General features: G+C 39.9%; 3 protein-coding genes across 10 annotated transcripts; 2 read left to right on the forward strand and 1 right to left on the reverse strand.

Moving 5' to 3' along the window:
* The first annotated feature begins 780 nt into the window (after window positions 1-780).
* On the forward strand, window positions 781-8,557 carry CFAP90 (cilia and flagella associated protein 90). Its single transcript, XM_074825685.1, has 3 exons — window positions 781-1,012; window positions 4,518-4,634; window positions 8,243-8,557. The coding sequence occupies exons 1-3, from the start codon at window positions 791-793 to the stop codon at window positions 8,420-8,422; spliced, it is 519 nt and encodes a 172-aa protein (XP_074681786.1). The 5' UTR covers window positions 781-790; the 3' UTR covers window positions 8,423-8,557.
* Window positions 8,558-11,607: 3,050 nt separating this feature from the next.
* On the reverse strand, window positions 11,608-21,522 carry FASTKD3 (FAST kinase domains 3). 4 transcript variants are annotated; one of them, XM_074825674.1, is made up of 7 exons: window positions 21,498-21,522; window positions 19,380-20,843; window positions 16,103-16,188; window positions 15,352-15,514; window positions 14,113-14,182; window positions 12,683-12,797; window positions 11,608-11,893 (listed from the first exon to the last, which is right to left on the reverse strand). In XM_074825674.1, exons 2-7 carry the CDS (start codon window positions 20,812-20,814, stop codon window positions 11,795-11,797), a joined length of 1,968 nt encoding a protein of 655 aa, XP_074681775.1. In that variant the 5' UTR covers window positions 20,815-20,843; window positions 21,498-21,522; the 3' UTR covers window positions 11,608-11,794. The 4 variants fall into 4 exon arrangements, with proteins under 4 accessions (XP_074681775.1, XP_074681774.1, XP_074681765.1 ...); XM_074825673.1 differs by having other exon boundaries at window positions 21,384-21,519; XM_074825664.1 differs by having other exon boundaries at window positions 21,038-21,519.
* Window positions 21,523-21,607: 85 nt separating this feature from the next.
* On the forward strand, window positions 21,608-57,331 carry MTRR (5-methyltetrahydrofolate-homocysteine methyltransferase reductase). Of its 5 annotated transcripts, none has more exons than XM_074825716.1 (17): window positions 21,619-21,692; window positions 22,055-22,159; window positions 22,637-22,772; window positions 26,043-26,226; window positions 31,008-31,161; window positions 33,022-33,139; window positions 34,208-34,580; window positions 38,110-38,232; window positions 39,842-39,995; window positions 43,471-43,559; window positions 45,186-45,366; window positions 49,957-49,999; window positions 51,436-51,622; window positions 53,851-53,969; window positions 55,531-55,623; window positions 55,710-55,889; window positions 56,827-57,331. In XM_074825716.1, the coding sequence occupies exons 4-17, from the start codon at window positions 26,083-26,085 to the stop codon at window positions 56,969-56,971; spliced, it is 2,103 nt and encodes a 700-aa protein (XP_074681817.1). In that variant the 5' UTR covers window positions 21,619-21,692; window positions 22,055-22,159; window positions 22,637-22,772; window positions 26,043-26,082; the 3' UTR covers window positions 56,972-57,331. The 5 variants fall into 5 exon arrangements, 4 of the variants coding, with proteins under 4 accessions (XP_074681800.1, XP_074681827.1, XP_074681817.1 ...); XM_074825708.1 differs by having other exon boundaries at window positions 21,622-21,746; XM_074825699.1 differs by lacking the exon at window positions 22,055-22,159 and having other exon boundaries at window positions 21,608-21,746.
* Window positions 57,332-70,995: the final 13,664 nt, after the last annotated feature.

The following is a 70,995-nucleotide window of genomic DNA, read 5'->3' on the forward strand; positions in this document are numbered from 1 at the left end:
ATAGTTACATGTATGTATTAAAGCAGGATAACTGTGTGACTAGGAGCCAGGTGCTACGAGGGCACAGCAGTTTTAGAGTCAACCTAGTTAAGAGATTTGCACCCCAGAGACACTTACTTTCAGTGCCCCCACCGTGAGTGCTTGTGTGAGAGAGATTTCCAACTGCATTGCTTGAATGGCTAAACATCCCATTAAAGCCTGTGGGCCAGGAGGCTCTCGCTGAAGAGACCCCAAGTTCCTCAAGACTCAGCATCCTCACTCGGGTGGAAACTCCACACTGTGTTGTGTTTTTATTCAACTTCTCCACTTAAAAGGGGATTTCTGGATTACTGCAAACTGCCAGGGCCAAAAGTCAGTCCTTTTGGCCAGGCTTTGCCCTAACCTTCTTCCCCAGCTTCCAAGGTCCTAAGAGATGAGGGAGCCTGAGGGAGGGCGGTGCTGGCCAAGGCGCCACTGAGGCCGCTGCTCACAACTGGGCCCCAAACCTCAGTTCTGGGTGTCCGGGCATCCACACTGCCGGGGCTAACACCACTCTCTGGAAACCCCCTGAGCTCCCCCGGGGCCGCGACCACTCGGGCCCAGCCGCGGCCGGGGGGCCAGTTCCTGTCAGGCTGCCCCACGCTGCGGGTCGCCCCCGGGCCGGACTTGAGCCGGTGCTCCCTGCGCCGGCAGCTACGGGCCCCGCTCCCCGCCTCGGCCCCGCCGCCCGGGCCCTCCCTTCGCCGCGGGCCGGCGGGCGAGCTGCGGGCGGCGGCAGAGCGTTGCCGGGTGACGGCGGCCGCGAGGCAGCATGGCCTCCCCCGCCCCGGCGACACCCCCGGGCACCCCGGTGGCACCCCCGGGCACCCCGGCGGCCCCGGGCACCGAAGGGTCGGGAGGGGCAGAGGAGGCACCCGGTGGCGCGACGGGAAGAAGGCGGCAGCCTCCCATCTCCGCCCTCTCCGCCTTCAGCCTCATCCCGACCAGACGGGAAGGGCCTCCGGAGCTCAGCTATTTCCACCGGGAGGCCAAGGTGAGGAAGGGGATGGAGCCGGGGAGCCTCGCAGGACCTGGCGGGGCCGGAGGGACAAGCCTTCCTCGGGGGTTTCTGCACAGTGTAACAACATCGTGCTCGGTCCCTGTTCAAGGGCTTGGCCCTCATCATGAGGGATCTGGTCAGACGGGTGCCTAAAACAACCCTGATAATGTTTCCAAGGCCGGCAGAAATGCCCCGCATCAGCTGTGAGCTAGGCTAGCTAATGCCTAAACAGGAGGTTTCATCTTCAGAGGCCATTGTGAAGTCTAACGGGTGTTTGCTACTTGTGGATGGAAAATGAGGGTAATGCCTTTCACTGCATGGCAAGAGAAGGCAGAGACATGGTTTGCCAAAGATTAAGGACCAACAGGCCACGTGGTATCACCAAAATGCAACACGTCTTTAGGGGGGACACTAGGAAGGGCGTCATCTGACACTGGGATTCGGCACCTGTGTTTTTTTCTGGTAATGCACGCTCTCAGCGACCCTTTAAAAAGAAACTGCTCCATTTTCAGTCGAGGGAAAAGGGTTTCAATGTGCATTGCACAAATTTTCCATATGCTCAGCTTTAAATAAGAAAATCAATAGAGCTACTGAAAACAATAAGATCAATACATGTCTTGATAACTGAATGCTTCTGAAGGTGTTACACTAACATGTAGTAACTCAAGTAGACTAGCAGGAAGCCTCACTCCTCACACTTTGCTGCATTGTATCACCCTTTTTCCTCATTCTCTCTGTTCTTATATTTAAAATCAGAAATGAAAACAATCTTACACCTTCAGCCTCAGCTGGGCTATACTTCCTGAGTGGTAAACCTTTCTCTCTCTGAAAAAAGTTGTATGAGACATTGCACTTCACAGCTTTTTCTTCCAAAAAATCAACATTAAAAAGTTCTGAAATGTCTATTATAGCAATGTAATATAGCAGTTATGGCAACATGTATTTAGTTATAACAATAAATACAGCATGTGAATCCCCTCCCACCCAAGTGACTGAATGTGCAGGTCGAGTGGCCCTGGGTTGTGGGCAGGGTGCAGACCACAGCACAGCGCTGGGCATTAAAGGAACAGCAAATTTCCCACACTGACTGGGTGGCCCTGCTAAAAGACAGGTAGGTTTGTAATTTCAGACTCCTCTGTGTTGATTTCAGCGTTACCTTGGGAAAGTGGTCAGAGCCAAAGGTGAGCAGATACAGTTGGTGCCATGCTTAACAAAACACAGTAGGGAGAGCACAACAAGAGTAAGGCTAGGGCAGGTCAGAGGGCTGGCGTGGTGCGCTTGGGGCTGGTGGAGCTCACAGTCTATCCAATCTGCATGGAATTAGCAACCATATGGTGGAGCTTTTGCTTACAATACAAAGTCTGCTTTCATGCTCCTGATGACCTGGTTTGTGGAAAATGCTGCTCCAGTGGCATGGAAACAACAAAGTGGTGACAGCTGTTTAATAGGTTTCTTCACAGCACAGGCCTCAGCCACAGTGGAGGAAGCAGATTCAACCCATTCTTCAGCACAATTAAGGAATTAGATAATTTGAAATTTTTTATTTATACAGGAAAAGGAATTTCATTCCTTTTTGCAGCTTAAATAAATACCTAAGACCAACTGTATGTCAGAGACTGAAGCGGAGAGAAATAGAGGAAGATGTGCTCAGCACATGGCCAGAAGCCAGAAATTCCTGCCTTTTAATCCCTTGGTTGACAGTTGCTCACATGATTGCTTTACATAAGTTACTGTAGCCAGTTGTGTGGTGTTTTCTCTTCTGTGTCATGGAGAAAGCTATTACCTATTCTATGTGTGTCTGGAATATTAATGAATGTTTGCAAAGTTCTTAGCTTTAGTAGCAGTATACAGAGGATGCCCACCCTGAGTGCAAATTTATTGTCTGCTCTGCGTGATTCACTTGCTCTAATGGGTTTAAGAAACAGCTCACCACCACCACCACCTAGGCCAACTAAGTCAGCATTTAACAACAAAGAGAAACAACAGCAAAAAGTTATCAGAATATTGAGCACAGAATTATTGGCTGTATGCGTCTGGCAGAAGATCTTAAAACAGATCATCTGGGGCAGGGCTAGTTTTTAACATAACAGGCTGTCTACCTATCTATGAGTTCCAGAAAGAATGAATTATCTGCTCTGACACAGGTAACTAATAATGGACAAATAATGCCATCTGAATAAAAACAAAGGAGTAAATAATATTCCCGGTGGTGAGCACAAATTAGATGCTCACCACAATTCTGAATTAAACTGGTAGCGTGACGAGGAGAGGAGAAGCAAGGAAGCACAGAAATAATAATAATAATGGAGGTGACAAATCAGATGCAGGATGCTCTTGAACATGCCTGAAATTCTCTCAGGCTTGATGATTTCTGAGAAATGAAGGGATGGATAGGTTAAATATCAAAACACCTTTCCTCTTGGCAGAACCAAGTAGTAGAGATAGCCTTCCAAATGAAGCCTGTGATTACAGTGGTACCTCACTAGCACTCTTTAACTATGGTTTCCCTTTAATGGAACCATTGTAACCTTCTTGGCCGGCCCTGACTTGACTATTTTTGGAGGGTAGCATTGTAAATTGTAAGAGTCAAAATACAAGAGTTTTTAAAAGGCTAAATTTGGCACACTGTAAAATTAGAGGTAAAAAAAAGCCCAACAAAATGCACAATTTTTCAATTTTGTAGTCATCCATGCACAAAACCAGTGATTGATTGTCATGTGTACTAGAATATGGACCTTTTAATGACATTCATTCAACAGGGGATTTTGCTTTTCTTTCCTTGAAAACTTTTTTGGTTTTGAAATTCCTTTGATTCCACTGATGAGAAATTCTTGATTAGATTTCACAAATGCATTGGTTAGCAGATCAGATTTTTAATGTTGCTTATTTGGATGCAACTATGTCAACAGGTATCATGAATACAATAATACTCTGGGTTGGGGTGTGCTGTATTTTCATATGTGGCAGATACATGCATACTACTGGATCACAGGATTACCACTGTGGCATGTTTCTGAACTCAATTCTGTTTTGATCAGAAATTAAATGGTGATTCCACTGCAGGATACCTTTGTCTTTTTCATTCCAAATGAATTTTGAAACTGCCTACTTTCCTTTTATATTACAGTGCCAGATCATTTAACAAATACATGAATTTAAGAAAGAGAATATAAAGTTCAGAAAATTAAAACAAATAAAGCATCTAAATTTCAAAAAGTTACAACAGATTACAGGGAAAAAAAAAAAAAAAGGTAAATTGCCACAAGGAAATTTCAGAACTGAACAGATTTAAAAAAAGATATCACGTGTCATTAGGTACTTTTATTGCAGACTATTCCAAAGGAGTGACCCAAACTTGCTAATGGTAGCTCAGTAATATTACAGTTGTCATCTAATGCTATATATGCACTGTTTAAGTATTGATTTGATTGCATATATTCTGTAACCTGTAAAGTTCAGCAATACTGTGAATGAGACATTTTTTTCCCCTTTTCTCAAGACAGGAGATGTTTCCATTTATGAAGCCATTTTTAAAAGACCAGAGGGTTACAACAAAAATCTTCACCGATGTGACAGAGAACACGCAAAGAGTCGTGGTCTTAACATTAATGAGGAGGTAACCCTTTGATAAATTCATAATTATCTTTGTTAAAGGTATTTTGTACTTTCTGACATGGCTGGAGACTATAGGCATTATTTTACCCTTTATAATGCAGCCTATATGGTAGCAAAGGACTCAGAAGGAGAACATCATTGTCCTCAGCCTGGAGATTTAGGAGAAAGCATTAGCCAGTGAAGACACCTGAGTTAGCTCTGGTTTTTCGGCATCCTGTAGATTTCCAGGTGACAAGCCATATGCAAGTTAAAGCATGGGGAAAGCGATACAGCAAGGCAAACCCTCTCTTACAGAGCCTCAGGGTCACTGAGAGTGACTTCTGAGCCACCTGTGCAACCCCTCTAGAGCTCCAGTTCAGGTAGTCCAGCACTATTTCTGTGATGCTTGAAAACTCTTCTCCCTGAGAGGACTGAGAGGGACTCTGACTCAGCCACTGTCCTCTGGCATCTACCCTCCCTTTGCCAGCTTACACCAGATTGCCCTGCAGGAAGGAAATTCATAGGGAGCTAGTGCAAAGGAGGTCAGAAGACCACAGACATGCCTGGAAAAGGCTGGGCAAGGCATTCAGGGCCAGCAGAATCTGGGTTTGCTGTGCAGCCTGATAGATAAGGAAGTATGCAGCCATGCTTTTAAACAGCTGCCTTGAAAACAGAAATACGGTAATATATATATATACACATATGTATTTTTCCCTGCAACATCTGAATAATATACATACACAAGTGTGTGTGTGTATATCTATATCTATCTATATATCTATGTTTATACACACACACACAGAGGCAGAGGCTGTCAAAAAGCAAATGAAGTGCAATCTTTGTGTGTTAATGGGCTCAGAATCCTAATGGGTTCATGGGATTTAAAGAAATGGGTAGGCGAAGAATGGCTGCCTGTATTGGTGATTATATATGATAGAGATGGAAGAAGGAAGAGAGAGATAAAAGTTAAAATTACTGTAATCGCTGTGTAATAAAACTGTTGATATTTTGTGACAAAGGCCACCACTTGTGATTTGTCTCACTAGCAGCTCTATTGGCCAGACATTTCAGTGCAAGGGTGTAGCCATAATGCCCTTCAACTCTATCAGACAGTGCAGGGAGCATTAGATGCTCCCAAAGGAATCCCAGGAGTGCCCATTACCATCACCTGCTCATGCCTAGTAATTCAGCTGCAAATCTGCATGAGACCAAAAGCCACGTAAATGACTACTCCAATTAAAAATGAGCCTTTTTATTTAAACAACATAAAGCTCCATCTGCGAAATTTGGGTAGAAACAGTTATCAGTGCAGCATTAAGGTTTCTTACTGAGCTCTTGTATCCACAAAACTCACTTTCCTACCAGTTTGCTTCCTAGAAGAAACATGTATGGGCCAGAATTCATACCAGCTCTGCTGCGCTGTGCACGTAAGGGACTCTTCCTGAACAGGTGTCCCTTAATCCAGCCCTTTAATTAGCATGGAGACACATCAAACCCACAGCTGTTAAATGTTACAACATGATCCTCCTGCATGTGATGACACCCAACACTGGACTTACCGATAACTAAGTGCAGGTCACATACTCAGCTCCTGCTCTTTAATTACCTCAGTGGCCCTCACAGACTTTATATAACTATATTATAAAACATAAATAAAAAGGCCACAATTGACATCTTTCTAGTACAACACTGAAAGCAGACAGGCTGAATCCACCACAGTACACCGCTTTCCTTTACGTGGAAAAAGCCAAACCACTGCAAGTAAGCCCTTCATTTCCTGCAGAGAGCCTGGGTGCGCCCAGGGAATCCAAGAGTACAGTCACAGATACTCAGTTTAGCTACACGTAGCACAGTGACTGCAGCGGAGTGTTTGCACAAGGCTGCCATTGCTGCTTTCAAGTGTTAACAGTGCTAGAATTACACACTGCGAAGGCGTGTAGCGGGACGCTTCCCAGCCAACTGTTGGAAAATCTGAAATCTGCTGAATGCCGAACCCGCAAAGATGAAATGCCACTGTGCACAGTCAGTGCTGTGCTACCAAGGATGCTGAAAACTGAATCTGATTTATTTAAAGGGAACACAAACTATTGGAATTACATACTGTTGCCCATCATTAGCTCTGTAAACCCTGTATCGCTAGTAAAGTCTTTCTTGAGGGTACAAAGATTATGTCATTTCCCCTTTTTCAACACTTACCACAGCTGGGACAGGGAAGGAAATGGTCTTATTTGTTGTCTGCCACTCTTCTTGATTTTTTTTTCTGGTGAGTTAAAAGTTGGTGTACTGAATGGATTCTAATGGGGTGGAGCAAGGTAAGAAGGAAGGGTCAGGAGGAGAGTTGGAGGATGAATGGTTGTTTTGGAATGGTTTTGGTTTTTTAAACATTGTTTTGGTATGGTTTTTTATAGGGAAAAGGGTTTACAGCTTCTTCCCAAGAATCTGAGGTCTAGTTCTATCCATGAGTCTGGAAATGTCTCTCAGCTGACTGCCCTCCTAGGAGACCCCACTGGATCTGTGCTCCCACCTGCATCTTGCAGGAGATGAAGGGGCTCATGTGCTTCACGGGTTCTATCATAAGTGCTGATATGGGTCAGACTTGTGTCTGTTGTAGCAAAGAAGTTTTTTGGTTGCACTTGAACTGTGGTATGGTGACTGTATTTTGATTCTCCCTTTAGATACTATTTGTATTGTAAGCCTAGGTAAACACATTGGGGACCAAGGCATACTGTGTTAGCCAGTGCGCAAACATACAAGCAGCCTGATAAATCTGAGACCTTTGGCTAGCAAAAGAAAAACAAACAAATTCTGTCATTCCCTTCTGACTCCAGAGCTCCCTGTTGCTGTAGCACAGGAAGAAACTGCAGATTACGGATAGTGATTGCACAGTCACTTAAAGTGCAGTTTACTAAGAACAAGCTTAAAATCATCTTTTCTTGGTCAGGTTATTTTTCACCAAGTCCACTTCCCATCATTGCAGAGCAGTTATTTCTGTAATCTTACAGCTACAAGCGTTTTTAGTAAAACTTTTTCATTGTGAAAAAATACAGTAGTATATGCTTTATGTCCTTCAGGGAAAGCTTGAATGGACTAGTGGTTGCTCAAGGTTTTTCTTTAGGCTTTGATTTTTTTCATGCGGTGCTTTCACTGAATTGTGCAAACAGGGTAGGTGTTCCTGTAACAGGGGACACAAATCTCTCCTATTTTTCATATGAATCACGCAAGTCAGTGCACAAGAAAGACAAGAATGAAAATAAAATCTGTGCCACTTTCCAGTAACATAGCATTTAGTTTGCCAGTAATCCCATGGTAATCGCCTCTCTGTATGTGTGTGTGTATGTGCGTGTGAGTGTGTAAAAAATTATCAGTCCACAGTAACTCATGGCACAGCTCCATATCTTATCATCTTGTCATATAGTGATACATTCATGGTTTATTACTATACATAAAAAACTAGGAAAGGGATGGAACAGTAAGAGTGCAGATCAGTGCTAAATAAATATACATCCATATAGCAGATGTTCTACAGTTCTGTCTGTTACTTTGGCCCTGGCCACAGCACATTTAGCAATAGATAACTGCCAAGTATTCACTCCGTGATTTTCTCATAAGGAAACTTTTATATTTTCACAGGAAATGGCAAGACCTGTCACTGTTTTGTCATCTTCAGAGTATGGGAGACGCATAAATAAGCCCATAGAGCAGCCAATCAGAGATCATGCGAGGATTAATCATGTGCAGGCAGAATTCTACAGGAAAAATGGCATTACCTGCTTATTGGAAAAACCTTCTCCAAGCCTGGATCCATGCTAAATCTCTTGTATCTGTCATCACCAGCAATATTTATGTGGGAAAAAACCCACCTCACATCGAAAAGCAATATGGTGCTTTTGCCTTTTCCTCTACATTTTAGTTAATGATTTGGATTAAAAATAAGATGAAATAGCAGCTGTGCTTTTCCTCATGGTAATTCAAATGCATGTCTTCTCCTTGCAGTGTCATAAAAATCTCATGAAGAGCATCATCAGCAAGATATGAACATTTTAGGGAGCAACACTGGAAGTGAGACCTGTTGGGTCAACAGCTGTCTCTCTGCAATTTTAGGCAGTGCTTCTACATAACTTTTCACAGACTTAACATTTAAGCAATCTTGCTCCTCAAGGTATCATTGGTCACTGATTTCTTAATCCTTACAGTGTTGCTACGGAATTACGAGGCATCATTTTATCTGCACAACAGCTGAAACCAGGATTCAACACAGATTTTCCAAAATGGATGGGCTTACCCATAAATAGGCAAGTGAAGAAATGATCTGACTTCCAGAAGTGCTTAGCAGTTTCAGCAGACTTCACGTGGAAGTCAAGTTAAAAGGGAACTTCTGATTACTTAGCATTTAAATAGACAAAATCTGGGCTTAGCTGATTTCAAACATCCATTTCATAGACTTTCACTATACAAATGGTGTCTGAGGGATTGATCTGTTCAAGAGAGTCACAAGAAAAATCATCTTTGTTTCTGTATCCAATGCCGAAAAAAGAAGAAAAAAAAAAAAGTAATACTAGCAGAACAAGCACTAAATAGTTTGGTAGGAAGCATGGAAAAAACACAGGATTTGAGCAGTATTCGTTCAAAAAGCATGTTTAGAGTAAATGTCTAAACCTGCTCAAATGTTTAGTGCCTTGTATTCTCACTGAATCCAATACTAAAGCTTTAAGGTAATTTCAGGAGAAGGAATATCTCCTGCAGGGTATGCATCAGTTTGGTTCTCCAGAGCCATTGAACCTGCTGTTGTTTAAAGCTGAGGCAGTTTTGTTCAGAACGGAACAACTGCCAGACTGATCGTACCAGAACAAGGACTGGAAGTCCACAGCTTTGACTGACACTGGCATACTGTCATGTACTTACACACAGGAAACCTGTATTATTTGTGAACACAGTGAGTCTTCCTAGTAAAAAATAATAAAAACAAAGAACTTCTTAATCTGTAAATTAGGCAATCAATAGCACTTGTTTGGCATGATGTGAGAAGCAGAGCACACAGAGGAGCCCAATATGAAAGGTGTTTGTTACTTTCATTATTCACGATCTGCAAGTTCCTCTATATTCAGTGAGCTAGGGCAGCAACTGCTACATTCCTTTTCAACAATAAATGTTCGTTAAACAAATGCAGCAGCATTAAATGAAAGGAATCACAGTAAGAACAAAGTGAGAAGGAAATGTTTCCTAACAATACCAGAATGCTTTTTCAAAACTCAGTATCAAATGTATGCCAGTGAAGAACGAGATGGAATATGGCCATATTCTAAGCAGGTTATTTTTAGTTTGGGACAGTCAGTACGAATTACTTCTTTTAAGTAGTCTTACTATATTTACAAACCATCTGTGTTTGAAAAACTACTGGAAATCAAATTTGTTTGAGAACACCACCACCTTCTGGCCTGTGTGAGAAACGGGCATCTCCCCCGTGGAGAAAGTCATGTCATCAAAACACCAGTATGCGTTTTCCTGTCTCATTTCTTTGCTTATGTCATCCCTGCTCTTTCAGTCCCTTGTCATCCCTCCTCACCTTTGAAGGCTTTTCACAGGTTGTTCCTCCTACTACATGTTTCTCATTCAGTTCTGAGTGGTTGACTTCTCCCTTCAATGCTCAATTAGTGTCAAAAGAATACCTTGACAATTTCTTCTGTATCAGGGATAAGTTCCATGTAAATGTCTGCAAAGACATTTCAGTCATTCTCCTTCAATCTCTCTTTGCTAGGATGACAACCGTTAGGTTACGGATGTGCTATAAGCTTCCTATTACACTGTTGGAAAGAATCTCATTACCTCTTGATGCTCCCTCACCTGTCAGTGCTGACGTACTGCAGTGAGTAAGGGTTTTATACACACAACAAATTAACATGAACAGAATGCACAGCATGACACAATGTAAATCATATTTTGGATCTGGATTTTGCATCCAAAAATCTCCAGGGATTGTTGGGACAATTGACAGACACGAGCAACTCACAAATTCTTGACAGTAGCCTTGGAAGGAAAAAATGGGCACGTTCTGCATCTACTGGTGAAATGTACAGAGCTTCAATGATGTAAAAGTTTCACCTTTTTTGTATCAAATCATAACAGTTAAAGCGGGTTGACGCTGGGAATTCTACTATGCTACTCATAAATAATAATTCACAGGATGCACAAGCTAACTTGAAAATGTGTTTTTCATGGCAGTTCATCAAGTATACATTATGCGATCGGAACTAAGGCCGTGTTATCTTCCCTTCATCCGTCTGTAAAGCAACACACTGACCCAAGTTAGGGCACACTCGTTCCAGCTGAAGTGGTTACTAGTTTCAGTTCTCAGTTCCACCCTTCAGCCAGAATTTATACTTGTACACAAAAAAGGACTGCATAGGACATAGTTCTTCTGAGCGTCAGAGCGAAATGAATGGCAGGCTGTAAACTGAAGGAACTCTGGAGCGCATACATGACCCCGTTTAGACAGTTTAGCTAAAACTGCCACCAAAGACAAAACTACAAATAGTACATACCCGGAACATTGGGTGGCCCCCACAGAGACAGCTGTGCAAGTCCACGACCCTGTGGCAGCTGTTCTTTTAAAAAGTAAAGCGAATCTTTTTAATAAAAACACTCTCATTTTCTGTAAGGCATTGCTATTTAGTGAACAGCACTCTCTGTCTCTAAAGTATGAGCAATAAGCCAATACTGGTTGTGCAACTACTGCAAATTTTAGTTTTACGAAACATTTGGGAAACCACACAAACAGCTATGAGTGAACTGCACAATTTCTTTTTATACTGTCAAGAAAAGCCCTGATTGGTAGGTAGCACAGCACATTCTGTACATTCAGACCAGCCAGTATCCTTGAATACTCACATCTGTCCATTTGCAGTTGTTTGTTAGAACCAGTGAAAATATAAAAGAAATGCAGCACTGACTGTCTGACACTTAAATCTGTTAACTTAAAATAAATATTGACACAAGACTTAAGAAAATATGTTGTTCTTTATCACTCTTTACATATCAATTGTTCCAAATATTGGAAGGTCTCACATTCAGAAGCTCGGATTATCTTCGGTGGAGTTATTTAGAAAACAGAATTGTTCTTCCATGCACAATATTTACACATTACAGTACAGAAGGTCAACTATGATTTAGTATTTTTCTCCAGTGTCAGCAGCTGAGTCCATATGTATGAGGAAAGATTTTTTTGTGTAGATATTCTGCCATTTTTCTGCAATTTTGTAGACTCTCTATCTCAAAAAATGGAATCTGGAAACAAAACAAAAATGATTGCTGGAAATACCTTCTAATAAACAACTGGGTAAGACTGATATTCATTAAGCAGATGTAAAATTACATATCAAATATTTGTCTGGTTTAAAATTAAACATTTAATCCTAAATGTATTACTGATTTGTAAATCACCTGAATAGAGATTATTGTAAAACAAAGAGTGACATCCATTACAGTTTAAACTAGGTTAAGTATAACGGAGTTAGGCTTATGTGATAAGTGATTATAAATGGAAAAGAAAATCTCAAAAAATCTACAAGTAACTGTTTTGGTCCAAAGTATGTTTAAAGATAAAAATATCCCTTTTAATTCAACAGGTTGTACTCTTTCAAAGGATGTATTCTTGTGAAAATACTTACAATACAAACCAGCTCATTTTTTAACTCCTTTTTTGTAAACTCCAAATTCAGACCTTTTCCAAAAAGTATTTAATTAAAAATCCCAATTCTACTGAACTCTTACAGAACACTTTCCTTTAAGTCAAGATTTGAACCTTAATCACTGCAGAGAAGTACTCTTTCAAGCAGCCACTATTTGGCAGAAAACACAGGCAGAATACACTAATTGATCCAAGGAAGAAAAAAGGAATTTCTGTAACACCCTCAAACATGCAAAAGCTAGGCAGAGAGAACACAATATAGAAAGGGCAAGATTACATCTGCCTTGGGAAGTAATTGCAGCTACAGTTTTAAGCATTATAAAATAATCATTTTTCACTTGTTTTGTTAGCCAGAGCAAAAGCAAACCACTGTCTCTGAACTTTACCTGCACAACTTCATAACCAAGTAACTGAAGATGTCTCTGTTTAATAGCTTCTTCTCCCAACAGATTGTGGCTATTAATGCAAAATCTATTTTGACCATCAACACAGAGGGCAATTCTAAAATCAAGCACAAGTGTAGTATCAAAAAAAAAAAAAAAAATCAGTTATTTTAATCACCACAACTATTGCAATTCCTAAGAAGCATGGGACAATACCTCCACTCTTACTCCCTAATACCTCCAAGAATTAGATGTTGTGGGATGGGAATTACCTGGTTCAGGACAATTTAAATCAATCAATGTAGGGGTGGGAAAGGGAAAGCCTGAAGCTTAGTAAAACTGATTGGAAAAGCTTATTTATATGCTCTGAACAAAAACTACCATACAAGTTAATAAGAGTTTGATATTTTTAATGCTACTATTGGTAAGCTATTTTGAATTCTTCTAGAAGGAAAACCATACAAAATACTTGTCTCACCTTGAAAACATTTCAGCAGCTAATTTATTCATTAGCATACCTGTTAAACCTGTCAGAGTTAAAGTTAAGTTTAAGCTAAATCTGTTTTAAGTTAAACCTGTACATAGGGTTGGCGGCATCATGGATTATAACTATATTTTTTCTCCTTGGTGATAAAAATCACATCAACTTAAACCAAAATTATATCCACTGTATATCCACTGTAAAAAAGTTGCTTAAATTTTCAGTATGTTAAATATAGTGTGACCTTATTTACACATGAAAGCTGTAATTTAAAAAAAAAAAAAGATCAAAGCCCATTCTTAAACATTTAAGCATGGGATTTTTGAAAGAACCTATATTAGTGTGTGAGTCTTGTGAAGGTTAAGCTTGAAAAAATATAACCTTTTCAAAGACTTTTGCTTTATCCACAGAAGTGCAGTTGCAAATACCACACAGGCAGGTTACGTAACTTTGTATCCAAGGTTTCTCAAAATAATCCTTGTTTAGCATACTTTTTAAACATCTATGCATTTTTCAATAAAAACAGCATCTGTAGCAAATATCATCATTACACAGGATTCCTTAGAGAAGTAAATTTGTGAACTCAAACTGTCTTAAACTGTGTTAAATCTACACAGACATGCTCAATTAGAATTAACTTGGTTTTTATTTGAAAATGAATTACAGAAGATCAAAATACACTACTATAAGCCAAATCAGGATCACTTTGATCCTGACTGTCACTCAGTAAAGAGAATCTGACACTGTATAGTCAGGAGGCAAAACAATGAGGAAAAAGTACAGAATGTTAATTTTGCCAGCATTGTCCTTTTGCCAGTGGTTTCAATGTGAAACCTGAACTTTGTTGAGGTCAATGGAAAACTCCAAGCTCAAATTTTGCCAGAGTTTCACCCTGAATGCTCTTCGTCAATGTTAAACAACATTTTACCAGTGTTTTCTCTTATTCTCTTACCGTCTGTATACCTCTTCACACTGGGCAGCAGGCAATACAAAACCTTCTTCATCTAATTTAATCTCAATATCTAATATAAATGAAAAGAGAAGTGACATTAAAACTCATTTAATATAACAAACTCTTTACGGTAATTCTCATCCCCTTACAGTTCATTGTTTTATAAAATAACTAAAATACTATCGCAATACTTTTTTCTGAATCACAGAGGCTTGCAAAAGACATGTGTCGACTATTTAACACAAATGAGTGATAATAAGTAACACTTCAGCCTTTCAAAATGCTGACAGCAAAGTAGTGTTCCAAGTGCACTAAAAACCATAATGTAGTGAAATGGCACTTTAGCAGGCTGCCTAGGGCCTCTGGAATTTTGACAGCTTTGGGGAGAGACACACTCACACTCTCACTCTCTCTCTCTCTCCCCCCCGCCCTTTATTTTTTCTAATTCCCTAATTTTATAGATTACGTCAATTTGCAAGCAGAGTTTTGGACCTAAACCCTGCCAACTTCAACCCCACATGGATGCTGAAATGCAGAATAATTCTTGAATCGTCCCTCTCCATTTTTTTTTTTTTAAATCCCTCCAATGGCCCTTCCCTCAAACCGTTATTTATCATCCACCCCTCCTGGGCACATATCTTTCCTCATCATTATCTTCTCTGTTTCCTTTCCTGGTGCATGAAACACTCTGTTTTGATCACTCCTCTCTTTTAGTCCACAAACCCCCACTGACTATATGTAGTCAATAGTTCTTGCTAAGGGGAGAGGAGCCCAGCTGAGCAGGGCAGAGGGCTGACAACCACAACCTTCTATAGCTCTCCCTTTCCCTACTCACCACCAAACCAGAGAGATCAGGCAAGTGGCATTGCCTCATTTTTTTTTTACATCATACAAATTGGTTACAGGATAAGTAAAAGAGGAGCTGATCATAAAAATACAGAATACCAGAGTTAGCAGCTATTTTCAGTGCAGACTGGCCGTGTAAATTCCAAGAAACATTGCAGTTCTTTTGTCTCTCTGTTCTTCTTTCTGACTTTAAAAATGCATTTACTTAAAGTTCCCATGATGTTACCTCATTTCAGACCTTTTATAGAGTTTTGCATTCCAGTTTAGTTTTTCTGTATTTGCACAATTTAGAATGCCCAGAAAGGGAATAAAATCAATCATTTTTATTTCAGGAAAATAATCGAGCCTAAAGTTTTGACTATTTTATTATTAATCTAAAGAAATGTTACTTACCAACCATATAGAAATACGGTGTTGATACCTCTGATGCAAAATATGTTCTTTTTTTCAGTAAATAAAGTAATCCAGCCTTCACCCTCTTGAGGAGGTGAACATCCAGAGAACTGTGAGGCATGAAAAAGGCCTTTACTTGGTACTTTGGAAGGAGTTTGGGACCCTACATAATGACAGAAAACCAAATCAAACAGAAGAAAAAGGGAGATAACATTTTTGTAGTTACCTCCTATTAATGTAGCAAAATGTATTCTGTGCATTTCAAAGCCATGTCTATGGAGAGACCTACAGTCTGAGGTATGCTTTGCTGAAATTTATAAAAAAAATACCCCAAAGCAACCACCAGAACATCTTCAGCAAGCTTCTATGCTATCATGCTGAACATATTGCTCATGAGAAATGCACAACTGTTTCCATTTCTCTGCAGTCAGGCCAACATCAAAGTGCCTGATTTCTTTTGTGCTCTAAGACTTCACAAGCCAAACCTAAAAAAGGAGTATTTGTTGGAAAAGTACTCAGAAATACATAAAAAGCACTTTAACTTAGAGCTAGTCAATTCTGTCAAACACAGAAATATATCAAGTCCGTCAAACATGTAGAAATGCTTCACATTTTCATCAGTGAAAAAAAAAGCTGTTTCATCCAATTCCAATGTTTTTATGAGGAAGACACTCCTCAACCAATTATCAACAGGGCCCTAATGACCATATCTCCTCTTCTAACATCAGTTCTGGTTTCATATATACCATACCTCATAAAATGGACACTCCAGAGTAACAGTCAGAAAAAGCTGGGTTAGCTGGGAGGTAGCAATTCTGTCCAAACCAGGTGGCTGAGCTGAAACAACAATATTCAGGCTTTCAGGTGTACCTTCAACAAAGTATCTTTATGCAAACCATCATGCAAAAGTTAGGAAAAGCTATTCAGTTTAACATGCAGAGAAGCCACTTGATAATTGTTTGAATGAACAGAAAGATCAGTTGTGAAATGATGTAGTTAGAAAAATGAAGAAATTATTTACAGAAATTACACAAAAAAACCCACAACAAGATCTTATTTAAGACTGTCATATTCTTTCACAAAAAAGAAAATGATCTGAGAGATCATTTCATTCTTCCTACAGCCCCTTCTCCCTAAATTATAATCCCAGGATCTCACTGTTTTACTCAGTTGGGTGGGTTTTTTTTATCTGAAAGTAGTGGATAATACTGAAGAATTTCCGAAGATTTGTCTACAAGTGTATACTTGAAGCATCTTTCATGTTACATGCAAGTATTATACAGAATGGTAAAAACCTGATGTAGTGTAAGATGCTAATCATGCAGGTCATCTTCTCAAGTTCCTGTTCTGAACTTTGACCACTCTAGTGGAATACCTTCATTGATTTAGAAGGACATAGTCAAAGTAATTGGTACTGTGAGGTTTCTCATTTTCTAAGTATCATCTTGAGAACTTTAAAAGACATTCTGGTTTTTGGGACATGAGACACGTCTGCTTTCTAAAACTCAATCCCTTAAGGTATTTCACATTGAACAGCTAAACATCAAGTAACCAAAGTTTCTGATCACTTTGAAAACTTGACATTATATAGAGTTTTATTAACAGAGCAATCTTAGCTGGGATCTTGAGAAGTCACTTATCTTTCTGGTATAGCTTACATATTCCTATAATGCCGCTAAATATGCTTTAGTATCTAACACAGAATTACTTGAAATCTATAGCTTACAACTGTGTTGTTCATAATAGGTTTGTCTCCAAGAGCGTAGGATTATGCAATAGAGCCAAGGACAGGCTATCACATGGGGGATGTCCTAGAAGCTTACTAGACTGGAGAAAAAAAAATTTAAGCGAAGGCAGCCCTTGCAGACAAGACAGTCTTAGAAGCAGCGGGTGAGCAGACTCTGTGATCTCCTAAGCAAGACAGAATAAACCATGAGGTAGATTTTTAAATTTCATAACGTTTTCCTCAGTATGGTAAGACATAGGGCCAAGGATGGGACTATAATGCTTGCTCAGAGGCAGAAAGGAAAGGAGCTCAGGGCATGGAACAAGGACAGGCACAGGAAGCCTCCACCAGATGACTGTCGTTGTCAGAGAGTATTGCAGCAGAAGGAAGCATCACATAACCATATCAGATTTTAGATTAAATGTAATTTGAAAACCAGAACGAAGCACCAGTCTTTATGTTTTGTTTAAACATATGTGAGCCTTAGAATTTTACATTTTTACCTAGATAATTAAAAAAACCCATACCAGTCTATCCTTAACTGCTCACATTTATGATGCTGTTATGTTTTACTGGTTCAGATCTCACTTCAGTTTTAATTAAGCCAACCATTATGCACTGCAAATTCATTTTTTCAGCTTTATCCATTTACCCTTTTCAGCTTTCACAAGCTGATTGTAATACAATATGAAAGAGAAATACAACCAAGCTGGAAGCAAGAATATAACACAATAATCATTATCCTGAAAGGACGGAAGAGTAGAGATGACAGCAGAAGTCCAGACCTGGTTCTACCTTACCCCCACCTGAAAAGATGGACATGATTCAGGTTGGCAGAAGGTAAGAAATAAAGCGCTAGAATCACTTACATGCAATGAACCTTACTTGAATCATAAGGCAAAATAGTATTTGAAAAACACATTTTGTACTGCCTGAGATTTACAAACTCTGTGTATTTAATTGTAACATGTTCTTATCAATAACAGTAATTTAAATTCTTTTTGTCCCAACGATACATTTCACCTCACTTCTCTCTAGAATTTGTACTAATCTTGACCAAAGTTTACAGGGATTTTTAGACTATTTTTTTAAATGCAACAATGAATTCTTTCTGTAGCAATAGGTGAGCTTGCTAGTAACATAATTGCAAGTAAGCTGTGGAGCAGTTACTGTAACTTTTCTTGCATATTATAATTTGGTAGTAATTTTAAAAGCTACAAAAAGGTGGTTTTCTGACAACGGTGATAATGTACCTTGCCCTTAGAGCCTCCGGAAGAGAGTGGTTTTGATGCTTAGGAAAGTATCCACAAATAAGGATTATGCAAAGTCACAGAGGACTTAACCTTAAAAAGACCAGCAGCAAAATCTTAAATCTACCCAGCGGTGCACAAGCAGAAGGTAATTATTTTAGCTTCACAATCAGAACTACTAGTATTTCTATTGTTTTTTTAAATGTCCTCCTTTGGGCTAGCCCCTGAGTAAAATGCCTAAGAGCCAGTCCTGACCCTAAGGAGTATTAGATCCAAGTAAGCAAAGCAAACAATTGCTGGGGAAGAAAGAGACATAGAAAAGTGAAGTGACTTGCCCAAAGCCACAAAGTAAATGGGGGGCTACACCCAAAATAGAAGTCAAGTCTCAGGACTCACTATCCAGTGTTCCACCTTTATGCTACCTCCCTCACGTGGCCGTCATTACAATGCAGCAATTTAGAGAAAAATTAACCCAGAATCACTAAACTGTTTTTACTCATACGTCATTCCAAGTATCATTGCCATTAAAAAATCTACCACTTTTGGTCTCAGTCTTGTTAGTTCTATACTAACTGGTCTCAATAGCCTTTCTAGTGTTACCCATCTCATAGTAACACAGTCTCACTTCATTGTGAGTATTCACATCCGTCACTGCATAGGCACAGAAGTTAAAAGTAACACATTTCCTGTACAGAATAACTTAGCATTTAAATCCTGTATGAGACAAAGGACAAACGTGGAAAACCAGAACGTCAGCACTTTTTAGAAAAGCAGAAGGATTAACTGAAATAAAGTTTTAAGGGAATTCAAATCTCTGTTTAAGATTATACAGTGCAATTTTCAAACTCCCCTAAATGACACAAACTGAAACACAACTGCAGCTGTGACAAGGAAGCAACAGCCTTTGGCCTCCTGATCACTATTCTCAGTCACCTTAACCAGGTCATTGTTGATTTGACAGATGAAAGTGGTAAGAAATGGGTGCTTGACAAGAGACACGTCACGTAATAGAAAGAAATGCAGACCATCACAAGAGAAACACTGCTCCTTACCTTGAAGCTGTTGCAGAAAATAGGGACTAAATATTTTTGGCAGAAAATTTACTGGATAACGTTGAATAAGGACACACGAGTGTAGCAGGTTCAGCAAGGTGTGAGGCTGAAAGTGACTAAGGCGAGTATGCAGTACCATTTCAAGCTTCCTAAACAAGGAAGAAGCACTTGGAGGCAAATAGTTAAGAGTCCCAAATGGTATAATATACCCAGCAATCTGATCAGTGGTAAATCTGTCAGCATCAGAAATGAAACCTTCTGCAGCTGCATCAAAGATGGGCTTAGAAAGGATCATCTTTTGGCAGCAGTAGTGCATGACTTTGCTGACTGTTTGAGGATGCATAGTGAAGATGGACTTGGGAACACGTGTTTCCAGTGCCTCTGTAAAAATCTGTTCACGATGTCCAAAGTATAGGAAGGCTTCCAGTACATTTACCAGTTCATCATCAGTGAAATATGGAGTATGCTTCACAGAATGTTTACACAGTGCTGTGACTAAGGGAACTGCCCGAGTCTGCTGAAGAACAACCAGTGAATTCAGTATTATGCTTGTGAATTTTGGGCTTAGCTGGGAAACTATGGTTAAAGTGACACTGTTTAGTCTGTTCAGCAAGCCTTGGTAATTTTCCCCTTCCCTGACAGTCACCTGCAGCATCTTATAAACCATCACTATTTCCCTAGGACTCCACTTCGCAATGTCTTTTGTTTGCATGTGGTTCACAATTTGTTCCAGCATCGCACAACTTGGGCCTTCCAACTCAAGCAAGCTCTCTCCGAAAGCACACAGATTTTTAGTAGTCAGCTGTCCTTTACCAAGCCGTTCCTCACCCTCTGCAAGCAAGCTTGCCATCAGCGTACTCTGGGGATCTATACGCAGTTTTATCAAAGCTTGCAATGCATTCAGCAGCCCAGTGTTTGACAGTTTTGAGGATTCAAATTCAAACTGGAAGCATAATGCCCTGAAAACTTCATTCTCTAACACTTCTTCAGGGTTTTTCAGACCATTGTCATCCTCCTCAACTTCAGAAATCCTCTGTAGGGCTCCTGATGCCATAGTATCAGACATGACTTCCAGAGAGCTAAGAAAGTCAAAAATCTCTTTCGATGTACAAAGGCTGTTCAACTTCTTAAAAAATAGTTCTTCATCTATCCACATGTTATTAGATTTAGTACTGCTCTCAGTATCTCCACAAAGATACACAGTTTCATTAACTGAAAGAGACTGCATCCGCAGTTGTACGTGTTTTTTTCTACAAAACACATACTGAGATTTATCTCTGAAACATAGCATCCTCGTAGCTACAGAGCTACAGTTTTGGGGCTTTCGCCTCCCACTGATAAAGCTCAACCTTTTGCTTAGAGTCATCAAAATGGACCTCCTTGCTGGTGTACTGGATGAATAAAACTGGAAACTTTTTTGGCTAATCAAAGCCATATTGGATCAAGCGGGTTCTCAAAACATACCTAGAGGAATAAAAATACATATAAATGTATAGCTTGGAAAACTGTGTAAGTCTCATTAAAACGCAGCCAAAAAAAAACTTATAGTGGCTGGACAGGACTGGGATGATCCCTCTCCCACGACCACCAGCATAACAAAGAGCAAAGAGAAGAAACTGCCGGGACTGGCAAGACATGTGTGGTGGGTGGCAACGCACCTCTGTCCCGCGTCCCCAGGAGAACACTGTGGGGGACACACAGAGAAGGGCACACAGACAGGCAGCCACCCCCCCTCCCCAGTCAGGCACTCCACAGCGGCGCGTTTCCCTCCACCCCAGCGGGCTGGGGCGCTGGGCAGCAGCGGATCACACCCCCGCCACCGCGGCCGGAGGGGGTCCCGCACTCGCGCGGCGACCGATGGGCGAGCCTGACTCGGGCGAGGCGGCCCCAGCGGGACCTCTCCGCCGCCACCGCTCCGCCTCACGGGCCCGACACCTCCCTCCAGAGAGAGCGGCGGGGGACGGGCAGGGCCCGAAGGCGCATCCCTCCCGCCCCAGCGCCTACTGCTGCCTGCCCGGGGCCGGGGCGCCGCTTCCCCCTCCATCCTCTTCCTCCCTCCACCGCTGGGGGCATCCGGCGGGGCCGGAGACCGAGCTGAGGCGGCGCGGGGAGCCTCACCTCCGCCGCCATGACGGGCAGCGCGGGGGCTACTGGGAGCTTCCGGCGCCCTCCCGCCAGCCACTTCCGGGCGCCGCCGCCGCCGCCGCTGCCTTTTCCCGCGGGCCGCGGCTCGCCCCGCCCCGCCCCGGCGTGGCCGCCTCCTCCCCTCGCTGCTGCTGGAGGTTTTGCCTGCGGAGCCGAATTTGTGCCTGTGTACGTGTGGGTCACAAGCGCGTCCTTCATCGCGAGCGGCCTCGTTCCCCACAGGTGGGCGTCGGGTGCGCGCTCGGGGGAGAGCTGCGGCGCCGGGCGGGAGGCGAGGCGAGGCGCACGGCCTGGCCCGGCCTGGCGGCCCTCCGGGAGGCCTCTGTTGCTGCAGCGGCGTTCAGGCTTGCGGTGTGGACCTGGCTTTTGGTCCCTGAAATCACCGTCCTTCTTCAGGGACAGCTCTCCCCCTTCCCAGCGGTTGGTCCAACCAAGTTTTTCTGGGCGAAGGGTCAGCCCTGGGCTCTGGAGGGTTTCACATGCAGGTTTCGTTGAAATTTTAACGGTTTTTATATTTGTCTTGGTCACAGAGTGAAAGTGATTCTGAGCAAGGCACTAACTTGAAAAAATGACATGGAAATGGCTTCATGGTTCTGAAGGCACAGTCCCACAACCCAGTTTAAAGCCACACAGAAGTATGTAAAGCTACTGCAGCCGTTTCTTGAGTTTTTATCCTGTCCATGGCCACGCAGTTTGACATTTTTGACAGACCAAGTTCATGAAGTAGGTAGTCTGGCCTTAGTACAGCTGTGTAATTGCTGGGGCCAGCACATCAGGTTCAGTGAAATTGTGTGGCTTGTTTGCTCCTACGGTGTGTTGAGTTATGGAATAGATGGACTCCCTGTTAATCTTTTGTGGACTGTTAGTTTTCCGAGTACTGGTTCAGATGTGCTATAATTTGTAATTTCATCCTTAGTTTCATGTTAAGCCCTGCTTTGAGCCAGCAAATCCTGCGTTGTTGTCCAAGCTTAAGCATTGTTTTGGTTTTTGATGTGCCACTACCAACACATCAACGTTAAAGGCTGCTAGTGTGGTAATACTATTAAAGTTAGAGGGATTCTCTAGAAAGCTCGTTAGTCAAGAATTATCATTTTTTCCCCTCTTTATTTCAGTTGAACTCATATTATATAAGTGAAAGTGGCATATCATCTTTGAACACTGTATAGCACCGCAAAGCAAGAGCAATGTGGGCAGTATGTTCATCTGAGTCCAAGTCTGTTCGTGCTTTGTGATTGTGTTCATCTGCAGGTAGGTGTGACTGATTTTCCTTTTAGCAGGCATCACTTGATAAGTTTGTGCATGAAGCTCCTCTGGTTGATGACAGCGAAGATGCTCTCACAGGAAGAAACTCCTCAACTTGAATAATTTAGATCGAATCAGGATCAAAGGATTTTATTGATCAATGAATGATATAATTAACTGTCAGGCAGTTAATTTAACTACTGTTTAGTCAGTTAATTGAACTATATATTCAAGATCAATAGCAACAATGCAACAGATATGATACTAGGCACTTACAGAATCACAGAATCATCTAGGTTGGAAAAGACCTTGAAGATCATCCAGTCCAACCATTGACCTAACACTGACAGTTCCCAACTACACCATATCCCTCAGTGCTATGTCAACCTGACTCTTAAACACCTCCAGGGATGGGGACTCCACCACCTCCCTGGGCAGCCCATTCCAACACCTAACAACCCGTTCTGTAAAGAAATACTTCCTAATATCCAGTCTAAACCTTCCCTGGCGCAATTTGAGGCCATTCCCTCTTGTCCTATCGCTTGTTACTTGGTTAAAGAGGCTCATCCCCAGCTCTCTGCAACCTCCTTTCAGGTAGTTGTAGAGGGCGATGAGGTCTCCCCTCAGCCTCCTCTTCTCCAAACTAAACAACCCCAGTTCCCTCAGCCGCTCCTCGTACGACATGTGCTCCAGACCCTTCACCAGCTTCGTTGCCCTTCTCTGGACACACTCGAGTAATTCAATGTCCTTTTTGTAGTGAGGGGCCCAAAACTGAACACAGTAATCGAGGTGCGGCCTCACCAGTGCTGAGTACAGGGGTAAGATCACTTCCCTGTCCCTGCTGGCCATGCTATTTCTGATACAGGCCAGGATGCCATTGGCCTTCTTGGCCACCTGTTAATAATACCTTCAGTATCTAATTCCAAGGAGTTGTCTAATTGTGGCCTCCCTCCTTCCCAGGAGCACACATTTGCGCTGTCACATACATGCACAGTCCCCTCTCAGGAGGTAGGCATCTCAAGCACAATCCCCTCTTCTGGCCTTCTGTGAGAGATGTTGGTGCTCTAACTCATGTCTCTATGCGATCTACTAGGTGACACACCAGTGAGAAAGCTCCCCGTAAGTTCACATACATGCACCCAAGATGTGGGTCGCTACTTTTGCACCCTTTATTGTTACTGTACTAGCTGGAGTAGAAGCAGTTCACAGTGTCTTATGGGGAGGCTGCCCTGCCTGGCCTAGACAGAGGTCACGGTGCTGTTAGGGCAACATCTGGCCATGTCAAACCCCATTGTGACTGCTGTTCTTTCTGTTGCCCTCTCTGCCTGCTATTGCAAATTTTCATGCTTCTCAGAGCACCTTCCCAAGCTGACTCTTGTTTGAAGTCTGTTGGTAATCCTCTGGCTATAATGTTGGCAGCTTACCCCTCAGCTATTTGTGTATAGAAGGCATCTGTGCTATGATGTGGTCCCAGTGGAAAACTGATTATCTTCCTCCCTTTGTGAGGTATGAAAAAGAATGTAGTAATGAAACTCCACTTCATCTTTATTGTTTTTCTCCATTTATAGACAGGCATTGCCACCTGCTGACAACAAACAATTAGGGTGAAAACATAGCATATGACTAGGATAACTCTGTACAGCTACAGGCATCTGAGGGTATTTAAACTGTATTTAAACTATTTCATAGGAATCATCATAATTTGTGTGTCACCAAATTTATTTTTATTTCTTTTGGAAAAGGAGGGTGAAAAATAATATTGTGCATTGTTTTGGCGTATGCATCTTCTTCTGTGCACATGTACATGAAGCCAGTTATTTAAATGAATTTATTTAAAGCAACTGTTAAGGTAATTATTAGTATTTTTAGGTAATATGTAATTGATTTAAAGTGAAAACTATAATGGAAAATGTAATAGAACAAAATACAATGAAGGCCTTAAAATTTACTAGTAATTACATTTTTCATGGAATTCATGTATGGTACAGGCATTGTACTCTTAAGAGGCCATAGCTTAGTTTTACCACTTTTGATTGGCAAGTATGCTTTAAGAAAAAGAATTCTAATAGGAGAAATCTTCCGCAGTACTGTGGGGAGAAATATCATGTCAAATCAGTAGAGTGCAGTATTCTTATGCAGTTGAGATATGTTCGTTTTCCTTTGAGAGAAACAGGAAAAAGATGCGCCTCAAATTACTTAGTCACAGGTTTCCGTAAATCAGTGTGTGTGGCTAGGACGCTGAATGCTTTCCGTAGTTGAATCCGTGGGAGCAACAGGTGAAGTACAGCAAACTGGGCCCAGGCATGTGAAAAAAATCTTGAGTTGGGCACTGAAAATTACTCAGTTCTAATTCTAGGTATTTGAGTTCTACTGCAGCTCCCTAGCAGTGACAAAATATGGACAGAAGATTAGTTTGTAATACACAAATGAGAGACATTCTGCTTGTCTCTCTTATTCACTGCTTCTTGAAGTTGTCCTTACATCTGTTGTGTTCTGTGTCAAAATCTTGAAAGAAAACTTCTCACATTCCAACTTCGATGGGACAGGTGAATTGATAAGGATATGCATCTCATTCATCTTGCTGCTTGCAAGACTTTGTGAGGAAGTGGCATTTTATACTACAGCAGATTTCTTTAAGGTGGTTTCTTATTTTTAGGAGAAAAAAACCTAAACAGTCAATTCTGTAGATGCATTTATGTAAGAAGCTCCTTTTTGAAATATGAAATAAAAAACAGTGTTTGTGTTCTAAAACATAGACATAGTGGACAGTAAAGCGTAAAGGCATTCAGTACTGATAAAGTACCGATTTCAGAAAAGAAGAAACAGATATTTTTTCTCAGGCATTGTAGTTTGACTTCACCAGATCTATGTTTTGTTTTGTTTTGTTTTCAAATACACTTCAGAAAATTAGCCAAAACAGTCACTGACTTGAAGTAGAAAATATAACTTATGTAATAAAAATAGTATATACTTTCCTGAAACTAGTTTCTCTATTGTATTGTTTACAAACTAGATTCTTAATACCGGGGATATTCAATATTACTGCAACATCAAGGCAGTACAGCACATATGACCAATACCACAAGTCCTTTGCAACCTGGCCTACAAAGCTGGGTTGAGAAATGGCTTCTCTTCAGAGTAGATGCCTTGTTTCCAAGTTAAACACCAGTACTACTATCCTTTAAAGTATCTCTTTTTAATGTAATAAGCAAAGCAAAATCTTGCTGTTCTGCATGCAGTAAATTCACTTTTTTTCCCTTCTTTTTTCCCCTGCAGTGTCTTTAAAAAAAAAAAAAAAAGTTTTCTGCTTTGGGAAATGTGCTGTGATTTAAAAAGGAGGTTTTTGCTCCTCTATGCAACACAAAAGGGGCAGGCAAAAGCCATAGCTGAGGAAATATGGCAGCAAGCAGGTGCCCATGGACTTGAAGCTGATATGCACTGCATAAGTGAAATGGACAAGGTGAGATACTCCATGCTATTTTGAAAAAAATAGGTGTTTAAGGGATACATCTTTCTTCATGTGCTTGAGTTGTGACTGCTGATGGTCGTGAAGGCTGAGCACATGCACCCGCCTGAAATATACCATCTACTTTTAAATTTTTGTTTCTTAAGAATCAGTAATTTGGACCAGTACTCAGATGGTTAATAGCCTCCTGCCAAAGGTACATCTTTCTTGTGATTTTTTCTTATTAGAACAGTAAATGAATATATCTTTGATCTTTCTTCTAACAAGAGTGCAGTGACTTCTTAAAAACTATTTATGTATGCAGTAGTGAATCAATTTGTATTTACTGGTGTGGTGGTTTAGCCCCTGCTGGGGTCTGAGACCACGCGGCCGCTGCCCTTCCCCCACAAAGGGAGTGAAATACAAAGCCCCAAGACTGAAATAAGGAAAGGTTTAATACAACAGTGCAATAGCAACACAACAAACCACAACAATAACGATAACAGTAATAGTGATAGCAATGAACAGAGCAAAATAGCTACCAAATACAGCAGTGGGAAGCACGGTGTACAAAACCACGAGTGCACCGTGCTCCCGCCTGGAAAAATGTGACCTGCCAGGATGTGACATCCGCATGGTATCTGAATAACCCGGCTAGAGCTCCCCGCCCGCCACTGCTGGGGAAACTTCACCCTATCCTGGTTAAACCAGGACAACTGGTCAGCTCTCTTGTTGTTAGAAATTATGCTTTTTTTTGTTGTTGTTTTTGTGTTGCATTGAAGTCCTGTGTTCTGTTAACTGTGGGCTCTAGCACGACTGAACTTTTGTGGGGTCTTCCTGAGTTACTTAGCGTATGCACTCACTCCAGATCCCACTGGATACACTCAAGTCATATTCTAGAAAGAAATAAAAAGCTTGTCTGGAGCAAGGAAGTGGCTTATTATTATGTGTTGTTATCCAAAGGTAAGGAGCTGAAAACTTGGTGTCTGTCTGTAACTAGAAGCGATATGGACTGTAATTTCCTTCACAAAGTACTTTCACCTGTTTGTCTTCAAACAAAAACATTTAAAAAAACCCAACCAAACAAAACTTGATAGCCTGGTATTTCATATGAGATGAGCAGAAGATAACACCTAGAAGTTTTTTCATGAAGTTGAAAATGTGAGAAGTTTATAAAAATAATTTAGTTCCCTTTGAGCAAGTTGCTTTCTTGGGGATACACTACATGTTGGGTAGCTGGACATCTGCTTTTGAATGAATGTACACTGAGTGTAGCAAAGTGTTACGAAGAGACTTTTACGCAGCCAGCAGGCAATATTCTTCCATTTCATTTCTCCTGCATTTGACAGGTTTGGAGATTAGTTTGAGGAAGGTGGCAGGCAGGATATTTCTAGTCCTGTTATTGGCTTGCCACTTGAATAAATCTATTTTGTCAAGTTTGGCAAGATGACTCAGAGCTACGAGTTACTATTGATGAGGTAGAAAGATGCACTGAATTGAGAACCTGAGAACTGGGCATAGAGGAAAAAAGTAATTTCTGCGGCTTTGTAGATTTCATCACTTAATCTTTTCCTTACTCTTTACTGTAAATAAAGAGAACTTCTAGAAGCTTAAGTGTAACTGGGAAAGGGAAGGCAGGGTGGCATAATGTACTGGAGCAAGAGCTTGCTTGAATTTGGTGGGGCCTCTTCTGAAGTCCTTTGGACATGTTAGGTCTGAGAGTTTATTCCACAACATGCACAGCTCAGAGGGGAGTGTGTCTATGCTTTAGGCGAGGAAGTAAGTGGTTTCTGTTTTGTTCACATTTGTCAGTTAGAAGGCCCATCTTTATGTGGCTGTTGGGTATTTTTCAGGCATCGTCATCACTTAAAGGGATTTCTGTGAAGGTCTATGGATGGAATAGGTGGCTACAGAGTCAATAGGCATAACATGATCCTGTTGCCATACAAAAATTAATTGTCAGATACTGCTCGGTTCTTGGAAACACCGGCTGTTTCCAAGTAGTATCTCTCACCTATGCTCTCATAGGTGGGAAAAGGTCATAAATCTTTAGTTGGTTACTGTGGTTGCTTTCTATGCTTGATGAAAGACTGAAATAAAGTGGAAATAAGGTAGGAACAGTAAAATAGGAGGCTAAATGGAGATCATCTTGAGTCATAATGCATGTAGTCAGCCTTGGATGAGTTATCTGAATAAGCACATTTGCCATGATACATATTATTCTGGGTAAGACACATCTGGGTGTCTCATCCCATCCTCTTCCTTCAGCAGTCATTCACAGCCTGAGCAGGCTGCTCACTGCTGTTGTGTGGTATTGCTGCCTCAACTGAGGAGTGCTTTTGAAGGAAAGGGAAAGAATGAGACAAAGATGTAACACTAAGGATGTAGGAAGAAGTGGAAAGTAGAGTAAAAAAACTATAATTGTGTAAGGTTCTTGTTGGTCTAGTGACATATCAGACCTCCCAGTAATTGACACAGATTAAAGCAGGACCTCTAGCCAAATGTTTGGCTTCCAAAAGGTCCTTAAGTTTGTAGAGGAGAATGTGCAGTGGAGCAATCAAGAATTTAGTAAACTAATCACACCTCTGTTCTAATACACCACTTTTTACTTTCTGAGCTTGTATATTTTTTCTTTTTTTTTTTTTTTAATGGAACACAATTTAGTGTGTATTTTTATGTGATACCAGTAGACTCTTGCTTCTTTTACTTGAAGAATTTGCTTTTGTTTGTAAATGCAGTAGTCACCTGTAACAATGCACTGCAGAAGCTGCTGTATTTGTACTTATCAAATCTGCTGTGGAAGTTCTGAAAATCTGAGTTACTGCAACAGGACCCTAAAGGCCTTTTTTGCACAATTTATAGTTTCAGTTTTGGAAGTCTCGGGAATTTGTGAGTACTCAGAGTTTGCCTGAACTTGTAAAAGACAAGACCTCTGTTTGGAACAGCCCTGGACCACAACTCACTCAAGTGTGACGAAGTACTTGGGGAACATCCTTGCACGCTTACTCTCTTCTCTTATCCTTTTGTAGGCACCTGCTATTGGCCACTGTCAGAGGCAGGACACTGTTTCAGATGGTAATTTAAGTTGCTCCATGCAGCTGCTTTTAGGTTCTTCAGGAAGGTTTTGGAAAAAATGACAACAGCAAAACCCCTTGATAATCTGTTCCTTTGTATTCCTAACCTTTTTGTATTGGAGGTGTCAGGGTAACTTTTTACATGGCTTGAGGAGGAGATAAGGTTTGAGTGATTTATTGTGTAAAGTGTTTAGAACGTAACTCCTCAAACTCTGAAGTTTTGAGTTGCAGTCCTGAAACTGCTTGAAATGAAACACAGCATCTCTTGCAATCTTTATTTATATTTTCTCATAACCCTACTCTTTTATTAAACTTGGAACACTGGGAGAGAGTTGACTGAAACCAACAGGGAGCAGTAAAAGGAGCTTGGGTTACTTATTATGGCAAAAAGGAGGCTAAGGAGTGACCTAATAGCAGCCTCCTTGAGCCAAACTCTTCTTAGCAGCAGAAGACTGTACAACAGGAGGCAAAATTCACTGAGTGCAACCTGATAAACAGATTTGACACTAGTGGAGGAGCTCTTCTGGGTGGAAGAGGCTGCCCAGAAAAGTGGAATCTCTACCCTTAGAAATTTTCAAAATTCAGCCAGTCATAGCTGACCTAATGCAGTTGGCGGTTAGTCCCCCATGGAGCATGGGTTGAGACTAGGTGACCTCCAGAGGTCACTCCCAAACAAGGTGTCTGTGATTCCGTGGAGCTGTGTTTTGCATAGGTTGCTATAGCTGTCCGTGTGATTCAAGACCTGTAGCCCATAGGGGTGCTGTGAAAGAGCGTGTTGTGCAGGTGACCTGACAGACAGCATGCTGGCACAGTGCTGCAGCCTGCTGTCAGAGGAAAGCTGGAATAATCAAAGAAACGGAATGCTTTTTACCTGAGAAGTAATAAATGGTTGCATGAGGCTTGAATTTATGGAACTGACGCACAATCCCAAATATAGGCAGTTCTCGTCGACCTGGTGTAATGGGAGTAAACCCCTATAAAACTGTGGAAGATTGGTATTAGCAAAGGGGAGAGAAATGAACGGATGACAGGGGGAGGGGGCCAAAATGAATCAGACCGTAGAGCACCATGACTGATTATCTCTGTGCAGAACTGCCTTAGCTCCCCCAAAGCACAAGGGGGTTTTTGTGGCAAAGACAGATGTAATATGGAAGTTATCAGACAGAACCAAATGATCCATAATGGACCTTAGAAATGATCCCCACAGTTTGTATAGCCACATCCTTGTACAGCTGCATCCCACTTATCTGTGAAATTATTAGGATTGTGCCTGTGTGATTGTACATACAAAAATACTTTTTCCACTTGACAAAGTAAATACTGTAGGAGTTGTGTATTTAAACTGAGTGCAGTTGTGAAGTATTCTTTGCGTGTGTACTAGCTTCCTCAAAATGCTGCTCTTTGGTGTTTGTGTGTGGGATCATGGGCTAATTCAGGTTGGCAGGGACTTCATGAGGTCATCACGCAGCTGGGTCAGCTGAGGTCAGAGCAGATTCCTCAGGGCTTTACCCAGTCTGCTCTTGAAAACTCAAACCAAAATGACTTGTAATCTCCAAAATTACTTGTAATTACTTGAAAGACTTCCTGCAGTTTAATACAAGTAAGATGAGATTAAACATTTTTCTGTGTACCTTTGGGAAGAGGAAAGGCAGAAGATAATATTTAAGGCCACAAATAGGTATCAAATGGCACCTTGTAACTTACTTGTTGTATTACTTGTAGTATAACCTGGAAACAGAAAAGGATCCTGTAGTTATTGTTATTTCCACTACTGGTACTGGAGACCCACCAGACACTGCCCGCAAGTTTGTAAAGAAAATTCAAGACACGACCTTGCCAGCTGATCATTTCGCACATCTCCAGTATGGATTGCTAGGTGATTTAATATTTTCTATGTTATTGCAGCACTAGTCTGTCAGTGAATAATTTTTATATTTTTTTACTTGTGAATAGGTTGTTTGGGGTTTTTTAAGTGCTTATAAAACATTTATTTTTATAACATAAACAGCTTTTTTGTATAATGTCCTTTATGAGCAATAAAGGAACAGTGTCACAGAAATGATCTGAATGTAAGCTACCAATTTAATTTTTTTATAGTTTAATTTTCTTTGCATAAACAACATATGATATAACCTATCTATAATTGTTGAAGTTTCAATTCCGTGTCTAGTCTCTATGGATGAGATGTGTTTACTTGACTTTACGAGTACTTGGGCATTTTTCTGCAGTATAAAATGTTCTTTAAGGTTTTCAGATGATCCTATCCCTTTAAATTTGCAATAATTTTTAAAATTTTGCATGTCATACTCATCAATAGAAGGAATCTTCTATTAAACATTCCAGGTTAAGGATTGATATGCAAAATACAGATTTGGCAAAATGCATCTGCTGTATCTTGAGCTGATGGTAAGGTCAGTTTGTTGAGTTTTCAGATTGTGTTTAAACAAACTTCAGAAACTTCTATTTGAACTTAGGTTATTTTTGCCTGACAAGTTTTTAAGTTGATAGGTAGGAGTGAGGAAACGTCTAGATTTCTAGTGAGGAAAGTACCCACTAGAAGGAATTTTGTGGTGGATACGTAATGTGGAAGTCTGAAATACATGCATCCTAATCATGTAACATTTTGAGAGGATATGCTATTGCCTTGTTATACATTACCGTTGGTGAAATGGTTAGATTTTTCATAGCTGACTGAACGCATATATGAAGATAAACATTGTTTTAATACTGATTTTTGTTGTCACAGATATTATAGTATCTAACATGTTTTGTGATTGCAGTCTAAAAAGTTATAAGCCTTAAAATACACTCATGGTATCCATTTCAGCTTGTCCAGTGAAGTGTTTGCTCTAAATACAATACTTGAGAGGGAGCAGAAGTCTTTTTTTTTTTAAAAAAAAAAAAAAAAGGCTGTTATAAAGGAGAAAGGAACAGTCCATTGTTAGGTGGGGATAATAAGGATCTAGTGGTTTGAAACTGCATGCAAGAAAGGGTCAGGCTGTGAAAAATTGTGATGGTTAGGGTAGTGAAACAGTGGTGTGGATTACTTACAGAATTTGTGAAGACTACCAAACCAGTGGTCTTTGGGATTGTTGGATAATGATGAGGTATGTGTGATTGATCACTTTTAGGGTGGGTCAGTTGTCTAGTTGATCTCTTAAAATCTTGGGTTCCTCCATGAACATACCTCTTGAGTCCACTGACAAACTGATAACAAAGAGTATCTTCTTCTAATAGAACATCTTCACGACTTACAGAGCAGAAAACCCAGTACAGTGAAAATGAGATCTACAAAGAAATCTCTGATTCCTGGGGAGGAGGATATTGGACCAAATTTTCTTATGCACATTTTCCTACATTCCTTTCTTCATATTGTTTAAAAACACTCCTATGTTTTATTATGTTTTTTCAAGGTTCCAATATTTTTGAAGTACTTTTAATACTCTCTCCCTTACATTGTTGACATATATTAACAATTTTAACCTGAAGGTGAAATCGTTTCTTTTGGTAATTCACATACAGTTTATCAGTATCAATGTATGATACTTTTTCACTCTACTTTGGGACAAACACAGGTTTTTTTGAATGTCATAAAAGTGTCCTGCTAGTGTTCACTTTGCTATATCAGATTCTTTTGTTTGCCTGCAAGAAAATCCTGTGTTGCCTTTGCAGATCTGTGTATCTTGTGTGGCTGGCTGGCTGACTGACGTGATTCCTCTTTCCTTGAATTTGCTAGGTCTGGGAGATTCAGAGTACACATTCTTTTGTAATGGTGGAAAGACAGTAGACAGACGACTTCAAGAACTTGGTGCCCAGCACTTCTACAACACAGGATTAGCAGATGATTGTGTAGGGTAAGAGCTGAAGAGTTTGGATTTTATTTCTTCAAGATGCAGTAGTTACGTGTGAATTTAGCTAATCGGTCTGAACTCTTTGAAATCAGTTGAACCTGAATACTCAGCACCTCATAGGAATGAGCCCTGTCTGAACACAGTATGCCTTTTCAACCTCAACTGCCATTAAATAAAACTTCATTTTTAAAGTGTGAGCAAACATCTGTAATGTCTGAAAAAATGGAGGGTATTTAGCGGTTTTAGAAATTAATTAATTCAGAAGAAGTGCAGGGGTTTTAAAATGTAGTCTGTTTACTGAAGCAAATAAAAATAAATCCAGTTCCCAGTACGTGTGGTACTGGGTAATGAGATCCCTTTCTACATAATCATCAGACTTGTATCCAAGCTCACATCTTGCAGTAGAGCTGCTTTAGGGAAACCCTACAATGTTTGGGTTTTTTCTCTTCTGCAAAACATCTTTTTTTGTTTGTTTTTGATCACTATAGAGAAATTATGTAAGAAGGTTTTTTCGATTGCTGTAGAGGAATTATGTAATAAAATAACTCCCTTCCTGTTCTGTTGCTCTTTCTGACCAGTAGGCTGCACTCTTGGCTTATTTATTTTGAACTGCAGATTATATCGGTTCTGTGCATGATGATGCAAGACAGTTGAACACAAACATTGCCATAACCATAAAACTTTTATCTTGTGTTCTAAAAGAATAAAAATAAAACATTAGTGAAAGCTATTGATGTTGCTGTTGCACAATGAAAAGTTGCATATTTTTCTACCATCCCTTCAACTTCCTGTCATAAAGTTCAGCATAAGAAAATAAAAATGAGAAAGTGGAAGAAGAGCAAGGCTGTTACACACTTTAGACTACAGAAATTTACATAGTTGTAATAACTAAATGAAAATATTTTTTAACAAAAAAGTAATCTTGATAACAGCTGCAGATGCATATTAAAAATGGAAAATGAATAGTGTTTTTTGCTTTTGTGGTCTTTTAATTATTTGTAAAGTAACAATCCAGTAAGTCCCAATAATTCATCCATCTCTTTTTTTTTTTTTTTTTTGGTCCATTTGCAGTTTGGAGTTAGTGGTTGATCCTTGGATTGATGGACTTTGGCTTGCCCTCAAGGAAATATTTCTACTGCAGGAAGAAAAAGAAGGCATGAGCAGTGTTGTCGATGCTGTTTCCGACTCTCTCTCTGCAGCCCCACATGTTGTGCATGAACTAAACTTAAGCTCAGAAGTACAGAACTTGAAGCTAGAAGATAAGGGAGTGAGGAGTTCTGATGTTCTATCACAGAAACTAGTTGACATCAGTCTTGTGGCTTCAACTAGAGACACTGAACCTTCACTTGTTTATTCTGTGCCTCCTATCTCTCACTCTGCTCTTAATATTCCTGCCTTGCCACCAGAATATATAGAGGTGCAGTTTCAGGACACCCATGGTGAGGTAAGGACTTCACTTTGAATGATGAAAGCCTCCAGCTCTGGTAGGAGCGTGAGTGTACACTCCTACATACGGCTCCAAAGAGCAAGTGGATACTTACATAAAGGAGATCATGCGTTCAGGGACATAGGTTTTTGAATTGTAAGTGAAAGGTCCGTTCATATTGTGAAAATGTAGTTACCACCATATGACTTATAGACACTTATGTCAAGATATAATTTAGCTAAATAATAATTTGGCATTGCAGTGCCAGGAATGGAAGAGTTAAAGTCCTTGGTGGCTTATGTTAGGACAGTGAAAACACCTTCCTGTAGTACGAGTATAGTACAATTTCTGTTCAGATTTTTAGTACTTTCAGAATGCCTTAAGAGGGTGTAAAATTGCTCAAAATCTTGCTACATATTTAATAACAGAAACTTGTCATTATAAAAAACATGATCATAATTTTGCTATTGGAAATGGAAGAGGTACTGTAGATCAAAAGCCAGTGTGCTTTTCCTATGAAGCCATGTTGAACAAAGACCTGCTGTACAAAGAGAAGAATTAGCATGAGCTGGGAATCATCTCCAGTTGGCATATTTAGGGTTCAAAATTAACTAGAAAGCATGACTCAAACTTTTCTGGTTGCCTGCCAAAGGGCAGACAGTTTGGTTATCTGTGTGAGGGAGCAGTGAGGTCTGGCTGCTCTTTAAATGACAGGAAGCCAGAAGCTGAGTGGTAACACAGCCAGCCCTCTCCCCTGATAGCCAAGTGATGCAAACCAGGAGGTGGCAGCCAGGATCAGCCAAGAGTGCAGACCATTGGGCAACTTTGTGGGAATGAGGCAGGTCTGGGGCCAAGCCAGGAAGTCGGTCTGCAGATCCAGGACTGGATCAACAGGATCTGTAGCCAGGCATGGGCATGGTTGTGGCCGAGCTGCTGACCAGTACTCAGGTGATGTAGCTCTGTCAGGGACTGAAAGCCCAGGGCTGAGCTGAGATGAGGCTCCTGGGCCCGTGGGAAGAAGAGTCCTCCAGTGAGGCTGGTCAGGACCATGAAAGCCCATTAGTATCCTCAGGGCCCTGACACTCTCTGTTGAGAGTGCCAGTGGTAATGCTGAGAGAATCACGTAGTCTAGCTAATATAATTATGTAAGAGTGTATGAATTTAAACACTGGATAATTTTGCTTTTCTTTTAAACCTCATATTGTGGTTGGTTTTGCTTAGGTGGTTGAATTAAATAATCCAAATTACTGAAACAAAGATTTATGGTTTAGATGTACTCTTCGATTAAAGACTAATACTTGGGTTGAAAGTGGTGCTACAGTGCTTTGTCGTGGTTTAACCCTAGCTGACATCTAAGCACCACATAGTTGCTCGCTCACTCCCCCCAGGTGGAATGGGGGAGAGAATGGGAAGGGTGAAAGTGAGAAAACTCGTGGGTTGAAATAAAGACAGTTTAATAGCGAAAGCAAAAGCTGTGCACGCAAGCAAAGCAAACCAAGGAATTCATTCACCACTTCCCATGGGCAGGCAGGTGCTCAGCCATCTCCAGGACAGCAGGGCTCCATCATGCGTAACAGTGACTTGGGAAGACAAATGCCATCACGCCAAATGTCCCCCTCTTCCTTCTTCTTCCCCCAGCTCTATATGCTGAGCATGACATCATATGGTCTGGGATATCCCTTTGGTCAGTTGGGGTCAGCTGTCCTGCCTGTGTCCCCTCCCAACTTCTTGTGCACCCCCAGTCTACTCACTGGTGGGGTGGGGTGAGAAGCAGAAAAGGCCTTGACTCTGTGTAAGCACTGCTCAGCAGTAACTAAAACATCCCTGTGTTATCAACACTGTTTCCAGCACAAATCCAAAACATAGCCCCATAACTAGCTACTGTGAAGAAAATTAATCATATCACAGCCAAAGTCAGAACAAGTTAAAAGAGCCCATTTTCTTACTTTAAAGTCATAGTATATGTTCAGGCTGTCTCTGAAATAATTGATCAGGTTCAAATATCGATAGTTTAACTGTTCTGTAAATAGAAAAAAAGTAAATTTTGCTTTCAAACAGCAAATTGAAAAAGCTTAATCTGCTAATCTGGAATTCAGTGACAGATTAAAGATTATAGTCTAGATTTCAGATATAAAATGGGATGGTTGTTTTGAGCCTTGGAAAGAATCAAATGCAGGTTTGTTTTTTTTCCTTTGGCACTATTTTTGACATAGTTGTCTATACCTGGTCAACAAGTAGGTCCCATGTGTTGTACCTGTAAAAACAAACATGACCCTACAGTTCCTTTTCCAGTGTCTTACGTTGCAACAACCATGGGTATTTTCTGCTAAGCACAGCTGAAACTGGCTTGTTCTGAAATAAATCATTCTGAGTTTTGGATATTGCGAAAAAGGGACGGCCTACCATTTAAAGAAGTCTGAGTACACAGTCTCTCTAGTTACTTATATGATCTGTGTCCTGGGCTGTTGAGTCTCAGGGTTGAAATAATAAGGTGCTGCTTAGTAGTAGCAGAGCAGTAACGGTCTGCATCTTACACCTTTGTGGCAAGCGTAAGATAATGCAATTTAGCTTAGATCTTCATCTCATTATGGCTTGAACTTGACTTGGATCCAGCTGATGCAGAATAACTTGGTATGGCCCAAGCTGTTAATTTTCATGTCAAAATTTTAAGAGAATAATAAAACTCCTAACTGTTGGTCTCAAGTGATTCTCCTGTCTACTTTTTTTCTAATAGAAAATCTCTAGATTAACCAGTATTCTTTTATTGGTAGAATAATTCCTTTCCATTTGACAGAGTGTTGTTGGGGACATTTGGTATCTCTCCCACCTCTTTCCATTTTTGTCTGTATTGATCTCAAATGAAGCTTGCTGACAATAGTGATGGAGGAATGAGGGCTGTAGTCTGATCTTCAAGTGACAGTCTTTGACAGAGGTGGTCTGGAATTACTCTTGGTGCCCATTAACAATTCTTCGGGCACATTTTCACCAGTGCAGAAATGTTGTGGCATAACATGATGCTGTTTTGTAGTGTGGAGTTTGCTGATTAGCTCTAAATTTAACTGTAATATTTAAAATTTCTCTCATAAATTGCCTTTAATTATAGCCCCATCTGCACCCCAAAGTCTTAATCTGTAAATCTGCAATGTTGTTTTTAAATAGCTTCTGTTCTTACTTCTTATGTACACCTAGTAATCATTTAATTAGGCAGGAGGTTTTTGGGTTTTAACATAAATGCCATTTTCTAATTGGCTATTTTCAAGGCAGCTCTTGAAAAAAGAAACAACTAGCTGCATTTGATAGTCATTTAGGCCTATTAGACTGTTCAAGCCTACTGACTTTATAGTTGAATATATGCCTGTTACTGTGTAGATGTGATTTTTTTCAAATGTGGAGCAAAACACTATCTATATAGAAGATACATGTTTTTCTTCATTGTTTTGAATTGTTTTCTAAGATTGTTTCAAAAAAATTGTACCAACACTAATTCCTGTATGTCATAGTAAGATGTCATGCATTTTTAGCCTTAAGTTTTTGTGTCCTCTTTCAGAATCCACATCTGTCCTCACTGATTTCAGAGGGAACAACCTTTGAAGTGCCAGTTACAAAAGCAGTTCAGCTCACCAGAGAAGATGCGATAAAAACTGCATTGCTCTTAGAACTTGATGTTGCAGTAAGTTAGCGATGGCTTTTTCTTTAGTGGGTTAAAATGAAGGGGAAAATGCATGTGTGTTATGCATAATACATAACTGGGGGGAAGATTATTAATTTGACTGTTTAAAAAGAAAAAATAATTCCCTATACAACCAGATGTCATCTTAGGCTGATCCATTTTGCAAATGTAGAGCTTGATTTGTTCACTGAAAGGTATGACACCATGGAAGTCAAAGCAGAAATAAAGTGTCAAATTAATTTCTTTGTTGTTCCATGGATATTGTATTGACTGAAATACCTTTTGAAGGGAATTGCAGTGGAGAAGGGCAGGCAGGGAATATTGAAAATTAATAATCTTTCAATTTGTAAGTATACAATTTAAGAAATATTCAGAAACTGTGTAGTAAATTGTGACTATTCCTTATGGTAGGTAATCTACATAAGTAATAATTCAACTAGTATGATCAAGTGATAAGAATCGTTAGCTCTTGAGCACTGTTTCTGCCTCTGACATTCATTTGCTCTGACTTGTAAACATACTCAAACTGTCAACTTCTGTTACCATAGATGTAAAAACTGATTTAGTTTATTCAGGGAAGATCACATTTTGTATACTGGTTTCAAGATGAAAAGCAGAGAATGCTCAATATTACTTTACAAGAAATCTTTAAAAAGAAAATATGTTCCTTTTGAGTGGTTTTCCAAATTTGTAGAATTATGCCTTTGGGATATTGTGGTTTTGGTAGTAACTTTTATTGGACTCGATTAGCCTAATCTGTGTCAGTTTCCATGGGACATCTTTAAATCTCAGTTATAAATAGAGTCTACTAAGTTTTGAGCGAGTCTCTGAGATTTCATGGTTTTTTGCATATATCTGTATGTATACATGTATCCTGTCATCAACACACTGAAAATTTGAACATTTTGTGCCTTTTTTTTTTCTCACATTCTCAACAGCCTGTCTATACAGGTCACCTTGCCTGATGCATAAGGGAAACATAATGATGCAAGTATAATTCTCTATGTTTCTGTAACAGGCAGAAGCTTGAGTAGGTTTTTAGCAGTTCGGCACAAGAACCTTGGCCAACTAAGTAGAATCTAGGTCTTAAGATCTCAGACACCTTCTGATTTTCATTGTGCTCTTCCCTTGCTGTTTTTCTTTTTTAGCTCCAGAAAACAGTTGGGGTCATTTCAGTCACAGTTTCTCAAATAGTTTAACAACAAATTTTCTTTTAGCGATAATGTGTCTCTCTACAAAGTTACATTAATTATGAGGACTTCATTTCTCTGCTTTTCTCAAGCCAGAAAACAAAGTACATCAGTAATTAATGATCTGGGCTGATTATATAACACATTCTTCTGTTTAGGCTGCTCAGCAGTTCTTATTAAAGAGTGTCCAAATATTTAAACCAGATAAGGAAAGATTTTTCTACTTAGTAAGGTTAAACCTGAAAAGAAAACATAAGTTTCTGATGTGATCCAAACAGTGAAGTACTAGTACAGAGTAAAAGAACATAGGACTTCATGTGACTGTGATAGTAGGAAAATTGCTGCTGTTAGGAGTGGGGTTGCTGTTGGCCTTGGTTTATGATACAATTTAATAGAAATTATCTCATATTTTAAAACAGGATACAGTCTTTGACTACCAACCTGGAGATGCCTTCTGTGTAATGTGTCCGAACAATGTCAATGAGGTAGAAGAACTTCTTCAAATCTTGGGACTTTCTGAAAAAGGAGAGTACTTCGTTTGTGTAAAGGTTAAGCAGGGCACTAAAAAGAAAGGTACAGTGTGATGCACTGGTCATGAACAAATACTCCTTTCTGTATTGGTAGTAGTTGGTATGCATACTTGGGACACAGCTATTCATTGAGGCATGTTGGAAGTCACAGAGATGTGTTAAAAAAGAGAGGACACACAGAATGCTCCTACTGGTTTTACTATAGATGAGTTAGCTTCTGACAGGGAACTTGAGCCTGGCATTGGCATTCATCCATCTCATTCTTCCTCTGTGCTCCTTCATGTTTATGGAGATGAGTCCTTAATCACATAACTTAATAATCCCCCACTTGAAAGTAAAATCTCTCCTTGCACAGCACTTCACATCAATCTGTTTTACATCCTAAGAGGGCCACACGCCTGAAGCAGAAGACTTAGGGGCTTGTAGGTCTATGGATCTGTTCTGCTGAGTCTTATGAAACTTATGCCTCAGAAGGGGTAGCTGCAGGTTCAAGATATGCCCATGTACTGCCAGCTGGACCTGTGAGAATTAGTCTTCTCTTGCTTTGCAGTTGGTGTCTTAGTGGTGCTCCTGAGTTGTGCCTTTAGTTCTGCAGGGTCAGATAGGGCTCTTTGTTGTTCCAGACTGTGGGTAAATCAGTTCCCATGGTGACCATGGTAAGATGTCCTGTATAATTGAGGGCAACAAAAGCTGTCCCTTAAGTATGAGATGTAAATGGACCCCTGTTCTTGAATTTGGCAAGTAACTCACTTGTTAATGAGGTGAGTTTAGTGACAGGCCATGTTGTGACATATCATGTGGGATGTCCAGACCCAGCTCATCCCCATCCTTGCCACCCACTCCAGTATCTAACCTCTGCTGGAGAGTGGTCACTGCTTAGATATGGTGCAGAGCCAGTATCAGTTACAGCCTGGGGTTGAGCCCTGCATGTGCTGGGCTGGTCTGACTGTTACCTAGTCCTGAGTACCCTCAAGCTCAAGGCAGTGTCACCCTGTCCAGGGCCCAACAACTGTGCACAGGCAAGCAGCAAGAGATTGGATGGTGTGGGGGGATTTCACAGGTATGCCCCTTCTACTGTTTACACTACTTACAGATTTTACAGAATCAAGCACATTCACAAGGGAAGCAATTAAAAGGGAAGAGTATAGTGAAGGAGGAGGTAATGGAGGCCCAAAAGCATCAGATCTTCATAGGAAGGTGGGATTGAAATTTTGTCCCTCCTGAAGGCTAGTAGGTTTTTCTGTGCAAATCAGAGCCCTGCTACCTGGCTGCGTAAAATTTGAATCTCTCTGTAAGTTAAAGACAGTGTCAACAGCACGTTCAAAGTGAAGGTCTGCTTGGACAGGCACAGAGAGATATTCTGTCCTTCCTGCCTACAGTAGTTCCCTTTCTTCTGCTATAATGATGTTGCAGGAAGGACGTAAAGCTGCCCTAACAGTTATTTTGAGTTCATCAGTGTTAGAGCACTTTCCATGTGGAACAGAGCCCATATAGCCAAGTGAATATAGCTTAGCCCTTCGATTGTTCTTGTATACCAAAAAAACTGTCCTTCCAAGGCAAAGTTGTTGAAATAATTGAGTGAAACGTGGAATATCAGTGCTCTCATCCTGTGTGTAATCCAGGTTATTGCATATCTGACTGCCTAATGTAGCAGTAATCAGGGAAAAAGGGTGAAATGATGCATTATTTATGTAGCATTTTGCCATATCTATGTAAAATGGCATGCCTGTTTATGAATCTTAATGAGCGATAATGGCAGGGAAGATCATTGCAGCACAGAGAACCAGAGTTCTTGGTTCTGCTCTTGAGTCTTCTGGGTGACCCAGAGCAAATCATGCTGACTTTTCACACTTGCCTTGGGTAGTTGGCCAGGACCTAGCAAGTTGCTGCTGATCCACTGATCTCCAGTCATGGCTTATACACTGACTTCTATCCACTGCAGTTATGAAGGTAAATGGCTTAGGATCAAACCCAAATTCATTTCTTTGGAGATGTGCTGGTGAGCAGAGACTCACTGAATTACTATAACTTCACTACTTGTTGCTGCCAATCTGTACCAAAGGATTGAGCTCTATAATGCAGCTTTGCAATTCCTAACAATGTTCAAGAGCTGCTTTCTTTTGAGGTGGTTGTCTTTTAACTGCATTCACATTTCTGAGGAATTTGTAGTAGTTACTACAAACTATTCTGGTTGTGTGTTTACTGAATGAAGAGAGCTGAAAAACCTGGGAGAAGAGCAGAGCATGAACAGCAGGCTGTGCCTCTTCTGCATCTTCAAGATTTACCAGAAATTCCACTGAATTTTATTCACAACCTCTTTTTGTTCAGTCTTTGAATTCTTTGATGAAGTAGATGAAATCAATTGAGAGGACAAAACAGAAATTATTTGCAGTCTGCTACAAAGTCTATTGTTCAAATACTGGATTTCTGTAGGTTTTTTTTATTGTATGTACGAGTATCCTAGGAAGAGGATTAAGTGCTACTTGTAAAATGCTGTCAGCATGTTCCAAGAAAAGGAAGTTTATATAAATGTGAAAATGGATGCTTCTTTCCTGCATTATATTTATATCAATCCTTTTATCTTCTAAAAGTAGATTTGGTTCTTTGTAGCAAGGGTTCAGTCAAGTAATGGTGATACGAAGAGGTAACTTAGCAAGTTATACAGGTATATTCTTGGAGCAAAAATTCTGTAGTATTAAGGGATCTTGAGCATTGAAAAAAGCATAGTAAGAATCAGTAGCTAGATGTCAAAGCCAAGAAACATCAAGAGCAATCCCAATATGCAAGTTGGGTCTGTAAGGAAACAATTTGGGACCTGCAAAACTTATTAGTTAAAGATATTTTGTCCCATAAATGCTCTTATATTGCTTTTGGGGTTAACTTAGAATAGCTGCTTTAGCATGACATGGCATGAGGCTCATAAGCTGGCTGCACCCTAGCTGACTCCATGAAGGAATAAATGGGATGTCAGTGTACCTCCTTCCCAGAAATAGAACCTGTAGAGAGTACAGGAGGGATTATTTGCTTGTACAGAAACCCCTTGCATCTTCTGGGCCTCAGAAGCTCCAGCTTGGCGCTGGCTGCATGTATCTTTGGTTAGATCATTAGAAAACTTCAGCGTGTTTGATTTTCAGGAGTGCTTACTGATAGAGGGGAAAAAGTGTGGATATTCTTTTTCATGGTAAGCATTCCTCTGAATTTCTTCAGGGTGGAAGGTGGCAACAAAGACTTGAGTGGTTTAGCAATGAAATTTATTGATATGTTATACCGCTCTTTTTGTTTCCTGATTTTCTGGTAAGTTTTGACTTTTCATTGGAAAACTATCATGGACACTTCATTGGAAAACTGTCTTGCTGTTTAGTTTATAATTTCCACTAACCAGCTAGGGCTCAAACATACAGAATTGAATGCAGTTTAGCGCTCTTGTATTTCTTGAAGGAACAAGCACTCTGTAATGCCATTTTTGGATGTTAATAGATGCACATTTTGTCTTGGTTTTTTTTCTCCCACTGAACTAGGAGCAGCTCATCCACAACATATCCCTGAAAGAAGCACTCTGAAATTCATTCTAACCTGGTGTCTGGAAATAAGAGCAATTCCCAAAAAGGTGTTTATGTGTTTGTTCTTTTAAATATAAATCCTTAGTAATTCTGTGCTGTGTGGGCTCTTACAGATCTATCCTTGCTTTGTGTGTAGTTACCATGTTTCTTGGTGAATAAGGATTGTCAGTTTGTATGCTGCTGTTTGTACTTTATTTTTGAGAAATTTCACTTCTGGTACTTTATCTGGCAAACTATGGAGATACTGAAATCTCTATTCCCGTTCTGCAGTATCTTGATTCATAACTAGTCTGGAAGTAAATAGAAAAGTATTAGGTATTTGGTGCCAGATAACTGGAAGGCTGATTGAACCTGGCCCCATAGGCATTTTAGAGAAGTCATTCTTTCTAATCAGAGGGTGCCATATCTGTCAAGATTTGCCACTGAAAATACACATGTTGCTCTATGCAAATGTACGTACCATAATGTCTTTTAAATTATTTTAAAGCTTTTCTTTAGCATTTCAGTAACCTGGCAGAATTCGAAGACAGATTTTTTTTTTTTTTTTTGCTTGTATAATATTTGTTCTCACAACGTGTGAATATTATTTTCCTTTCATTCTGTGCCGGCAAAAAACTGAAAGCTTGCAACTGGAAATGCATGTGTATTTCTGGTATTGTCAAAACACATTTTAAAGATAGCTTTGTATGAAGGATGAAGCTGAACAGTTGTGTTGTTTGGGTCTCTTGAGGGAAATCAGTTTTTGAAAGGACCTTTTCATTCAGTTTAGTGGATTTCACAGCAGAAGACAAGGGGATCTTCCAATTGTTTCAACCTTTTCAAAACTGCATTTAACAATTTTGAAAATTTGTCTCGACAATAAGTGTAGGCAGAGAGTGCTGGCTGGGGAATACCGCCCAAGCCAGTTTTTATAACCTATCTGCTTTATTACCTGTTCAGTGTAGAATGTGCTTTATGTTACTCCATACTCAAAACTATTGTCTGGAAGCTCAGTGTCTGAGCACACTCAAATTACTTTCTAAGTATTTTTTTGTTTAGAATATGTCATCTGATTGCACTTGGTGTTTTGGATCACTTTTGTTTTATGCACTGTGTCGATTTACATCTTGCCTTTGGAAAAAACCTTGTAACTTTTTACATCTGATTTTTACTTTATCTTACAATGCTGAATTTAATTTTCCCTTAAGAAAAGCTTGCCAGTAACATTATGTAGGCATAAAGTATGAAATAAAACACCACAGCGATATTTACATGACTCATTAAATACCATACTTTATTTACAGTAATACCTCTTCTAAGACTTTTTATTATTCCTTTCCTGTATTCTGTAACTTAGCAAATGGTGTTTTGTCTTGAATTAATTTGTGTTATGGAGCTGTTTACTTAACTAAAGTGCAAATACATAAATAAGAAAGTCTTTTCATAAATCTGGGATTTTTCACGGAATGGGTTGTGCCTGTTTATTTGTCTCTCCCCCGCTCAGGCTAAGTAGGATTTTCTGACTTTTTTTCGTAGTAGGTGAAAATGTGCATTGGGAAGTAAACTCTATTATCCATTAACCTGGCAGGTGACTGCTTCCTGTCCCCAGGCAACCCAAGTTTTTCCCAGTTTTGTGACTATTTTCCCAATAGACAAGTTTTTTTTACCCTGCACTCTTATTTTCTTCCCCGCAGGCATTTTTAAGAGCTCTTGTAGAATGTACCAGTGATGCAGGAGAAAAACGGAGGCTTCAAGAACTTTGCAGCAGACAAGGAGCCTCTGATTACACACGCTTTATTAGAGATTCTAATGTTTGCTTGCTGGATTTACTTCATGCTTTTCCAAGCTGCAAGCCTTCACTTAACCTGTTAATTGGTAAGTGACTGATATAAGTGTAACTAGATTTGGTTTCTGAAAATGCATCGGACTAAATGTTCAATTTCCCAAGAAAGGGGAATAACTGTTTGGTTAACTGCTTTAGAAATATTATAGTATCCATAGTTATCAAACTAAAACTGTTGTTGGGGAAAAAAAGCTCTGTTCTCCAGTTTGTAGTCTTTGGCCTTCATTCTGCAAACATTTAGGTACATACCTATGCTTTAATTGACTCTGGATAGCTCCTGTATGTAAAAAAATAACCATAAGGTGTTTGCAGGATTGGCGTCTTTAAGAAACGGTTCATCAACTGCTCACAATTAAAAAAGACATGTTTTTACAACTCCTGATTTCCCTGCCTACACTTTCTTTTCTTGCACTTTTACCTGTTAAAACAGAAAGCTTTTCCCAGTATATTTGTATTTATGTAATGTCCGACACACTCACTGCGTTCCTTATATAAAACATTGAAAGAATGAGACTCCAACTGTAACCATCTCAAACACATCTGAAAATACTGGCCATTATTTTCCAGATTAAAAAACAGAATTTCTTAATGTGTTCCATTATATGAAACAAAAAAATTGCTTTTTATGTTCTTGCAATCATCTTCTCCACACCTACCCCAAATCTCTCCTTCTTAGTACACTGCGGAGATTAAAAAATATAAATACAAGCTCTGCTCCACTTTATACAAATACATGAGTTTTCGCAGTGAAAGCAAAAACACTTAGCTTTTCAAAGGTGGTATGGAATGTGCTATAGCAACTGAACTGAATAAAAGGAAATTTTGAAAAATTTTTAAATGTGTTCCCCCAGGGAAGTAATGTGCTGAATGGGATTAGTGTCTTCTTTAAGTGATTTCACTGTATTAGCTTTTCTTATCTCTGACTTGGAACTACCTTATGTAACAGAGTATCTTTAAAATATGTCAGGGTGTCCATGTACTGGTTGGAACATCTGCAAAAGGGTGGTACATGTGGAAAAACAACTAAAAAGCAGTTAAACTGTATGTTACCCTATTACTCCACTACATGCTATGTCAAATTTTTCTCACTTACTGTCAACATTCCACACCACATTGTTCACTTAGTGATATGTCTGCCATCTTTTAATATGCCCTTCTCCTCAGCCAAAATGAGTAGTGTGCATGCAAGTCATTCCTTTGAAGGCACCAGTGAGTTTGAACTTTTCTGTATATGTACATACATGCGTAGATATAAATGTGTGTGTGAAATATGTAGTGGATTTCTCATTGAAAAAATGCCCAATAAACTCCTGTCTATGTTTTTTTAGCTGTGATTTGAAAAATTTACATAGGTACTCATAGTGGTTCAAAATTGAGCTGGCACATCTGGTTCTAGGACATTATATATAGGAAACTTTCAGTCAAGCAATTCCTATTCTGAGAGCTTTTGAGTTCACAGAATCACAGAATCATCTAGGTTGGAAAGGACCTTGAAGATCATCTAGTCCAACCGTTAACCTAGCACTGACAGATCCCAACTACACCAGATCCCTCAGCGCTATGTTGACCCTACTCTTAAACACCTCCGGGGATGGGGACTCCACCACCTCCCTGGGCAGCCCATTCCAACACCTAACACCCCGCTCTGTAAAGAAATGCTTCCTAATATCCAGTCTAAACCTTCCCTGGCGCAACTTGAGGCCATTCCCTCTTGTCTTATCACTCATTACTTGGTTAAAGAGGCTCATCCCCAGCTCTCTGCAACCTCCTTTCAGGTAGTTGTAGAGGGCGATGAGGTCTCCCCTCAGCCTCCTCTTCTCCAGACTAAACAACCCCAGTTCCCTCAGCCGCTCCTTGTACCACATGTGCTCCAGACCCTTCACCATCTTAGTTGCCCTTCTCTGGACACGCTCGAGTAATTCAATGTCCTTTTTGTAGTGAGGGGCCGAAAACTGAACATAGTAATCGAGGTGCGGCCTCCCCAGTGCCGAGTACAGGGGTAAGATCACTTCCCTGTCCCTGCTGGCCATGTTATTTCTGATGCAAGCCAGGATACCATTGGCCTTCTTGGCCACCTGGGCACACTGTTGGCTCATGTTCAGCTGGCTGTCAATCAACACCCCCAGGTCCCTCTCTGACTGGCAGCTCTCCAGCCACTCCTCCCCAAGCCTGTAGCGCTGTTGGGGGTTGTTGTGGCCCAAGTGCAGCACCCGGCATTTGGCCTTATTGAAACTCCTACAGTTGGCCTTAGCCCATCGCTCCAGCCTGTCCAGATCTCTCTGCAGAGCCTCCCTACCCTCGAGCCGATCAACACTCCCACCCAACTTGGTGTCATCTGCAAACTTACTGAGGGTGCACTCGATCCCCTCGTCTAGATCATCAATAAAGATGTTAAACAGGAGCGGCCCCAAAACCGAGCCCTGGGGGACACCACTCGTGACCGGCTGCCAACTGGATTTAACTCCATTCACCACAACTCTTTGGGCCTGGCCATCCAGCCAGTTTTTTACCCAGCAAAGTGTGCGATCATCCAAGCCTCGAGCAGCCAGTTTTGCCAGGAGAATGCTGTGGGAAACAGTGTCAAAGGCCTTACTGAAGTCGAGGTAAATTACATCCACAGCCTTTCCCTCATCCAATAAGCAGGTCGCCCTGTCGTAGGAGGAGATCAGGTTTGTCAAGCAGAACCGGCCTTTCATAAACCCATGCTGACTGGGCCTGATCATCTGCTTGTCCCACATGTGCTGTGTGATGGTACTCTGGATGAGCTGCTCCATCAGCTTCCCGGGCACCGAAGTCAAGCTGACAGGCCTGTAATTTCCTAGATCATCCTTCCGACCCTTCTTATATATGGGCGTCACGCTGGCCAATTTCCAATCTGTGGGGACCTCCCCAGTCAGCCAGGACTGCTGGTAAATGATGGAAAGTGGCTTGGCGAGCACCCCAGCCAGCTCCTTCAGCACCCTCAGGTGTATCCCATCAGGTCCCGTAGACTTGTGTGTGTCTATGTGATGCAGTAGGTCACTGACTGTCTCCTGGATTGCGGGGGGGTCGTTCTCCCAGTCTCTGTCCTCTGGCTGAGGAGGCTGGATTCCCTCAATACAACTAGTCTTGTTATTAAAGACTGAGGCAAAGAAGTTCTTAGATGAAAACTGAGGAAGATTAAATTTCAAGTTTCACCTTGTCTACTAGCTACTGGCATCTCTTCTGGGCATCTTAAAGTTGTTTTTAATTGACCAAGAACCCCATAAATTAACTGTTGTGGCCTCATTTTATAGGATCTCTAACAGATGTTGCACAAAGCCTAAAAAACATTCAAAGCAGAGTTCAAGTGTGTCACATTAAAGGCTAAAGTAATTTGTCAGAAAATAAACCCCCTTGCCTTCCAGCTTATCCTCAGATGTCAGAGAGGCTGGGGCTGGCTACGTTTAGATTCTGATACCCAATTTGTCACTATTAGTCCAGTCACATTCAACTTACTGAACTATCACAATTAGGGATGCACTAACAGCGCACTGCACTTTCAGTTTAGTCATGCTCCATGGACTCACACGGCCAGACTTAGAGAGTTTGGTAGCACCCAGTGAGAAACTTTTACGACTAGCTTAACAAATAGTGCAGTTTATTAAAGCAACAGAAGCACAGGTTCTTGCCGGTGATAAATATACTGTCTGCAAAAGCACGTGCAAATATTGAGATTATAAATAATACAGCGCGTGAAATTGAAAAGCGACTCTGTATATAGATTTCTAAGTTTTCCAAGCAAGCACTCAGAATAGTCTGGATCTTACCCAAAGACATCCCTGTGTTGGGGGGAAAGAGAGGTTCAGCCCGTTGACTGATCCCAGGAGTCAGAGGCAGTATGTTCCCTGACTTGTTCACAGTGGTATCTTCCCCCAACATTCCCCCTTTCTCAGGCCATTTTTATACAATTTTTTATCTTCAAGGTAGAGTTTGAGTGACTCTAGTCATACATACCTTTATTATGATTGGTGTAAGATTCTCTCGCTTTGCTTTTAAAGGTATAGATTAACAAAAATTCAGAGCGCAAGCTCAGTGAGGAGTGGTTGCACTTCGGAGGTGAGTAGGCTCTGCGGTGGAGGTGTGTTTTGGTATTATAATGAGATTATAATGAGCAAAGTTCACACAAAGGACAGCATTTTGTCAGAATATGACAGACTATTGGCCCAGGGTGGCAAATACGCAGTTTATCAGTAGCATAGTACCGTGAAGTTCCCATCTCTGCCGTGATTCACAGAACCTGGCCACAGAGCCTTCACTCCGCTCTACCCTCCATGCTGTTTTGCAGGCAGCATCGTCCAGGGAACCACTGTGGAATAGATTCCTTGCATACCTGTTGTGCTCCACCCTGTAAGCTTCTTTGATGTTACACCTTTCCTTAACGTGTGAACAATGCCATGCTTTTAATATAGGTTCGATCTCTAAGTCACCTCCAGTAATTATTCCACAAAGTGTTAATAGCTTATTTCTGAACCACAAATACTGAATGTTAATAGAGTAAAATTACAGTTAAATTATAATATGCTTTAATCTGTTATAGTGTAAACACTCATTAGTGATTCAAATAATAAGTGATGCTTTCTTCTTTTTATTTTATTTTTCAGAACATCTTCCTAAATTGCAAGCAAGATCCTATTCAGTGTCAAGGTAATGAAATATTCAAATTATATCTCCTTGATAATTTGGGTATGCTTTTTTCTCAAATGTGTGTGTGTATGTTGTAATCTAAAGAAGAAAGAGAGGAATGAAGGATAAAACCTTAGGAAAAAGTGATTGTGTCCCTGTTGAAAAAGAACCACAGGATTTGACTGTTTCAAACAACATTGTTTTGAGTGTCTGGCAAGGCGTTGGTAGAGTTCTCAAGAACAAGCTCACACACGTGTGAATCTGGTAGGAATTTGGATTCCCTTCTGTAGGCGCTGGCCTCTTGAGTCCAAGCTTAAGGTGCTTTCTAACTATATAGAAGTACACACAGCTGAACACAGAATCTTGATTCAATTGACTTGGTTTGGGCTGCAAACGTACCTGCCTGTCATGGTTTGAGCCCAGAGAGCAACTGAGCACCACGCAGCCATTTGCTCACCCCTTCCCCGCCAGTGCTAGAAAGGAGAAAAATGAATCAAAAAGCTCAGGAATCGAGATAAGGGCAGGGAGGGGTGGCTCACCCATTGACGATCACAAGCAAAAGACAGGCTAGTTAGTGGAATAAAAAAAGAAGACGTCACTTTAATTCAAAACACTAACAACAATGACACTTAACAGACAGAATGGGACAGTGAGAAGCGTTACCATATCTTAAAAACACCTCTCCCCACCCCTCCCTTCTTCCCTGTCTCAGTTTTGTTCCTGATATTTCTACCTTCTCTCTCCAGCAGTGCAGGGGCAGGGGATGGGAGGTGCAGTCAGTCCACCGCTTCTCCCTCCAAGGTGGGGGGAAGCACTCTTCTGCATTCTTCCCCCTGCTCCATGTGGTGTCCCTCTCATGGCAGACAGTCCTCCACAAACTCTCTCCGCCGTGAGTTGTCCTCATGGATGCATTCTCGAGATGCTCTGGCGTGGGTCACCTCCACCCGTTGCAGTCCTCCCAGCACCGAGCTACAACAGCGGGGGCTGCTTCTTCCCACAGAGTCCCTGGGGTCCTCCACAGGTCACAGGCAAATTTCTGCTCCTCCGGTGACCTCCATGGGTGGCAGGGGGGCGGCCCTGATGTCACCACAGGATGCAGGGGGTCTCTGCTCCAGCACACCTCCCTCCCCCTTCCTCCTCCTTCCTTCCACTGACCTCGATGTTCTCATAGGTGTCCTTCTCGTAACTTGTCCTCAAGGTTCCAACCCCCTCTCAGGTTCCCCTTCTTAAATATGTTATCACAGAGGTGCAGCCACCATCACTAATTGGCTCGGCCTTGGCCAGAGGTGGGTCTGACTTGGAGCCAGGGGAGCTTCGAGAAGCTTGTCACAGGGGCCACCGCTGTAGCCCCCTCCCCTGCTACCAAAAACCCCACCACACAAACCCAGCACACTGCTGTAAGATTGTACAGCTTATCTCTCAGGTTTGGGGTTTTTTTAATACTTTTGTCTTTGCAGTTCAAACTTATATCAGCCAGGAAAACTATGGTTTGTATTTAATATTGTGGAGTTCCCTGCCTGTCCCGCTAGACCAGTCTCACGGAAAGGAGTATGTACAGGGTGGCTTGCTGAATTAGTTGCTCCTCTACTGCACCCCAATAAAAACACTCTGGACACAAAAGGAGGAAGCTCTTCCACTGAAAAGGTATGATTACATCTAAACTCCTTAACTGTTAAATTTGTGCATGTTTGAAACAACTGCAGGTTTCTTTGGTCACTGCTCTGATGTAATGCAGGTGTTTTGGCAGTATACACTTTCCTTTTGCAGTTTTACTCTACTTGTAATTTTACCCTTCCCTCTGTAACATATCTAGAACTTCACTGCTAAGTTACTAAACTTATATGGATACCTGAGTTGTGAAACTTCCCATTGCTGAAAGGCCAGTGTTGGTTTCCACCCCACTGTGGTCTGAAATGAGTCTTGGAGGATCTTTTCATGGACTAAAGTACTATTGTGCAATTAAATGGTTATGACTGTTAGTGGTGTAGAAGAGAGGCAGTTGGTTACTTCCAGGAAAGAGTGACAGATAATAGGGGAGAAATCATAAAACTCACTTCTTGTCAGGTCTCGCACAGTTTGCAAAGGCCAAGTTATTGAATATGACACAGGGATCAGTCATCTGTGGTATTTCTGATGTGCATCAGAGGTGGTTTGGCATGGTGGAGAAGGTACTTTTTTTTTGCCTCTCTTCCTTTCATGGCAGAGAATCTATGTAATTGGTCTCCAAGTTATTAGGTGTAAGCTAATTATTAAAAATTTTGAATTCTACTATATAATTAATATGACAAAAGAACTAAGGCCAGTCTATTCTATATTTGATTAAGAAAAACGGAAGCAAGCATAGAATTTGGTTACAAGAAAACTGCCAGTAATTCAAGGTGTTGGTCTGGCAAAATGGAAGGAAAATGCATACAAGTTACCTTAATTTTTTAACTCAAAAGACAAAGTGATTAATATGTGGATCATACATCTTATTCCAGTATTCACATCTGCTCTGTATTTAAAATATAATTGACTTGCAGTATAGAAAAGATGAAACATGAAAAAGAGGTGGAGTTAAAAAGAAAAAAAGTTATTACAAAATGAGTCTGAATAAAGTTCAGAACTATTTGCATCTGCTGTGCAAGCTAGAATTCAGCATAGATAAATGTGCAGCAATACGCTTAGATTACAGAAATATGTGGAATATCAGTACAAAATAGATGAGTGTGATCTTATGCAAAAATACCTTAGATTAATTGACACTTTACAGTATAAATATGTTTACCATTTGTAGTGTTTTTTAAAGGAATGACCAGTTTGGAACTATTAATTGGGAAAATAACCTCCTAACTCAAGTGTGGTTTGAAGTAGTAAGTATAACAGAAATACAAATATTGCATCCCACCAGCAAGAATTATGCTATTCTTTTATCATCATGAAACCAGAAAAATAATCCTGTTTAACATTGCAGTATCTGTAGTGAATTAAATGATAAGAAATGAGTAGTGCTAAACCACTCGGGTTTACAGAACAAAGTTTAAATAACTCGGTCTAGTGCTTCACTCCTTCCTTAAACTTGAAAGTAAATTCAATTTCTTTCATAATTAATATACAAAATAAATCAGATGTTTGTTTATGACTTTAATGGATGAAGCTCTGCTATGGCTGCTGCTGAATCTTGAATAATTTTTTAAAGAATTAAAAGTAGTAATCTCTTGTTTTCTATACAGTATGTTAGCCATGCCTCAGAGAGTAGTTGTAGAGCTCCTCTCAAAATTATATTTAGACCCCCTTTTAGACACAGATCTGAAGATCAGAATTGGAGTTTATCGGTGGAATGATATAAACCATTTTCCAAGATCTTTGAGCAGTTGTCTGCTTCCCCTCACCCATATGCATTTTTGGAGATCATCTAAAACTTTTATGAAAATTAAGAAAGTATCAGAAGGCTTCAATTCACTATAAACAAATCCTCACTTCCACTGGAATATTTTTAGATGTCCACAATGTAAAAAAAAAAAAAGTTGAGTTGCCTATAATAACAATAAACTAGCTTTACTTCCCTTTGAGTACCAACACCAAACTTCCCATGAATTCTGTAACATCCTCCAAATTTATGCTACAGTCAACCTTCATATTCAGAAACTCATGTTTGTGTGGTTTTCCTCCAGATGGATTAATAGGTTTGTTAATATGGTGTGGTTTTTTTTCAGAAACTCATGAAATTTTATTCTGAATATGTGACATTAAAAGTAAACTCTGAAGCTCAGGATTTGGAAGGGTGTATGGACTCATGCACTGTGTAAATATCCTGAAAGTTATAAAAATTTCATGGTATTTTCACTGCTTAAGAATATTCTTCAGTTGTATTCTATCTAATTTCATTTTAGATATCTATTTTTGCTCGTCCAAACAACACTTTCCACTTACCTGCAGACCCATCTGTCCCATTCATGATGGTTGGTCCAGGAACAGGAATTGCACCATTTATTGGTTTCCTGCAACATAGGTATGTACCAAGTTGTTACCTGGAAAGCAGCCTTTTTATGTTGAAGAAAATACAGCCTCAGGTTTTGAGTACAAATGAAGTTAATCGGGGTTTTTTTTTCCTTCTTTTTACATTTTGTAGCAGTGGTATGCTGATTAGAAACAGTCTTATTAATTTTAAACAAGTAGTGCTTGTGTATTTATTTGTTTTTCTGAGTAAAACTTACACTTTCATCTGACTGTAGTTAATATTCATAATGGATATATGAAGAGTTGGGTGAATTGCAGAAACAGTAATAAAAAATTAAATCCTTTATTTCTGTGTTGCTACTGGAAGTCCTGTAAGAGGTTGGTAGTTTTTAGAAACAGTGTTGATTGGCTTAAGTTTGGTATTCAAAATCCATTTCCTTCAGAAGTGGCATCTATATTAAAAGCCTTCGCATGATGAATGTCAGGTTTTCTCCCACATTCCCTTATTTCTCTGTGTTTAAACATTTTGATGTTTTAAGATGAGGAGCTTGGCACCTGAACCCTCAGTTGAGCAGTAGTCTTGGGTTTTGTGGGTTTGTATTTGAGGGAATGTAGATCCCTTTTTTCCCCTCTAACTCCAGCAGCATAATTTTACAAGGCAAAGAGGTGTTTGTTCAAAAAGTGACAGATACCACATCACCAATATGTAAAAACATGATTATTTGGAGGAAATGAAGAATGAAAAGAATGGAATATTTGTGTGGGAATGGTTGCAAGTTTTCTAGATAACCAACACATATCATTTCTATGTGACTCATTAGTTCCAGCAAGATAATGGAGTTTCTTGCATCCTGTAACAATTTTTTTAAACCATTTTATTTGAGAGAAAAGTGAAATTTTGACATGATGTTTCTGACTCTGTGCTTCCATTTAGACCAAATCATTATGTACGATCCTTACTCCTTAATTTTAATGCCCAAATGTACCTTTATCTCTCAGAAGTATTTTGCATTTCATTTTAAAGGATTCAAAGCATTTCATAAGCATTTGATCAATGAGAAATGAAATCTCTCTCTCAAAATGTAACTAGAAAGTTGCAGCTAAAAGCCCTCTAAAGTAATACCTTCAGCATTATTTCAAGAAAATGCAATAACTCTTCTGATGATGTGGTAGTAAATAGATTGTTACTTATAAAGTCTAGCAGGTTTCTACAGCTAAATGGAAAGCATGCTAAAACTGCTTTGTGCTGAGTTTTCCCAGGTGTTTTTACAGGGCTTCCAGTGAAGGATAAAGGGTAGCGATCTCCTTATTCAGCAGTCAGGATTGTTTTGTGAGCTGTTTGGAAGTTTCAGTCTTGACTATTCCAATATGAAACTATGGCAAAAAAAACCCCTTTTGAAGTTGATTGATTTTGTGCTTGGCCAAAACTGAGGAGTCAAGAAAATCAAATAAGGAGGGTTTGACTGTGATTTACCTTAAGTCGTTTCACATTTCTGCCAGTCCAGAGGTTTATTAAAACACTACTTTAAATGAGAATTAGGTTATAGATGTTTTAGATTCTGTACTTGATAAAACAGAATTGCAGGGTTTTTTTTTTTTTTTGGTCTGTTCAGGCAAATGCTCAGAGAAGAACATACAGACTGGGAATTTGGAGAGACATGGCTGTTTTTTGGTTGTCGGCATCAGGATCGAGACTATTTGTTCAAGCAAGTTCACTATTTAGCATTCATTTTGTATTCATGAGGGAATGCTTATCTCTGAGCCATTACTAACAGTTTTTATTGCCTTTCAGAGATGAGCTCAAATGTTTTCTTGAAAATGGCACCTTAACTCATCTTAAGGTTTGTTTCTCAAGAGACTCTTCAACTGCAGAAGTAGCCCCACCTAAATATGTGCAAGATGTCATTAGGCTTTACGCTAAGGAAGTTGCCAGAGTCCTGCTGAAAGAGAGAGGTTACTTCTATGTATGTGGGTGAGTAGAGTGGAGATGGACTGCCTCAGAAAGAAAAAGCAAAGTTAGCAGAAGTTTGAGGTTTAGAAGGACTTAGAGCTGTCTGAAAGGACCAACATGATGCTGAAAGAACCTTCCTGGAGTGCTAGAATTTCATCACTATGTCCATTTTTTTCAATACAGCCTTGAAAGTATAACTTGTTAACCACACAGTTCCACTGATTGCTCTAGTCACTTATTATTTCTTTTCCTTTTCTTAGTATTCAAGTAAGCTATCAGAGGTTTCAAGTTTCTAGAGTTCTCTTGAGAAAATGAGGTATTTGAATACATGTGGTGATAAACAGCACAGCTGTGAGGTAACAGCAGTCTTCTGCTGCGTTCCAGGCTTGAGTGGGCCAGAATGCCCACTTTTACAGTGGGAAGTTTTATTTTTGAACATTAACTTACCTGGAGGTTTGAGATTTTTAGGAAGTTTGTTGGTAAATGGACAAACTGTCTGAATATAGAGCCCAATGTCAGTACATTCTCCTGCAGGAATAAATGTCAGCTATTTGTGTTAAAAATAGCATTATTCATAAGTGAGGTGGGCTTTTTTTTATATTGGAACCATATGATGATATAATAATGAAAAAATACTTCAGCAGGTCCAGTTCTCCCTAAAAGAAAACAATTACTCTGTGACAGCTCAGCTAGGGTTCCAAAGTGTGGGTTTTTTTTTTTTTTTTTTCTGAAAACTTTGTAATGTTTGATTAAGAAAAACCCTTGTTACTGTCAAATGGTGCTCAGCTACATGAAAAAACTCAGTGAAAATCTTGCCATACAATATAGAAGCTATATTTTTGTTTGGGATTTTTTTAATGCCTCTTTTTCAATATCATTATCAATGCCTCTGAAGCTATTGATAAAAGGAAGAATACATTATTATGCATTTTCCTCCTCTTTTTTTTTTTTTTCCCAGAGATAAGAAGCGCATGGCTGATGGTGTAAATGATGCTGTAGTGGACATTTTAAGCATGGAAATGGAAGCTGACAAATTGGAAGCAATGAAAATCCTGGCCATGCTTCGAGAAGCAAAACGATACTTGCAGGATGTTTGGAGCTAAATATTTAGCTTTTCCTGTGCCTTTAACACAAAAGATTTAATTTCACGCATATGCATTTGACTAAAAGTTATTGTCAAAAGTGCTGTCTGTAGTCACCCAAATCTTAAATTTCTCTGTTGACCTTTCAAGCAGGAATATGAAACCTTTTAAATGACAACAAACCAGGCTGCCTTTTGAAGTGCATGGTTTTAATGATGTTATGTAATGGACTGTCTCAGTGCCTTGATTCTCTCATTTTAAGATTGGTGTAGTGTAGAAGGTAGAAACTTCTGCACTTGTACAAGTATAATTGTATGTTTACATTACATCATGTATTTTTTCTATAATGTATAATAAAGAAGCTACAGAGTAAATATGTTACACACTGATCTATGTGTCATCAAATACATTACTGACTTGCCATGGTTTATTTGAAGACTTTCTAGATAGTTCCTGAGACTATTTATGTTTTTTCAGCTTGCACAATGACAGTAACTACCAAAAGGAATTAATGTTGAGTGTTGCACAGAAAAGTTTCTGCAGAATTTCAACTCTGAAGTTTACTTTAAATACGTAGCTTTTTCATGCTATTGTTACATCATATCTCAAAATTTTGCTACACTCCATGCTAATCCTTATTAGATTTTCCTGCATAATTGTTTTGAAATTATTTTCATTCCTGTTTCTAAAATGTTTGTGGTTAATTTATGAGGAAACTCACCGGTTGAGTTGAATTTGGTTGCTGGAGAAATATTGTTTAGTAAATACTTTCTCAGATTACTAAACTATTTTTTTTTTAAGTTGAAGACACAGTAAAATGTGGTGTTTTGAAAGCAGTTGCCCTTACATATGACAATCACTGCAAAAATCAAGTTGTTGAAAGAAAATGGTTTGAAGTATCTTGTCTTCTTTCTAACAAGGACCATTTGGAGTGCAAATAGGTGGAAAAGTGTAAGTCATTCATGCTTCTCTTCAGATCCCTTCTCTCTTCCCTCTGCTTTTTCTAACTTCTAAACATCCATGTTTTCTTCTTGGTTCCCTGTCATACTTAGATCTTTGAAGATAAATACAAAGTATGAGAGTTTTAGACAAAGCAGTTTATTTCCTGGGGAGAATTCTTGTTTTGTTTTGCCTTATGCGTAATCAGAACCACATCACTTATTCCAAGTCTTGTGGTTGTCTAGTAATTATTAGTTAATTGGTAGGTAAGAAAAAAATGTGGAAAAAATATGATGATCAGTTAGAATAAAATTGTGTTCAAAGAAGAAACATTCTAGTGAAGTGCCTGGAATTAAGGTTTTCATATAACCTGTGTAATGATTATTTAAATATCCTTGGAAGAGATCAACTAAGATTTTGTGCAGAAATTCTTCAGCAGAGCGGTTATATCAATCATTGTCAAGTAATCTACAAAAAAAGCTCCATAGAGAGAGATGGCTTACAGTAATTTGCAAACAATTAATTTTTTTATCTTTGGCACATAAGAAAAAAAGAAGTGCTTCTTTTTGAAAAGTACTCCAATTTTAAACTTTAATGGAAATGACTAAGGTGATACAAACATCAACATTTTGCATCAACATGTTTTTAAAAATTGTAAATAAAAGAAAAAGCTACTAGTATTGTAATAGTAAAGATAAGTCATTAACTACCTTCTGTTAACTGGAGTTTGTTTGGAAATAGCACTTATTATATGTGTGTTCTTAGAATTTATGATCTTCAGTGCCACTTGGAAGTTCTTGGACATAACAGGGAAAACAATGTTTTTCTGACTGCAAGCTGCAGCTTTTCCCAGATCTCTTACAGGTATTCATTTTTGTGTTACATATCACGATACAGAAGTTGCAGTGACCATTTTGGTGATACTACAGGTAATAGCATAGCACCTTTTGGGGTATTAACAGTTGAGTGTCCTTTTCTGATTGTGTGTTTTGCATTTGACAGGGTCTGATGTACAGGTGTTATCCATGCATTTCCCCTCTCCTGTTACTAATTTTCTATAAAACTAAAACACTTGCATTATTTAGTAATGTAGTAAGTCTGTAATGAAGCACATGAGCTTTATTATGATCTCTTAGAACAAAAAAAAATAGTTGCAACTTACTCTTAAATTTATAACTGCATGGTGCAAAGCCCAAAGTTCAAACAAAAATAAGCCCAACAAACCACCATGTGTTATCTGAAGGTATTTTTGTGTTCACAGTCAGTGACATTGAATGAGCAGGAAAAGTAGGGAGGAAAGGACTTCTGAGATACAGGAATTATGGAGATGGAGAAGGCTTGCAATAAGAACTATATGTTTTTCTTAATTAAATTGTGTCTATAATTAGTGCTGATTTAGAAAATCATACGGTCTTTTAGAAAAGCATACAGGGGTGGATTTTACTAAAGCTAAGCAGGGGAATTTTTAACATCTTTTAGTTTTCTTTCATTAGAGAAATACCACGTATATGCTTTTCCTCATAATTCCAGAATTGGTTACAGAATTCCTTTGTCATTTAAAAGAAATAGTGAAGGTTCTGTGCTGTTTCTTACGTTTGAGAAGCTTATAGTCTTTATACTGGTAACAAGGACTGGTTGTTATGCTAAAGCTGTTGTTCCAGAGAAGCATTAATGATGAAGCATTCCTTAAGGCCTGTTTTCATACTGGTTTTTGAATGTTATTTTGAATTTGTGAAATAAGAGTTGAGGTTACAATTTCTCTTCTAATCAAGTTTCAAAAGAGGGTTTACTTCTAAACTCATGCCAGATTTTTTTCGGTTTGCTGTTTCTAAATTCAAGCTGTCTTTACTACACCAGAAAGCAGAAGTAATATTTCCATGTTTCTTGCACCTCTATTTCCTCTCTTTTTCCTTCCCCCATCTATCCCAATTTCTCAGGAAATCTAGAATATTGGCAGGAATGGGATGAATATGCCTTTTTAGCAGTCTCTTGAAGGCATCATGAGAAGTGTCTTCTGAAAAATGACAAGATGAGAGAAATGGCAGAATCACAGAACATGACTAGTGTATCCATTATAAAGATTGAATTCAGCTACTGAATGGCACCTTAGGTGTTGAATGGCACAGAGAGGGGGGAGCGGGGAATGTTACTGTAAGTAAAAGTCCAAGTCTCAAAACAAAATAAGGCAGGGGCTGTGTTGCAAATCATGGAGTTTGTAGGCAATTTGAAAATATTGAAATAGCTTTCTCCCTCTTTCACCATTCCAAGTTATCAGCAACCATGATTTGGAGATGAATCTGACAGCGTTTTACTCAAAAGGAAATGTTTTGTTCTAAGGAAACTTAGGTCACTGAGCTGAAACATTTTGAGGGATTCTCCAAAGTTTGGTTTATTTGGTAAAATTGACTTGGCCTCTGTAAATACTTTCGTTCTGCCCAACACTGAGTAGGGGTGTTGGGTTTGTGTATGTGGCGGGGTTTTTGGTAGTGGTGAAGGGGGGCTACAGCGGTGGCCCCTGTGAGAAGCTTTTGAAGCTCCCCAGCTCCAAGTCAGACCCGCCTCTGGCCAAGGCTGAGCCAATTAGGGACAGTGGCTGCACCTCTGTGATAACATATTTAAGAAGGGGAATCTGGGAGGAATAGTGGGAGTTATGAGGAGGAGTTGTGAGGAGGACACTGATGCAAACACCGAGGTCAGTGGAAGGAAGGAGGAGGAGGAGGAGGCGGGGAGGTGTGCTGGAGGAGACTTCCCTGCAGCCCATGGTGAGAGGTCAGGCTGTGCCCCTGCAGCCCATGGAGGTTCATGGTGGAGCAGATGCCCACCTGCAGCCTGTGGAGGACCCCACACTGGAGCAGGTGGCTGCACCCGAAGAAGGCCGGGACTCTGTGGGATGAAGAAGCCCAGCTGTTGTAGTTCGGTGCTGGGAGGACTGCAACACAGGGAGGGATCTATGCTGGAGCAGCTGAGGAAAGGCTGCAGCCCATGGGAAGGACTCACATCAGAGAAAGTTTGTGGAGGACTGTCTCCCGTGAGAGGGGAGCCATGCTGGAGCAGGAGAGGAGCGTGAGGAGTCCTCCCCCTGAGAAGGAAGAAGCAGCAGGACTGACTGCACCCCCTCCGTTCCCTCCCCCCTGTGCCACTGCAGGGGAGGTAGAGAAATTGGGAGCAGAGCTGAGCCTGGGAAGAAGAGTAGGAGGAAGGTGTTTCTAACATGTGGTAATACTGCTGAAACAAAGAGCTTCACTCAACAGTCAGAACTGAGTATAACTTAAGCAGGCATTCTTTACTCGCAGTGCTGGGCAGTACTGGGGATCGCTCCACCACAAGTGCCACACTTACTAACAAAACTCTCTAATACACACAAAAAGCATACATGTGCATTAGATTTCTTAGAAAAGGCAGTCTTATGCTAATGGGTTCTTAGAATTCATTTACATAGTCTGAGCATGTGTAGTAAAAATAGAGTGAGGGTCTTCTCCCCTCCTTAGGGATCCACAGAGCCTTTCTCACACTGTCTGTCAGTGAACTTTAGGTTTCTTATGTCCATATATGGTTATAGAGTTACTTCATCTGTCCTTCAGCTCCTGTTTGTTGCAAGGAGGTTAGTTTAGATCAGCTTTCAGTCACTTATCTTGACACTGGCGTCTTCTTCGGCACTTGTGTTCTTTAGGTTCCTGCTATTAGGGATGTACTCAGGGAGTTTTTTCAGACTGTCCAAGGTCTGTCTTATCTTTACTAGGCAAGGAGTTAAAGGTTTTAAAACATCTTATTAGTGGGTAACTGGGTAATGACTACAGAGGGGAGTTAGGAAAAAGTGTAAATGAAATTATATACATTAAAGTAAAATACAGGAAAAATACAAGAAAAATAAAAGCTAGTAAAATACCAGTGATGTCTAACATTAAAACTAAATGTCTTATATTACAGGTCCCTGTACATTAGCAATTTCAAGTATACTTGTAGCAACTTCCCTTCACTACTCATTGTCCTACTTTGTTTCTTAAGTGTTGTTAGTGTGTTTGAATTAAATTGATGTTCTTTTTCTTCCCAAGCAAATCTGTCTTTTGCCTCTGACCGTAATGGGTGAGTCATCCCTCTCTGTCCTTGTCTTGGTCTCCAAGCCTTTTGCTTTATTTTCTCCTTCCTATTCCTGAGAGGGAAGGGGCGAGTGAGTGACTGCATGGTGCTCACTTGCCCTCTGGGCTGAAACCATGATAGTAGGATAGGAAAAGACTTAAACCAAAAAAAAAAAAAAAAAGAAAACACTCAAAAACCCACAACCCTTGGCTGGTTAACTTTTCTTTTTAGTTCAAAGGAACTGGGCAATTTCAAATTGTGTGCTGTGCTTGTTGAACCTATTTCAGACATAAGCCTTATCCCATTTTTGATTGCTCCTGGGGAACATGTACTGTATTGCTGTCTGCTTGTTTCCTTTGGAAGTTAAGCCCCAAGACCACTGTTCTTGCGTTAACTGTATTCCAGGTTTACTTTGGAACTAGAAATGGGGAAAAGAGTATTAGCTTAAGCAAAAGCGAGTCTAGTAAGTCTTGCCAGTAATGTAATTAGGAATCATGCTGATAAGTCCCTTTCTGTCTTTGGTACTTCTGTTATTCTATCTGAGCACTTGTCAGCTATGTAGATGATCCTAACAGCTACTGCTCTGCACTGCTGTTAGATAAACTTACCTTCATTTTATACAAAGAGAAACCTGGGCAAGAAAAGGCTACTGAATTGCCCAGAGTAAAGAAGGAAATGAACAGAGACTTGATCTGCCATTTCTGCAAGTGCCATGCTACTGATTAGCTCATAGAGCCATCTTTCTCATGCATTTCTTCAATAATTGTACTGTGAGATCACAGAAAATGTAGTTACTCTCCAAAAATTCAGAGGTGTTTTGTAATAATAAGTTTGAGTAACTTTTTGTACAGTGGGATGGAAAATCTAAGCCTCGGACTTTGCGGGAAGAGGTAGGTCCAGCTGCGCTCTACACAAATTCTGTCCAGGGATCAGTGTGTCAGAGGTGCCCACAACGGGTGCGTGAGGGTACATGTGTCAGTGTGGGATTGGCAGTGAGTATCAAGCCACGCTGACCAGCAGGTAGGGTGTCTTGTGAGACAGGTACGTGGGTGTGTGTGTGCCTCTTGTGAGACAGCTGGAGAGACCAAGAGGTTCAGGCCAACTGCTGGAGAGACCAGGAGGTCTGGAGGTCAACTGAGGCCTGTTTGCGTGTGTGTGTGCCTGTGAATGAGGCAACTGGGCAGAGCAGGGATTCAGGGCCAGCTACTGGGTGGACTGCATGTCTAAGCCCAGCTACCAGTGGGATCCACAGTGTACGTGTCTGTTGGTGTTGGTGGGATCCACTTTGTCCATATGTATGTATATATTTCCCACTAATGACCTTTAGTCTGGTCAGCTAGAGAGAGGGACAACTGCTGGTTGGACCTGGGATCACTCCCAGTTCAGATCAGGGCCTGATGCAGACTGGTGTGTATGTGTGTACCAGGGAATGTTCTTGCCCTTAAATGTCATCCCTGAAAGAAGACACATTTAAATGTATTTTTAAATAAAACCACAAGCCTATATTTGCCAAAGCTTAGTGGGGTTGTTTTCTTGGTTTTTTTCTTTTTTTAATGTTTCATCACCTGGTATTTAGTGCATCCTGTGTAACTGAAGATGAGGCCACATGTGGGAACGTGTATATTTTTCTACATGTGAAGCCACACACAGATTTTGTAGCAGAGGTCTTGTGCCTGCTCCCCCCCACCCCAGTTTCACAAATGACTGCACACGTGTATAGGGCTAAGCAGAATTTCAGTGAAGTCATGAGCCATTTCTTACTCCCCTGACACCCTTTTTACTCTCCATCTGCTCTCAGTGTAGCTGTATGGCTGGTGATTAACACATTAGCTGATGCCACCATCTCTTCAAGTCACTATGAGGTGGTTAGTTAAAATGCCTTTTTTTTTAACTCTGCCTGTGCCAGTCACACCAGATATCTCAGTGGCCAGTGTCAGACATGGCAGTACCTCATGCCCTTGTGCAGGTTCCAGACTGGAGGTCTCTGAAGCCCAGGTACTGCCTGGCTTATAGTTGAGAACATGCTGAAGTCACGTTGTGGGGTTTTGTTTGTCTGTTTGCTTTGTCTTTTGACAAGGTGTATTTTTTATTGTTACTGTCGGCTGCATCTTCTGTTCCATGTTAGCTTCAGATATGTCCTGCTCTTAGGGAGACTCATGGGACAGAAGGATTGTTCTCTTCCTTGCCCAACAGAAATATCTGTGCAGCAGGGGATTTCTTCTGGTGAAAGTGTCTCCCTCACTTCATTCTTCTGTAATGATTTTAATTTATTTTTCTTGTGCTTTCAGTTTTGTTTTGCTTTTTTTTTTAGTAGAACCCAGCAGTGATAATTAGTTTCTGTTAAGGCTTTTAAGAGCATTTACCAGGCAGGTTATATTGTTCAGTTTTTATTCAGCTGGTTAGATATGATCAAGACAGTGAAAATGTTACTATTCCAATATATTCAATGAAAAAAAAATTCCATTTCTGCTTGTTATATGTTCTTCAGTTTCCTGTTTGTTCTTTGCGCTCATTTGTATTGCTGCATAGGGCAGGAGATGCATGGAATGTCTGTGCATCTGTGCAGGTTTTATGTGGACTCTTCCATTAACCAGGGAGTTACTGTTGTAAATACTCTGAAAATCCTAACTTTTTTTAAACCATCCCTGAATGTTATGTAAATACTTCTCCAGCAGTTATATTTTATGCTGCCTGATAGCAATTACTGTTACTAGACAAAGATGTGTTGCCACATAAACCATACAGAAAATATACACTGCCTGTTTTATCTAAGTGTTATTGTGTAGCCTTGCTAATGCTGCTTCCCGGGTGATAGTATTTCTGTGCTAAGGATAGAAATATTTTGTTGGGTTCCATGCTTGGCTAAGGTAGTGTCCATGGTGGATATGATATCAGATGCCTATACCTGAAGACTTTGTGCTTTTTAAAACCTTTGTCAGCACCGTGCCATAGATAATTTAAAACATATCTGATTCACAAATCCTCTACTTGAATGGACAAATTCAGCTGCAGCTGTGTATAGTGCTGAATTCCACTTAAATAACCATTTATACTCAGTCCATTATTCTGCAGGTGATTTTTTTTTTCTTAAAGAAGAATAAAAGAACACTTAGAACAAGGAGATACAAAATGACCTGCCTGAAGGTCAACTTTGAGCTTTGCAGTTCACATGAAGTTCACATTGAAGCTTGCAACTTTTATTTTCTATAATGTAAATGGATATTCTCATTGCATATTTATGCATTTAGCAGTTTGGTGTGTTGATGGTCTTGTACAACCAATTTATTAGTGTCTCAGTTTCACTGTATATCCGTTGTATAAAAGTGACTTTTTTTTTTTTTTTTTTTTTGAGTAGCTCTGTCATCCAGTGTCTCAACCTGACAGATTCAGATTTTTTCCTGCTTTTCAAATGGAAACTTTATACCTCCATCTCTGGATCCGTTTCACTCCAGTTATGCTTCCTCTGAGTTGAGAAGATCAAAACTGAATCCAATAGTTCAGTTTCAGACATGACAGTGATTATATAATAAATAACAACAGAATATTTTCAGTATTATTTTCTGTTCTGTTCTGGTTTTTGGGGTGTGATGGAGGAATAAAAATGGGAGAGTCACTGCATGCCTGCTGGTGATTATAGGAAGAATATTACATCACTGAAAGTTACGGTCTACAAGCCCTGGTCAGTTATGGTGAATTGAGAGATGAATCTACATTGGCAGAAGGGTACGAGCAATTGATCTGAATTTGAAAATTGAGCTAGTTGATGCAATGGTTTAATATAAGAGCTATAGACTATTTTAATGACTCTTGAAAGTCTGCTCTACAGTTGTAGAAAATGTGTCAATATAAAAAAACTGCTCAGTATTATTAGAGTTGCCTATCATAAAGAAAATGCTTTTAAATTGATGGCAAAAGTAGTATGTCCATTTGTTTAGTCTCAAAACCCTATTCAAATATGTTTCATATTGAAAAAAATTGAGTTTTATACAAATGCAAATTACAGTCTTGAAAAGTTGATTCAGCACCACTACAAATTACATTCACTTCCATTAGCATTTGAATAAATGATCCACTTCTGGTGGAAAAGGTTTGTCACGTTGACAAAGAACTCAAAGACAATTGTGCTTATTAAAAAAGAAAGGGTTCTACAGTTCGTTTGAAAACAGCAGTTTTGTAAGGCTCCATCAGTCAGGAATATTAATTTCTAATCTGCTTTTAACCATATTGCTTAGATGATCAATTGATTTTCCTTAACTTTTTTTTTTTTTTTTTTTTAAATGCAATGTATTGTAACTTGCTAGAAGATCAGCAGGACCGTTTCCTGTACTTTCTCCTCTATGGTGGGACAATAGCATTTTTTAATGGTTTTTCAGGGGTTGTGAGAAAATGGTGTCAATTGCTCTTGATTTATGAACGTCACCAAACCAAAGCAGAATTATGGGGCTATGACTACTCAGTATTTTTGGGCAGGGCCAGATGTTGAAATAGGCACTTGTGTGTACGTGTATCTCTTTCTGTGTGTTCGTATAAACTACTCTGCCTCCCAGTTAAATGCCAGCTCCCTAATTATGGTTCTTCCAGACCACTACTTCTTGAGACTAAGATAATAGTGCACTCTTTTTCTTTTGGTGGGGTTAGGTTCCTATAGAATAAGCCATTCTTTATGTCACCAGCACTTCTTTTTGTTTTCTGTAAAGATGAGAAAGGAGCAGTTACATGAGCTACTGAAACTGCAGTCAGATAAACAGCTTGTGGCTTTTGGAAGACACTGTTTTCAAGGCAGAATTTCTTTCCCTTTTTCATGCTACAGTTCCTGAACATGCTGGCAGGGGGTGACATTGATGCCAATGGAGGCTTCAAAGGCACAGCTTGGTGGCAGTAAATTTTTAGGTTTTCTTTGCCTAAGAACAGCTGGAGCAAAGACAGATAGGAGGGGAGAAAGGGATCCTGTAACATTTTTTAAATAAATGGTTGTATGTCCAAGAATTTCATGCAAGTTGGTTTTAAAAACATCTGTTCCTAGGAGAAGCAGAACACACTGATATTTTTTAAAGTTATTTTTGTAAAAGTCTCAAACAAAAAGCTAATTCCTAAGTAGAAATAGCTATATTTCTTTACCAATAGGCAAGTTTGTTAAGGCTCTTACAGCTTTCCACAAGGAGAGTATTGCATTTTAAGGTAAATGGAAACATTTTTCATGTTTGTAAAACTTCCTGCAAAAGTCAATTCATAGGAAATGGGAACAATAATTCTTTCAGCAATTTGTAGTTGTTTTGCTTTTTCTTTTTTAATGGGCTGTGTAAAACATCTTTGTTTTCTTCATACACATGCATGTATATTTCTAAATATATATATATATCTATGTGTTGCCAAGATCTCAATTTAGTTTTTGTCCTTGCTTTACAGATAAGACATATTTTGAAATATCTGTCTGGATAACTGTGTCCTTCAGTTTACACAGCTGTATTTTACTGTTAAAATATATGTAGACCTTTATTCAGAAAATGTCAAATGAACACTTTCAAGAAAAAAATAGCCACCAGGTAGTTCCTTCTATTCATTTGGTTCTGTCAGAAGAATATAGGGTTTTCCTTACTTTCTCATTTTGCAGAGAGAAAGAACCTTATGAGTGCACAAATGGTAAATAAAAAGGAGGGCATAAATCTGTAAACTGCTGTACAGGTGTGGTAGAAATATTTATTTCCCTCATTCATTGTTATAGTGCCTATAGCTTTCAAACACACAGAGAAACACAACTGATCTAGTTCATATTAATCCCACTAACTGTAAAGGCTTTTGTAGAGTTGCATATTACCAACTGACATTGCTGTCAAAATATAGAGGAATGGGAGAATCTGTGTATTTTTTAAACAGGTTATTGTCCAATGTTTCTATCTATGTATTCAACATGTAGATTGTGAGACTACTCTAGATTATCTTTGAAAGGTCATGATGACCAGGAGAGGCTCCTGAGGGCTGGAGGAAAGCAAATGTCACTCCTGTCTTCAAGATGGACCAGAATGAACATCTGAATACAGGCTGGTTAGCTTCACCTTGGTACCTAGAAAGGCGACAGAGCAAATCCTCCTGGAAACCATTTCTAAGGGTAAAATGGTACCTGAATTAGTCATAATGGATAATGAGTAAATAGTGCCTGATCAATGTGGTAGCTTTCTAAAATAAGAAGACTGGCTTGCTGGATCAGGGCAGAGCAGTGGATGTCATTTGATGTCAGTTGTAGAGAGGCTTTCAACACTTCTACAGATTAAATATGGACTAAAGAAGTGAACACTGAGGTGGATTGAAGACTGGCTGAATGGGTGGTCTCCAGTGGTTGTGATTATCTCAGCTGGATGCCAGTCACTAGTGGTGTGCCCTGAGGGACAATACTGGGTCCAGTCCTGTTTAATATCTTCATTAATGACCTGGACAATGGGGCAGAGTGCACACCTAGCAAGTTGGCAGATGATGCAGATATTGGCAGGTGATTGCAGTAGTGGTCAATAGACGAGTGTACTGCCTTTTAGAGGGACCCTGATGGGCTGGAGCACAGACCCAACAGGAATCTCACTTGCAAATGACCTTTGCAAGTGCTTGTCTTCAGCTTGACTGCTGGCAGCTCTTTTATATGGAGTGTAGTTTCCCCCAGATAGAAAGCTTCTGACTTGAGCTTCAGCCAATGAAAAGATATTCCCCAAGGAAACCTGCAAATGAAGAGGGTGTCCTGTAGAGGTTACTCAAAGCTTGCACATTAGGGAGTCTGAGGTGTTCTTTGATGCCTCTGATATCTACAGCTTTATGTGATGGTCTATGGTGTACATTTTGTTTTCCTGACACTTAATGCTTTCTGAAATGTTCACTGTTACACATATTTGGAAGGGGTGTGTTGGGGGAGAAGATTTCATGGACCACTGTTGCAGTCTATCCAGTAGAGGCATTTCCCTTTCCTGATGTTTGCATTAAAAATGATCACATTTGTTTCCTAATAAAACTTTATGTTGAAGTTCAACAGTACTTTTCCATTATAAGATTTTCAGCAGCATCTTAAGCACTGGTATGTGACTACATTTGTTTTGTGTTCTTGCTTTGTCTTGGGCCAAAGCCAGATTAATCTCTTAAAAGAAAATATTCAAGACATGGTATGAACTTCTGCAATTCAGTACATCTGGGCAAGTTTGTCCTCAAAAGGGCTAAATTAAAAACAAACTGGTTGACTTACTGTGAGTGAGGCTGCAAAAAAGGGTGCATACAGGCTTTTTTAGACTAGATATTAGGAAGCATTTCTTTACAGAATGGGTTGTTAGGCGTTGGAATGGGCTGCCCAGGGAGGTGGTGGAGTCCCCATCCCTGGAGGTGTTTAAGAGGTGGGTTGACATAGCGCTGAGGGATATGGTGTAGTTGGGAACTGTCAGTGCTAGGTTAATGGTTGGACTAGATGATCTTCAAGGTCCTTTCCAGTCTAGATGATTCTGTGATTCAGTGAGAGAAAGAATATATATGCCAGCTGGCCTAAAAAAACAAATTTTGTTTTATATTTTTATTATTGGGCTTGTGCAAAGAATGATTGCATTACTAGTTTTTTGAGTCATGCGTTGACCTCTGCAGTGCTGAAGGATAGGCACGTTTGATCTGGACAGAGATCCAGGCAATTGTGAGTTTCAAATGATTACTTACAATTCAATTTCTAATGCATCTGAAGAGGATAGTTAATACCTACTTGTAATGTTGATGTGCAAGGTAGACAACTCTGAAAGTTTCAAGTAGAAAGTACATGTTAATATAAGGTTAAGCCTACCAGGGCTGACCCACAATGCTGTACTTTGAAATAAGGGACTCACAGATTATGATTGCATGCACTTCTCTCGATGAAGGACTCTGCAAATTCTTGTATTTATGACCTGGTGATGGCTGAATAGTAAAGTTTCACTGTTTCACAAGTTATTTGGCATCATCTTGTATGTGCAGCATGACAATCCATGCTTTATCATATATGATAACATAGCAGTTAAATTACTGTTAGAATTTCTGGTTCATTTTGTCAAAGATCTCCATTGAATTCTTACTGCCCTTGCTGATGAATTATGGTTACTTGGGGCAACACAGTTGCTTTAAACTATTTTCTCATTAAAATCCATAAAATCTCCAAAAATATATAATTTGTGTTAAATAACTAGTTTTCAGATTCTGTGTAGCTCTGAGTACAAAAGTGAACCACTGTAAATCAAGGTGTTTCAAATATCTTATAGCATTATGCACATTTTAATTTAACAGTTTATCTTGTGTCATGTAATCCTCCATCATCAGATTACACAAAACACCTCCTTGCCTCTTAATTCTTGTATAATACGTTAGTGTCAACTCACACTGTTAATTGTATGGAAAAGCTTGACTAAAGAGGTCTTTTTCTGTAATGTAACCATGTGTAATCTTTGAAAAGGTTTATCTAATTTCTCTTCTGTTTTCTTGTTTTCTTTCTTGTTTCTTTGTCATTGCACCTTCACATCTACACTTCTATCATCTGCTCATCCTCTTTTGCAGATGCATGTGTTCCTCTGATAACCTCTTCTCTGTCATCCACACATACTTGTGGCTGCATTTCTCTTGCTAGAAGGTATCCTACTGGCAGTTTGAATATTTGCATTTGAACATATCTACTTCCAAAGGTGATTCTGCCTTCCTGAAGGTATCTCATGTTTTCCATGTATTTTTGTATTTCATGGCAGTAATTCCAATGGCAGCATCTAAGCTTGAATTCTGTTGTTGTTTTTTGTTTTTTTTTTCTTTTCCTCATAGAGATCTCAGACTTCTGTTGCAATAAAACATAAAGAAGCACGTAGAAATGGCTGAAAGCCAGGACTCAGTAATGGAAGAACTTGTTCTTCCTCTTGCTGTGTATTTCAGAAATTACTGCTATAAAACCCCCCTTTTTAATAGGAAAAATACTTTATTTGTCTCTTAATGAATCGATTCTGAACTCTGAGTCTCTGAAGTCATACCAGGGCATTTCTGCAGATTCTGGGTTGTTCTCT

The sequence above is a fragment of the Strix aluco genome, chromosome 1 (assembly GCF_031877795.1).
Source record: "Strix aluco isolate bStrAlu1 chromosome 1, bStrAlu1.hap1, whole genome shotgun sequence".
Taxonomy (NCBI): domain Eukaryota; kingdom Metazoa; phylum Chordata; class Aves; order Strigiformes; family Strigidae; genus Strix; species Strix aluco.

Bases quoted from the DNA above. Each gene is read 5' to 3' on its own strand.
- CFAP90 (XM_074825685.1), top strand. From the start codon at position 791: ATGGCCTCCCCCGCCCCGGCGACACCCCCGGGCACCCCGGTGGCACCC. The intron at 1,013-4,517 runs GTGAGGAAGGGG...CCTTTTCTCAAG, and splicing joins ATTTCCACCGGGAGGCCAAG to ACAGGAGATGTTTCCATTTA. The intron at 4,635-8,242 runs GTAACCCTTTGA...ATATTTTCACAG, and splicing joins GTCTTAACATTAATGAGGAG to GAAATGGCAAGACCTGTCAC.
- FASTKD3 (XM_074825674.1), bottom strand. From the start codon at position 20,814: ATGGCTTTGATTAGCCAAAAAAGTTTCCAGTTTTATTCATCCAGTACA. The intron at 14,183-15,351 runs GTAAGTAACATT...CATTTATATTAG, and splicing joins ACCGTATTTCTATATGGTTG to ATATTGAGATTAAATTAGAT. The intron at 12,798-14,112 runs GTAAGAGAATAA...GCTTGATTTTAG, and splicing joins TGTGAAGAGGTATACAGACG to AATTGCCCTCTGTGTTGATG.
- MTRR (XM_074825699.1), top strand. From the start codon at position 26,083: ATGTGCTGTGATTTAAAAAGGAGGTTTTTGCTCCTCTATGCAACACAA. The intron at 31,162-33,021 runs GTGATTTAATAT...TGAATTTGCTAG, and splicing joins TCTCCAGTATGGATTGCTAG to GTCTGGGAGATTCAGAGTAC. The intron at 45,367-49,956 runs GTAAGTGACTGA...TTTATTTTTCAG, and splicing joins TTCACTTAACCTGTTAATTG to AACATCTTCCTAAATTGCAA.